The sequence below is a fragment of the Glycine soja genome, chromosome 1 (genome assembly GCF_004193775.1).
Source record: "Glycine soja cultivar W05 chromosome 1, ASM419377v2, whole genome shotgun sequence".
Classification (NCBI taxonomy): Eukaryota; Viridiplantae; Streptophyta; class Magnoliopsida; order Fabales; family Fabaceae; genus Glycine; species Glycine soja.
Window position 1 is genome coordinate 6,475,316 of NC_041002.1, and position 72,089 is coordinate 6,547,404.

Genomic DNA, 72,089 nt, shown 5'->3' on the forward strand with positions numbered 1-72,089 from the left:
ACACTCACAATCCTAAGGGAAAATTGCCTAAAATTATTACACACAAATGGAAGTAGGGTGACCTATTGGAGACTCCCAACTTACTTCCAATGAAAGACCTTTTTGTTACAAAATTTGAAAGCAATGAAAGTAAGTAAATTGTCAATTACAAAATTACAAAAAGGTCCTCAATTTTGGTGGTTGTTCTCTCTTTGGTGATTCACTCAATTTGGAGTGCTTCTTTGTCCAATAGCTCTTAAGGTGGTTGGCCCCTTGCTTCTTGACTCAAATTCTTCAAGGGATGGCACCAATCCTCCTTTCCAATTCCCTATATGGCAACTCACAAACAAGGAAACAAAGAGGCAAGCAATAACCAAAGGCAAAAAAAAATGAAATGGAAGCTAAACAAATGGAGTTTTAACAAGACAATTTTTCAAGGATTATTCAACAATTAAAGCAATGAAAAGGACATAGAAGCAAGCTAGGACTCAAACAGAAACTTAGAATGACTCTAGAGTAGAGTAAAAAAAACTAAAAAAAAGACTCAACAAACCTCTAGCTTTGGCACTTGTTTTCACAATAATTTTCAATTGAAATTTCGGAACTAAGATTGGTATAACATAGGCACCAATTATAGAATAATTTTTTAGCCAAAACAACAAGCACACTTCCCTTTCACTTTTTTTTTTCCTGGATACTGATTTTTCTGCCAACATGTGTGATTTTTAGTATTTTTTCCTTTTATCCAAATCACTTGGTTCTTTTTTTATAACTTTTTTTTCCAGATGTCTAGCAAATTAAGTAAAAATTTCAGCTCAAAATTCAAAGTAACCAATTCTCAGTAATTTTTACAACTTTGTATGTCCAAGCTGCCAGCACCAGCGATTTTTTTTAAGCGTGGTATATTAATTGCATTGGGCTTACTTTCAACCTTCCTATGTATGTTGAACTCACTAGGATTGTTTACCACAGTTTTAGAAGTTCAATATTCACTTAGGATCAACATTTCAGCCAGCAATTCAATCATCAAAACTCAAATTCACAATAGACACAATCATAAGGAAACCTAAAAGTTCAAGAAAAGGTTCACAATCAAAGACTCTCTATGAATTTTGCATGAATATGTTAAGGACTAATTAACATGAAAGATTTGACTCAAATCAAATAATAGGCTAAGAGAATTTCATACACTCATGAACAAATGAGTTAGACAAAGAAACAAGAAAAATAAAATTCAGCACAACATAAGAAATCATATGTGACAAGTTTCATGACTAGACATGACTTCTATGACAAAACTACAATAGGTGAACAAGTCACTCTAGATTTTTGAGGTTTTCTTCTACTTTAATATTTTTGTAAGAATTTTATGGTTTAGGTTTCAGCCACAAAAAATAACAAGACAAAACTCAAAGGAATCTAAACTCAACACAATTCATGGTTATTTGAACCATAGAAAATCAAATCTAGCTTCTATAGCAAGTTTAATCGGTGGAAACTCTAAAGAATCATGTTAAAAACATTTAGTACAAGACATGTGAGGAGATACATGGAGAAAAAAATGAAGAAACAACAATGGAAGAGAAGGTAAAGCAAAAAATTAATGGAGGTTTAAGGAGCACCTACTTGAAGCTCTTGTGCTCTGATTACCACTTGATGGAAGCTTGCTTGTGGGGCTTCTATGGAGGCTGGATCTTTGAGCTTCAATGAGGTCCTTCAGTGGTGATTTTTCACCATGGAGATGCAGCGGAAGACAAAGGAGAAGAGGTGAGAGGAGGCGCCATCCACTAGGGAATAAGCCATGGAAGAAGGAGCTTCCCCACTAAGATGAGCTTTGGATAAGAAGCTTGGAGAGGATTCTTCAATGAAGGAAAAGAAAGAGGGAGAGAAAGAGAGAGGGGGGAGCACGAAATTGAAGGAAGAAAAAAGGGAGAGAAGTTGAACTTTGAGTTGTGTCTCACAAGACTCTCATTCATCAAAGTTACAACAAGTGTTACACATGCTTCTATTTATAGACTAGGTAGCTTCCTTGAGAAGCTTTCTTGAGGAAACTTCCTTGAGAAGCTTCCTTGAGAAAACTTCCTTGAGAAGCTAGAGCTTAGCTACACACACCCCTCTCATAACTAAGCTCACCTCCTTGAGAAGCTTCCTTAAGAAGATTCCTAAAGAAGCTAGAGCTTAGCTACACATACCTCTCTAATAGTTAAGCTCACCTCCTTGAGATGAGAAGCTAGAGCTTAACTACACACCTCCTATAATAGCTAAGCTCACCCCCATGACAAAATACATGAAAATACAAAAACAAATCCCTACTACAAAGACTACTCACTCAAAATGCCTCGAAATACAAGGCTAAAATCCTATACTACTAGAATGGCCAAAATACAAGGCCCAAACGAAGCAAAAACTTATTCTAATATTTACAAAGATAAGCGAGCTCATACTTAGCCCATGGACTCGAAATCTACCCTAAGGCTCATGAGAACCCTAGGGCCTTCCCTTGGATCTCTGGCCTAATCTACTTGGAGTCTTCTATCCAATGCCCTAGCAGGGTAGGATTGCATCACTCAAAGTTCAACTTCTCTCCCTTTTTCTTCCTTCAATTTCGTGCTCCCCCCCCCCCCCGTCTCTCTTTCTCTCCCTCTTTCTTTTTCTCCATTGAAGCATCCTCTCCAAGCTTCTTAGCCAAGGCTCATCTTGGTGGTGAAGCTCCTTCTTCCATGGCTTATTCCCTAGTGGATAGCGCCTCCTCTCACCTCTTCTCCTTTGTCTTCCGTTGCATCTCCATGGTGAAAAATCACCACTGAAGGACCTCATTGAAGCTCAAAGATCCAGCCTCCATAGAAGCCCCACAAGCAAGCTTCCATCAAGTGCTCGCTTCAAAGTGAATCAACTTGTCGGGTTCCCACGGTGGATGCCATCATAATACTAATCGCGCAAAAACTCGTCACCCTTAGAGGTTCTTACAATTGTGTGATTGTACAGTTCATAGCTTGCAACTTAATGTCATCACTTTACACTTCACAATAACATGTATAATCACATTAAGGAACGTATTAATTCCACACTTGTTCATAACATATGTCTCATCATACCTTCTCTCTCTCTCTCTCTCTCACACACACACACACACACATATCATACAATAGCAAACTTCCAACATTTAAGGCATATAATCATTCACTTATTCATTCGGTTAATAGCATAGAACATGTGATCACATCATGGGGAACAAAACCCTTCAATCAATTTCAAGAAAACATACAAGAATCAAGAATTTCCAAATTTCTAGGTTTCTAACATTCAAAGCCAAACACTCAATTAAACCATCGTATTCGCATCACGACATCAATTGACCCGTCAAACATGAGAAATTCATAGTTATCATTGTATAGGCAAAATTAAAATGCATAAAACACCCCAAAATTAACCCCAATTTGATCCTCTAAGGATCCCTACATATGTTCACTCTAACCCCAATTGCGAGAAACTCATCCCTTACCTTTAAGCGTGCTCACGTGTGTAGTCCAACAGCGATAGCAAAGTTTCTAGCAGTTACCTAAGATTCTCAAGTTTTTCCTTTGGTTGCTCTACTAGAGTTTTCAAGCATTAGAGAGAACTAGAAGGGATTGAAACGTCAATTTCACTGTCTCCATGCAAGGGTATTTCTCTCTCTACAGCCATTATTTTGTAAATACCAACTGTCGAAATGTACAAAAATGAATTCCACAACTGGTGTCCAAATTTCAGAACGATTCAACAGTTAATAAGTACGGGATTGTAGTTTTACTGGAACAAATTTGAGTGTATCCGAAAAAAAGAGGGTTATGGGAGAGGAAGAAGGGAGAACAAATTTGGGAAGAAGAGAAAGTAGAAACATATCGTAAATGTAAAAACTAACCTAATATATCTCTATCTATAGCTACTGTACTCTAAGTTTATTATTCACTCTATTTTTCTTTATTTTATTATTTTATATAAAGGAACTCTATTTTACTATTTCATTAAATAAATAACCAATTAAAACATCCATTTATTTTCTAAAACATCATTTTACTCTATTTATTTTCTAATACTATGAAACCTTTATTTTAATTAACAATTTTTTTTCTCACATTGATTTAATTTCTAAAAACTCAATTAATTTTTAAATAAAAATCTATTTTAAATAAAAATCTTTTTATTTGTTTTATGAGAAATAGGGTGTTACATAGGTCTTTAAACTTTGTAAAAGCAATCTTTTGTTCACTTTTATCATTTTACAAATTTGAGAAAACCTTGAGGGCTTTTGAGAGCAATGAAGTATAGACAACACAGTGAGGCCTATCTTGATCAGCGTTCCTGCCTTATTGGTATGTCTATGTCTATTTTGTATAGGATCTCCAGTTTTGCTTTGATCAACAACGACTAGTCCCCCTAGTCCGGGGATTATGATGTAACTATCCAATTTTACCTTTCTCCATATTCTTAATGAAACTCCTCAATGTTTTATCTTAATTAATTATCTTTCTTATCTTTATTATTTATATGAAACCAACCATTTTAATACTTAATCGATTGCATAGTAGTGATCATCTACATGTAATTGGTAAATCTAGGTAGAGAATGTTTTACACCCAATTGCATGATTAAACTATTTGAGTAATCTCTAAGATATTAGTTAATATTTAATTTATCATCCTTAGAATTGATTATATCATTTGACTTAAATTAATAGATTCATGATCATTGGGGTATTGATATAAGGCAAAAAACATTCTCTGACCCTGATCATAGGCTTTGGTTGATTTTGGAAATGAGTAATTAATTGAGAAAAAAAATTCATTGTGATTGAGAGTAGGGGAAAATTGGTACTAATTAATGAATCATTACCCCTGGTCACACTTATCATCACTTAAACCTCTCTTTGCATTAGCTTATTTGTTTTCTTCTAAAAACTAAAACCATAAAAATATTTAAATCCTCTTTTTAATCACCTCAACTATTAGTTTAACAAACTTGACTAATTGGGAATACAATCGGTCCTTTCGGTTTGATATCCAAACTTTTACATAGGGCACATTTGCCCTAGTGTGAACATATTTTTATGCATCAAATTTCTGGCGCCGTTGTCGGGGACTAGTTGCAGAATTTCCAACTAGTTTAACTTTGTTAAACAAAATAGTTTTGTTTATAGAAATTATTTTATTATTTATTTACTTTTCTGCTATCTTTTTTTTAATTTATTCTTTTATCTCTTTGCACTTGATCTTTTCCTCTGTTTTGTAGTGCATGCAAACCACGTCCCAAAATCTATCACTGCAATACAAACCTAATATTGACAAGCTAATCCAAAAATTTCATGCAAAGATCCATGAATAGAGAGAAAGAGCAATGGCAACTAATCAGGCTCAGACTCTTATGGACTACCTCTCCCATAGCTTCGAGGAAACCAATACCATCCAACTACTCGAGCTACCTGAAGGAGTCACATTTGATTTCAAGCATGGATTCCTACAAATGTTAGAGAATAACATGTTTAGTGGTGGTGTTTCAGCCTATGAAAATTTGATGCGACACTTGAAGTTCATCAAGTTAACCAACATGATGAGATAGAAACATGTGCGGGTAGAATACATCAAACTTTATGCCTTTCCCTTCTCTCTTAACCGGAAAGCATGGAACCAATGCACAATACCTTTTTAAGGAAATATTTCTCCCAATGAAGATGGATCGGTACATCAAGGACATTGGGAACCTTGTGCAGAGGGAGCAAGAAAGCCTACTTGAAGCTTTGAAAATATTGCAAGAGATGATTAGAAGATGTCTGCATCATGGGTTTTCTCAACAAAGGCTAGTTCGCATTTTTTGTGGTGGAGTGTCCTCACACAATAGAACAAGTTTAGATGCTACTTGTGGTGGTGTCCTCATGTTAAAACTGTCAATAAGATTGATAGGCAGATTATTTGCCATTATTTGTGCAGATTTATTGGTCCTTTAAACCAACATATCTTGTATGATTGTATAGCTGTAATTGTGTATTATATCCTTAATTACTTAGCCCAGTTGTAGGTTACCATATATAGTTTTTTTTAGCAAACTTCAAGGCTAGAAATCAAATTGTATCATATTATTTAAATGAGAATTTTCCAAAGGAGAGGACACAGTTTTCATCCTAATTTCTCTGAGTTTAACATGGTATCAATCTAAGTTTTGATCCCAACCTAGTTTTTTTCTTCGCTGCACTCCCAGTCTTTGAGTTCCCATTTACTTTTCACGCACGGTACTGTTCATGTCGTAGTATTGTTCACACGATACTGCTCACATCAAGGTTACTGTTCACGTGATACTGTTCTTGATTTATCGAGTTTCTTGTTTTTTCTCCTCTTGTGATTTTTTTTCTCAGCATCATGTCTACTGAAAAACATGATGTCCTCTTTGTTTGTGTTAATGGAAAGAACTAATCCACTTGGGCATTCCAGTTCCAAATCTTTGTCAAAGGCAAGGAGCTTTGGGGTCATGTTGATGGAACTGATTATGCTCCTGACAAAACTATGCATAAGGAGGCACATGCCAAATGGGAGGTCAAAGATGCACAGGTCATGACTTGGATCATAAGCTCTGTTGAGCCTAATATCGTCCTCAATCTCAGACCCTTCACCACTGCAGCAAAGATGTGAGACTACCTAAAGAAAATTTATAACCAAAACAACACTGCTCACAGGTTCCAGCTTGAACATGAAATTTCCATTTTTCAACAGGATAGTCTCTCAATTTCTGATTTTTATTCTCATTCCATGAATCTTTGAGCTGAATATACTTACATTGTCTATAAAGATTTGTCAACTAAAGGACAAATTGCAGTCTAAAACATTCATGACACCGCAAAATGAGATCAATTTCTTATGAAATTAAGATTTGATTTTGAGGGCATCCAAACCAAACTAATGAATAGAGCTATTGTCCCTTCCTTGGATGAATGCCTAAATGAACTACTTCATGAAGAACAACGTCTCCTCACTCAGACAAACATGGAACGGCATAAATTTGCATCCCTTCCTGTGGCATATGCAGTACAAGGCAAACCTCGAGGACAAGACATGAGTATTGTCCAATGTTTCTACTGCAAAGGCCATGGACATTTTGCTTCTCATTGTCCTAAAAAGTTCTGCAATTACTGCAATAAAGAAGGTCATATCATAAAAGAATGTCAAATCAAACCACCATGGAGAAATGCAATAGACTTCACTGCAACTAATGGCTCTTCTACTACTCCTGTTTATGGGGATTAGAATCCGCCTACTCTTGTGCCAACTTTAACCCCTGAAATGGTTCAACAAATAATCTTTTCAACATTTTATGCTTTGGGTCTTTCAGGTAAAACTTCTTTACCCAGCTCTCCTTGGTATTTTGACTCTGGTGTATCCAATCATATGACTAACAATGTTGTTGCACTTACCAATGTCACAAATTACTCTGGTAATTTGCAAACACACACTGCAGATGGAAACAATTTACTTATCACAACAATTGGTGATATTTCCTCATCTCTTACCAATGTTTATGTTTCCCCTGATCTCACCAGTAACCTTATTTCAATTGGTCAATTAGTTGATAATGATTGTAGAGTTGAATTCTCAAAATCTAGTTGTCTTGTGTAGGATCAACATTCAAGGAAGATGATCGCAAAGGGGCCTACAGTTTGACGTCTTTTTCCTCTTTATTCATCATTGTCACCATGTTTTTTCTGCCTTTTATTTCTTGTAATTTTGCAACTGATAATTTCCAATTATGGCATAAGCGTCTTGGTCACCCAAATTCCAACGTACTTCATGAACTGATGAAATCTAGAGTTCTTGGCAATAAAGATTCCCCATCTTTTAGTGTTGTTCAATTTTATTGCAATTCTTGTAAACTTAGTAAAAGTAAAATTCTACCATTTCCAGTTCATCAATCAAATGTAAATCAGTCTTTTGACATAATTCACAGTGATTTATAGGGAATTGCACCTGTAATATCTCATGCACATTACAGGTATTTTATCACTTTTATTGACGACTATAGTCATTTTACATGGGTCTACTTTTTGCGTTCTAAAGCTAAAGCATTCTCTGCATTCAAATTCTTTCATGCCTATGTTCAAACTCAGTTTTCATCAAAAATTAAAACTCTGTGTTCTGACAATGGGGGGGGGGGGATATACATCTCATTTGTTTCAAGAGTTCTTGTAGGAAAATGGTATATTATCTCAAAGGTTTTGTCCTTCCACACCCCAACAAAATGGGGTAGCTAAAAGAAAAAACCGTCATCTTCTTGATGTTGTCCGTACCTTAATGCTGGACTCCTTTGTGCCCTCCCATTTTTGGTGTGAAGCTCTTTCAACTATTGTCCACCTTATTAATCGACTGCCTTCTCAAGTCTTAAACAATGATTCCCCTTTCTTAAGGTTATTTGGTAAGCCACCCAATTATTCCACACTCTGCACCTTTGGTTGTGTCTGTTATGTTCATCTTCAGCCAAGGCACTAAACTCACAGCTCAATCTGTTAAATGTGCTTTTCTTGGTTACTCAGCCCATCAAAAAGGTTTTATATGCTATGATCCTCATTTACATAGGATTTGAATTTCTAGAAATGTCATTTTTCAAGAAGATACATATTTTGTTACTACTAACCAAGACAATCACTCTTCTACATCGAAATCTGTTTTGCCATTGTTTCCTAACAATTTTGTAGAAGAACAAGCTCGTCGTCCTTTCATGGTTTACCAAAGACGTCTGATTGTTCCACTAATTCAGCCTTCAATCCCTCCAAGGCCCCCTCCCAATCATTCTCTAGTTGTTGATTCATCACTTCAACTAGAACCAGTCCCTTTACATCGTAATACTCGTGCTCGTAAACCATCGGAAAAGTATGGTTTTTCTGAACCTTTATCTTTGACAGCAACTTTAACATGTGTTCCATGTCCTCCATCGATTAAACCTCTTGACAGTAAATTTGTATTCACTATAAAGTTGCATTCAGATGGATCAATAGATCGATACAAGGCTAGATTGGTTGTTCTTGGAAATAAGCAACAATTTGGCCTAAACTATGAAAAGACCTTTGCACTAGTGGCTAAGATGACTACTGCGAGGACTATTATTGCCATTGCTGCATCTGAATCTTGGCAAATTCACCAGCTAGATGTTAAAAAATGTCTTCCTTCATGGTGACCTCAAGGAAGAAGCTTACATCAAACTTCCTACTGGTATGTCCTCACCGTTACCTAATATTGTTTGCAAGCTAAAACGTTCTTTGTATGGATTAAAACATGCACCAAGAGTGTGGTTTGAAAAGTTTAGCACAACACTACTTGGCTTTTCCTTCATCCAAAGTAGCTATGATCCATCTTTATTCCTATAAAGGACCTCAAAAGGAATTATGACCCTCCTTGTTTATGTAGATGACATTATCGTCACTAGCTCAGATCAAGAGGCTATCACTACAATCAAGCAATTGTTGCATACAACTTTCAACATGAAAGATCTTGGACAACTCACTTATTTCTTGGGATTAGAAGTACAATTCCAACAAAAAGGCATCTTTGTCACTCAACATAAATATACTCAGGATCTCTGGTCTCACTACTGCAACTATGGTTGACACTCCCTTGGAAGTTAATGTCAAGTTAAGACAGGATGAAGGTGGACTCCTACAAGACCCAACTTTATATAGAAAGTTGATTAGAAGTCTCATCTACCTAACCATCACAAGACCTGATATCTCTTTTGTTGTCCACACAGTCAGCAAATTCATGCAAAATCCTAGACACTTGCATCTTACGACAGTACAACGAATCATTAAATATTTGCTTGCCACTCCTGGTCGTGGTCTCTTCTTTCCTGCAGGTGCACCAATATAACTTCAAGCCTACAATGATGTTGACTGGGTTGGATGTCCCGACACCAAGAAGTCTACTACTGGTTGGTGTATGTTTTTAGGAGATGCCCCATATCTCCTAGAAATGCAAGAAACAGGAATCGGTCTCTAAATCCTCTACTAAAGCAGAATATCAGTCCATGTGTATCGCATGCTCTAAGATTATTTGGTTATGGGGCTTCTTTCATAACTTGGTTATTCACAAGCAACACCAACTCCATTATATGCTGATAATACAAGTGCCATACAAATTGCAACAAATCCTGTATACCATGAAAGAACAAAGCACATAGAGGTCGATTATCATTCAATCAGGGAAGCCTATGACCTTAAAATTATCACTTTGCCTCATGTCTCAACATCTGTTCAACTAACCAACATCCTCACCAAATTTTTGACACGTCAATGACATAATTTCCTAGTCAACAAATTGATGCTTGTAAATTCACCAACATTAATTTGAGGGGGGATGTCAATAAGATTGATAGGCAGATTATTTGCCATTATATGTACAGATTTATTAGCCCTTTAAACCAACATATTTTGTATGATTGTATAGCTATAATTGAGTAATTATATCCTTAATTACTTAGCCCAATTGTAGGTTACCATATATAGTTTTTTTTAGCAAACTTCAAGGCTAGAAATAAGATTATATCATATTATTTAAATGAGAATTCTTCAGAGGAAAGGACACAATTTTCATCCTAATTTCTTTGAGTTTAACAAAAATCCCATGTTGATGCCTTCAAGATCATTGAAGATATGTACTCTAACCTCTATAACTATTTAGGGGATAAAAGGATTATGAAGAGAGGCGTCAACAAGGTGGAGAAAGATGATTCCCAAACTTAATTGGGAAAGAAGATGCAAGCTCTAACACTGAAGATTGAGACACTCATGAGAGCTTAAGCTCAAGTCCCCAACACTACACCTTCATTCCCAAGTTGTGGTAGATGTGGGATTGTACATGGGCTAGAAGAATGCACTATTGATGACAAGCTATCTATAACCATGAACGAGGTCAACTTTGTTGGGGGAGGAAACAATTCTTATAATCAGTACCCTAGCAATTTCAATCAAGAACAAGGCTTCAGGCATAATCGAGGAATGTATAGGTCTCAACCCATGCAAAATCAAAGGCCTAGAAAAAAAAAAGAGACAACCTACTTTTCAAGAAACCATGCTTCAATATATGGCTAAGAATGATCAGAGAATGAAGTGAAGTATCAACTGACCAACATACAATCTCTCGTCACAAAGACAGTTGGGAAACCTCCCTTCACAACCTAAACCAAATCCTAAGAGGGAGGATGTCAATGTTGTGATAACAAGAAGCAAGAGGATTCAAGAGGACTCTAAGGAGAAGGAAGGTTATTTCCCAAAAGTTGCAGATGACGTTCTTACTGAGAAGGACAAAGCACCTAAGAAACTTGAGGTTCTTATTGATGGGAATTTAGTACCAAAGAAGAAAGGGGATGAAAAGAAGGAGATACTGACATCTCCTTAGATAAGTATACCTTTTTCTCATATAGTTAAGAATGACTAGTGACATGTGCAATTTAGAAAATTTCTTGAGATTATGAATAAAGTGTACATCAACCTCCTTTTCATTGAGGCTATTTAACAGATGCCATCTTATGCCAAGCATTTAAAAGAAATTTGATCAAACAAAGGAAAATTAACAAATTTAGGCATTGTGGGTCTCAATGAGAAGTGTTCCATTGTGGTCCTTAGAAAAGTTTCCCCTAAGATGAAAGACCCCAGTAAATGTACTATTCCTTGTTTGATAGGAGCATATTACTTTGATAAGTGCCTATGTGATTTGGGGGCTAGTACAAATTTGATGCCCTATTTTGTATTTAAAAAGTTGGCCATAACAGACTTAGAACCTACTAACATCACTCTTCACCTTGTTGATCATTCAGTTATCTATCCTATAAGGGCAATTAAGGATTTGCTAGTTAATATGGACAAGTTCCTTTTTTCGACTAATTTTGTTATTTTAGATATAGAGGCTGATGAGGATATCCTATCATATTAGGATGGATTTCCTTAGTACTTGTGATTTACTTGTTGAGGTTAGGCTTGGTAGACTCACCCTCATATTAGGGATGAGAGAGTAGTACTAATTTATCTGATACTTTGAAACAACCTTTGTCATTTGCTTCCTGTAGCTTTGTTGTGTTTGTTGATATAGCTAATGTACTGATGGAGGGGGCATTCCAAAGTGTGGGAATGGATGACTATTAAGAGAGAGTTCTCACTAATGAGGACCTTAACTGGGAGTTGAACCCTGAAGTGGAGGAAATATTGACGTTTCTCCACTCTCAACATGGTCCTGGGACCGCCTATTTGTGAGAGGTTGGAATGGGGCAATATTCCAAAGCTAAAGCCTCCTATTGAGGAACCTCCTAAATTGGAGTTGAAGCCCCCTCCTTCCAACTTCAAATATGTTTTTATTAACCCATCATCTTCTCTTCCAGTTATGATTACTGTAGGTTTACATGAAATTGATGAGGAGAAATTGTTGTGGTTTTTTAGGGACAAGAGGGAAACCTTTGGGTGGAACATTCATGACATGAATGGTTGGGACCCCACACTATGAACCCACAAGATCAACACTAAAAAAGGGTCTCTACCCAAATGGTAATCCCAAAGGAAACTTATTTGTTGGATCAAGTGGCCTCAGAATAATTAAGAGGGGGGTTGAATTAATTATGAATGTGCCTTGACTAATTAAAAATTTATCCTTCTTAATGTTACTAGATTCAATTAGGCTTTACAACTAAGTTATGAGAAAGTAAAGAATAGAAACAATAACTTAGACAAAAGTAAAGCGGAAATAAAAAGTACACAGCGAAAAAGTAAAGAGTGTAGGGAAGAAGAAAACAAACACAAGTTTTTATACTGGTTCGGCAACAACCCGTGCCTACATTCAGTCCCCAAGCAACCACCGGTTCTTGAGATTTCCAATAACCTTGTAAAATCCTTTACAAGCAAAGATCCACAAGGGATGTACCCTCCTTTGTTCTCTTTGAACAACCAAGTGGATGTACGCTCCACTTGAACTGATCCACAAGAAATATATCCTCTCTTGTTCTCAGTATAACAACCCAAGTAGATGTACGCTCTACTTGTACCACAAAAGATGTACGCTCCAATGTGATAAGACAAAGAATTCTTAGGTGATTAGTCCCTTGAATCTTTGTAAGGGGAAACAAAAGATATCTCAGGTGGTTAGTCCTTTGAATCTTTTGTCAAGAGGGGGAAGGGAGAATCAAAAGAATTCTCAGGCGGTTAGTCCTTTGAATCTTTTGTCAAGAGGAAGAAGGGATGAAAAGATAGCACACTTTTGTTTTCTGCAGAATTTCCATTTGCAGAAAAACAAAGTTTAGAAAGCTTTTTGGCAAAGAAAAAGCAATGGGCAATGGTTAGAGAAAGATTTTGAAAAAGAATTGTTTTGAAGAATATCATAGATATCTTGAATGTGTGCCAAAGTCATGATTTTATAGACTCTTCATGTCTGGTCAAAGAAACCATTGGAAAAGTTGTGACTTTAGAGAAAACCATGTTAAGAGTTATAACTCTTAACTTTTTCTTCAAAACTGTTCATTGGTAATCGATTACCACAAAGGTGTAATCGATTACACAATGCATTTTATGAAAAGTTGCGCTTCTTCACAATTGGATTTGAATTCCAACGTTCAGATTCACTTGTAATCGATTACTAATATAGTGTAATCGATTACACTATTTGAAAAATATTTTGGAATGTTACAAATCATTTGAAAACATTTTGAAAATCAAACTGGTCACTGGTAATCGATTACTGATAACTGGTAATCGATTACCAGAGAGTAATCACTCTGGTAACTTATAAAATTTGAGAAAATTCTTTTGTAAAACAAAACTGTGCTATTTGGTTTTTGAAATTTTTTTTTATACTTATCCTATATGAAGTCTTGACTTGTTGCTTCTTGATTTCTTCTCTTGAATCTTGAATCTTGGATTGGATTCTTGATGCTTGATCTTGAAGTCTTGAATCAATCACTTGGGCTTTTGGCATCATCAAAATTGCTTGGATCATCATCATGAAACTTGCTTCTACATTATTCCCAACATGATGAAAGTTGTCAAAGAAGAGGATGCTAAGCCCACTGTCAAGCTGAAAGTGTACCATGAGGGATTCCAACAGGTGCAAACCATTGTGCACCCCTCCAACCTTTGAGCAACTCCATCATCACACATTAGGCTCGAGATGTCAAACAAGTGTTTCCTAGGATGCAACCCATGACTTGTATCCATTTATGTTTTATTGCATTTATAATTTAGTTTCTAAGATAATTTGTTTGCTAGTACTATAACAATGGTCAATTGACCACGGCCCAGGCAGTCCGTCAGTGACGATAATGATCGTGGTCAAGTCCACCACTTTTCAATTGTGTGTGTGTGTGTGTGTGAAAAGGTTTGGACTGTACCTTTGTTTACAAGGTCTATCTTTCTTTCAAGGGCTGGAAATTCTTCCTTGAGAGAAAACATGATGCACACATCTATTAACTTGTTTGCTTCTTGCAAGAGGAGGCCATGTAATCAATGTTGGATCTTCGGGAGGAGGAGGAGGATGAACACATTCCTTCCTTAGTATTTTAATCATCTCATCATACAAAGGCAAAAGCTTTGATGGCTTTGTGAAAAAGTAAATTAATGAAAGGTAACCCACCATAATTTTGGCATGGATGAGAAACATACATAATTTACAACATGAATGACTTGTTGGAAGACCTATAGTATATTCATTTAAATAATATTATCATATAATTTTGCATGGATAGTTAAAAAATAGGGTCAACTAAGTTTTTAGTTCTTGAACTGTTTCAAATTTTGGATTTCAGTTCTTAAACAAAAGTTTGATTAGTCAAAATCTCTAAACATTTTTTCGTTAAGATTTTAGTTCCTGCGTTTATTTATAGCATTAAATAATGATATTGATGTGACACTAATTTTATTATTATTTTATTTGTGTTCATTTTCTAGCGGCTAAAAATTGTCAAAAATTACTAGTGTGAAGTGTATATCAAGCATTAAAAATCTTCTGACTTTTAGCCTCCAGAAACTGCTACAGTCCATTTTTAATTTTTCATGAATATGCTTCTTAGATGCATTTGTGCCAACAACCTGTCGGGCAAATCACAAATTTGAATCCATTTCAAATTTCAAATTCACAAATATTAAACCTAAAAAATGAGAAAGAGAATCTCATAGTAGTTGGTAGCATTGAACAGAAGAATTGGTCAAACAATATCCAAGAAATGAAAACCGCTATTAATTTTTAATCATAAGATAAAATATTAAACACTAGATTGCATGATGTGTTATATTTTTCCTCAATGGGTTTTGTACCCTACATATTACACTCAAGCAACAACTAGTATCTGCTCACTTAAATAGCTGAATAGAATTCGCCAAGAATTTTAATGAGACAAAAAACAGTAATTGAATGTAAACACCAGATAAAGGCAATCAGCATAAACCTGTTATGCTCATTTGAATCTAACAGTTCAAAGCAATGCTCATGACCTTAGCTAGGTTTTCCAAGTCGGCTCTGTTCAAAAACCCGCGACAGTAGATAAGGCAACCCGCTGGAATGGTAATAGCAGATAATCATCTGAATTTCACGGCACCAATGCTCCTAAAAATCATGAAGTGAACAAGTGCCAGTGATGATCTGAAGGCAAATTTTCCTTGATCTTTTCAAGGTGTTTAATGATCTCTATGAATGAAGGTCTTTGCTTCATGTCAGCATCCCAACACTGCTCAGTTAACCTAAGAACATGCAATGCAAGGTCGAAGTCCATACGACTATTCATGATTACAATTACAAGCATAAAGCTACTCTCATAAATAGTTGATATAAAAGAAATAAGTATTCAACTAGACAGAAACTTCTTACAGCCTAATTTGTAAGCATAACCTAGCTACTACCAAGTGATATCAAAATTAGAGGTTTCATATTTATGTTTAGGCGTATTGAAAATTGGATGTAACAAGTAGCACGAATAAGCATATGACAAAGAACTAGGATAAGAAGATATGAAACATTTTTGTTCTCTTCAATCTTAATCTCATTCATAATGAATCAGATCTTCAAGTACTTTAACTGTTCACACACTAAGAAAATAGATGTTGGGTTCGTGTAAAAGTAAGAGAAGAGGGAAGTGGAAGTAGATGCTTAAGTTATTAGGTTCAAGGCAAAAGAATGATTTTCATCTCTAACAAATAGCAAATGCGGGATTAGAAATGACTTACTCTCGCAGTTCAGGGATATAACCCTTTCCCCTAAAAGAAGGTCTGTGTCCTTCTGCCACATATTTGGCTCCATCATAAGGTTCGTAATTTGAAAAAGGGGGTTCACCTTCAAGCATCTGAACCAAAGAAGGATTTCAAGGATCATGAATTTGAAGTTTAGAACTAGCTTCAAATTTTATCAAACAAAATTCTAAATCTCAAGGGTGCAGCATTACCTCATACAGAATCATTGCAAAGGAGAACACATCAACCTTCTTATCATATCTCCGGTGTTTGAGAACTTCAGGAGCCATGTAGCGGTCTATTTTTCCTCCCAAAAGAAGAACATTCAATTTTGTGCTTTAAAGTTACTATTATTAATTGAAAAAAGTGCACACATCCCTTCAGCTTTATTAAAATAGCCATATTAAACTTCCAATTTCGGATGAAAGGCTCTTAACCTTTCCTAATTATAAATAGAACCTTCCATGCATAATCATAACAAAAACGTGCATTGATTAATACACGTAATAATATCTTACTATTCATATGACTTTATTTTATTTTATTTTTAAATACTCTTACTTTTTTTTCCTTTTAAATTATTCTAAATTTTTTAATTTAGGGAAATTGTAAATAAAATAAAAATTAAAAATAAAATGAATAAATTAGAGATTATCACATTCAAGTCATGTTATCAGTGATTTTAACTTAATTTCGGAATGGATTGGTCCAATGCAGATTTAGAAAGTTTAAGACTCAGCTCTTTATGAAAGTTCAAGGTGGATATTTCAAAAAGAAGGTAAAGTTCATGGCATGTCTATGCATTGTTCCCTTACTAATTTGAAAGAATTTCTAATACTCACAGCTTCCAGTTTCACCCGTCATCTTGTATACGTCATGAGCACTTTGGACCTTAATGAGCTTACTAAGTCCAAAATCACCAACTTTTAAATGGTCAGCACTGGAGTTGACTAAAAGAACATTCCTGAAATTTTAGGGGTGAAAACGATTTCAAACATGTAATGCATAGACATATAAATTCCTGCCATGCAGATCACACTAAATACTCTCAATCTAGGAGAAAGCAAAGTTTAAATCAATCTGTAAGAATAATATATTTACCTTGGCTTTAGGTCTCGATGAATGATAACATTTGGTTCATTGTGAAGATAAGCCATCCCTCTACAAACAATATTCACACAATACATAATAGTTAGATTCAATGAACTATTCAGTTTCTTTAACTGAGGAATAACAAAAACTTCACTTATATTTTTACGTGAGCTTGTAATACAGTTTATAGCCATTATTTCTTGGTCCAGTTCTTCTTTTTAAAGAAAATTGTAAGTTATGATACCATTTGTTCCCTGATATACACAGAAAAACTTAACTGGCTATGACAATTGTTTTTTGTAGAAAATCATATCAAGGGTATATATATGTCTCAACAGGGTTACTCCATGAAATTTCTTCAATACAGACCAAGGGTCCGTTTGGAAGGAGTGAAAGTGAAAGGAAAGAAAACACACATAACAATGTCTTTTCCTTTGATTGGTTGAAGAGAAAATAGAAGGAAAATTTAAAGAAAATTAACTTCAAGAAACTAAAATTTAATTCTTTTCCTTCCACTTTCCCTCCAATTTAAATTTCAAAACTTTCTTTCCTCCCTCGTTTTCTTTCCTCTCTACCAAAGATAAGGTAAAAACCAATATTTTATTGTTTGCTTCATTGCATATTCATATTCCTTAAGAGGAAACTAGGGTTCATAGTCAAACTCAAGGTAAACTTTTGTTAAGAACTAGGAATTGAAATGATGAAGAAAAGAAAGAATTTTACTTTATAGTAAGAAAAGAACAGAAAATAGGAGAGAAAACTCTCCTCTAAGGATTTCCCTTTCGCAAAGGACTTCTCCTTTTACAAAAAGTTAATGCTCAATTTACAATGACAACAAATCTCCCTCTCTTGTATCCTTCTTTTCCTATTTATATCCAATAAACCCCTTTAACTAACTAACTAACTAACTCATTAACAGTCTAACTATCTTAATTAACTCTCACTTCTCCCTATATCCTAACAATAATGTTAGGAGTCCCACATTGAGTAGAATAACCTACTTGATGTGATAATTAAGCATTAAGGTTCTCCCACCTAATGCACTAGTCTTTTGGGTTGGACTCTTAACAACTTCAGATTGAACCAATGGGTTAGTGAAAACTAAGGGTAAGTATATGGACCGGTCCACAGGTTAAAATAGTAATTAAAAAAGTATTTTTTATAAAATAATATTTTTTTAAAAAGTGAAAAATGTATAAAATTAGAAGAAGAAAAAAGTTGACTTCATTTTTTAAGCTAAAATCTATCACCCTAAAATATACCAACATTTTAAACATAACAAATTAATAATAAAACATAAATTAAATATCAAAATCTTAACATAACAAATTAATAATACTTGCACATTGGATTTAGGCGAATTAAATGGGTAGTCTGCGAGTCCACGGATAAAGACCACTAGGTTTACGGGCTTAACGGCCCGGTCTATGGATCTGAGTTTGTATACCCACCCCTAGTGAAAACTGAAGAGTAAGCAGCAAAAAGCACTATGACTAGGTAGGAGAAAATCTATTTTTGTGTGGTTCCAAATCTTTGCAACCTTATCTCCAACCAAGTTTTAGCTATTGAAATACATAATTTTAAGAAAAGCCTGACAGCCTATACTTTTAAGTTTTAATCAATTTCATCAAAACTTGCAGTTGACTGATCAAGCAACTAAGGAATTTAGATTTCAGCAAGACGATATAGTGATATTTTTGAGTTGAATAGCAACTTTGCATCCATTAACAGTGACATTCTTTGATTTTTATTTTTATTTTTATAGAAGACCAACGCAAGTACATCTATGGGAGGGTACAATATATTGTCTAAAACAGGGGGGGTTGAATACCATAGAATAGAACGTAGAAAAATGCAGCAGAACAGCCCAATCCAATACCTTGAAGCATCAGAACACCAAAGAAAGCCATAAGCACAATCAAATACAGTTGCAAAGTGAGTTGAGGGGTAGAGAGGCACCCATAAACATATAAGGCTTTTACAAGGTCAAGGACATCAATCGTTCAGAGTATTCTACAGCAATTAGGTTGTAAAGCAAGAAACTAAAACACTATTTTCTATCCCAATGCTTTAGTTATGTGCTTTGAGTGTTCAGATACAAACAATCATCTTTTCTTGATTTTAAGGTTGCTTGGCAGCTTTGGAAATGACTTTTGGAATTTTTTTAGAAGTAGAATGGCCAGCCTCTTCTGAAATTGGAACATCTTCCATCCATCCATTTCAGAAGCATTCAACAAGGCAAAAGTGTAAGGTCCTCTTCAAGACTGCTCTCCTTGTAATCTCAGATCTTTTGTGGGGTCATATTTAATAGTTTTTTCAGATTCTCAGTAACTGACGTGTGAGAATTATTTAGGAGTGGTTTATAATTATATAACAGATTTATGGAGAGGTTGAAGAGATCTATGGGTTAATGATTCTCTTGTTTTGTGGTTTTCTGTTTGTTCTCTTTATAAAAAATTTAAAAAGAAAAATAAAGGAAACTTAAGGTATGACACACCATACCTAGCAATATCCAAGCCAAAATTGATGGCTGTTGAAGGACTAAGTGCACCTTTGTCCTTGAGGTACTTATGAAGATCACCCTAAAAAATGGCATGAAATAGAGATTTAGTAGAGTTTAATCTTAAAGCATAAGATTGCATAAGTTCAGAGCATCAGAACCTAGGTGTCTAGTTATATGCATTCACATACTCCTCTCAGATACTCAGTAATTAACATAAGAGGCTTTCTGTCAGTAACAGCTCCAAGAAATTGAACAACATTAGGGTGTCGAAGCTTCACAAGTAAATTAACCTCCTGCCTGAAGTCCTGACTGTATTAAAAAGTAATCAGCAGAAAGAAAAGGATAAGTGGCTGACAAAAGGATAAGATATAAAAAATAGTTCTGAAATTACACAAGCTTAAACCAAGTTGTCTGTCTATTGCTATGAAGCAAGGACTCTAACACTAACACCGGACACGACATAAATACTTCAACACGGCTAATGTCTAAAATATAGGACATGGGGACACCGCATATACACACAAATAGAGAGATTCTAATTAAATGAAATATGAGTAACATAGTGGATGTTATGGTGAGGAGGAAGATCAATTTTATGTGCCTACAAGAAACTAAGTGGACAAGTGAAAAAGCGAAAGAATTAGACAGCTCGGGATTTAAGCTGTGGTATACGGGAAAAATCAGATCAAGAAATGGGGTAGGGATTATTGTGGACAAGGAGTGGAAGAAGGATGTCGTGGATGTAAGAAGAGTAGGAGATCGTATCATAGTCTTAAAATTGGTAGTGGGACAGGACACCTTTAATGTTATTAGTGGGTACGCACCTCAGGTTGGGTTAGCAGAACACTTTAAGGTAAAATTTTGGGAGGATCTAGAAGGGGTACTTCAGGATATACCCCAAGGAGAGAAAGTTTTCCTAGGAGGGGATCTCAATGGACATGTAGGTAGCGTGGCTAGAGGTTTTGAGGGGGTGCATGGGGGTTTTGGCCTAGGGGAGATGAATGGGGAGGGTAAATCCATCTTGGAGTTTTCGGAGGCTTTGGATCTTTCTATAGCCAATACATGGTTTAAGAAAAGAGAGGAACATCTTATCACTTACAAAAGTGGAGGGACATGTTCTCAGATAGATTTCTTCCTTATCAGGAAGTCTGATAGGAAGTATTGCTTGAACTGTAAAGTTATCCCGGGAGAGAGCTTGACTACCCAACATAGAGTTTTGGTTATGGATGTAAGAATTAGAGATAGGGCAAAGAGAAGAAGTCCTCTGGTAGCACCAAGGATCAAATGGTGGCATTTGAAGGGTGAGAAACAAGGAATCTTCCAACAAAAGATATGGGAGGGTTGGTGTGGGCAATCACAAGGAAGTGCAAATGATATGTGGAACAAGATGTCCCAAGAGATTATTAAAGTGGCTAAAGAGACGTTGGGTGAATCTAGAGGTTTTGGACCTAGGGGTAAAGAATCGTGGTGGTGGAATGAAAATGTTCAGAGCAAAGTTAGAGTAAAAAAGGAGTGTTTCAAGGAGTGGTCTAGGTGTAGAAATTCTGAAACTTGGGATAAGTATAAGATAGCTAGAAATGAAACCAAAAAGGCGGTGAGTGAGGCAAGAGCCCAAGCTTTTGACGGACTATACCAAGCTCTAGGAACCAGGGACGGAGAAAGATCTATATATAGGCTTGCTAAGGGTAGAGAGAGGAAGACTAGAGATTTGGATCAAGTAAAGTGTGTTAAGGATGAAGAAGGCAAAGTCTTAGTGCATGAAAAAGATATCAAGGAAAGGTGGAAGGCGTATTTCCACAACTTATTTAATGATGGATATGGATATGACTCTAGCAGTCTAGACACAAGAGAAGAGGACCGGAACTATAAGTACTATCGTCGGATTCAGAAACAGGAAGTAAAGGAAGCGTTGAAAAGAATGAGTAATGGTAAGGCGGTGGGGCCAGACAACATACCTATTGAAGTGTGGAAAACTCTTGGAGATAGAGGTCTTGAGTGGCTCACCGAACTCTTTAACGAAATTATGAGGTCAAAACGCATGCCGGAGGAATGGAGGAGAAGCACGTTAGTGCCAATCTATAAGAACAAGGGGGATATACAAAATTGTGCAAATTATAGGGGAATCAAGCTCATGAGTCATACCATGAAATTATGGGAAAGAGTGATCGAACGGAGATTAAGAAAGGAGACTCAAGTTACTGAGAATCAATTTGGTTTCATGCCGGGAAGGTCGACCATGGAAGCGATTTATTTATTACGGCGGGTGATGGAGCAATATCGCATGGCCCAACAAGACTTGCACTTGATTTTTATTGACTTGGAGAAAGCGTATGATAGAGTGCCTAGAGAGATTTTGTGGAAAGCTCTAGAGAAGAAAGGGGTTAGGGTTGCATATATTCGAGCTATCCAAGATATGTATGATAGGGTATCGACTAGTGTTAGGACACAGGATGGAGAGTCAGACGATTTTCCCATCACAATTGGTTTACATCAAGGGTCAACCCTTAGCCCCTACCTTTTTACCTTAATTCTGGATGTCCTCACGGAACAAATCCAAGAGATAGCGCCGAGATGCATGCTTTTTGCAGATGACATAGTCCTCCTTGGAGAGTCGAGGGAGGAGTTGAATGAGAGGTTGGAAACTTGGAGACGAGCTCTAGAAACACATGGCTTTCGCCTAAGCAGAAGCAAATCGGAGTATATGGAATGTAAGTTCAACAAAAGAAGGAGGGTTTCTAACTCAGAGGTGAAAATAGGAGACCATATTATCCCTCAAGTCACACGGTTTAAATATCTTGGGTCTGTAATACAGGATGATGGGGAAATTGAAGGGGATGTGAACCATCGCATTCAAGCAGGATGGATGAAATGGAGAAAAGCATCGGGGGTGTTATGTGATGCAAAGGTACCGATCAAGCTAAAGGGAAAGTTTTATCGGACTGCGGTAAGACCGGCGATTTTGTACGGAACAGAATGTTGGGCGGTCAAGAGCCAACATGAGAATAAAGTAGGTGTAGCGGAGATGAGGATGTTGCGGTGGATGTGTGGTAAGACTCGACAGGATAAAATTAGAAACAAAGCTATTAGAGAGAGGGTTGGAGTAGCGCCTATTGTAGAGAAGATGGTGGAAAATAGACTTAGGTGGTTTGGGCATGTAGAGAGAAGACCGGTAGACTCTGTAGTGAGGAGAGTAGACCAGATGGAGAGAAGACAAACAATTCGAGGCAGAGGAAGACCCAAAAAGACTATAAGAGGGGTTATCAAAAAGGATCTCGAAATTAATGGTTTGGATAGAAGTATGGTACTTGATAGAACATTATGGCGGAAGTTGATCCATGTAACCGACCCCACCTAGTGGGATAAGGCGTTGTTGTTGTTGTTGTTGTTGTTGATGAGTAACATATAACAAAATATCAATTGATGGTATATTCATCTTTTTAAACTAACTTTCTATGTTTTTACAAGTGTATTAGTCGTGTAAAAGCTTAACCATAAGATGTCTGTCTATTGCCTTCCCTCTCATTTAGTTTTGATTATTCATTGATAAACATAAATAAGTACATGGGCTTTAGAGTAAATCATTTTGCCCTAAAGAGGTAGGTGGTTCAACCAGAACAAAATATCATCACCAGAAACAGTTCAGTTTTGAAATGGTTACCCATAGCCAGGGCATAGCTGTTGTGATTGGAGCCACAATGAGACAGTTTTAGTTTGGGAGAGACAACTTAACTTTTTAAATAAAAAATAAGCACACAAAGAAAAGCCAAGTTTAAAAGAAATAAAAAAAAGTTTTGTGGGGGACCATGCCCATCTTCTCAGGCTACAAGAGAAGAACCCTGCCTGTAACCCCGTGTAAGACATGACAGAAGATAAATAAAAGTTATTAGTTTTAACAGATTCATTAGCCGCAGGCAATCAGAAAACTTCCACGGCACCCATCATCTGATACCCATATAGCATTCAAATCAAGACAAATTCTAGAGATTAAATAAAGAATCTTACATGACCAATCTATCATCTGACAGAGATGGAAGAATACGTTTGACAGCAACAGGTGTTCCACGCCAATGGGCTTTCAAAATCTCACCAAAAGATCCCTTCAGGAAGGAAACACACTCATAATAAGACCAAACCTCGAGTGCAGATTTGGTTCAACAACAGTATAAATGCAAAGTAAAAGCAAAATGACATGAACAGTAAAGCATTCACGCATAAGTAAAGACAAGAAGCATGGCATATACAGAAATCAAACTAGGCTAGTGCAGGTAAGTGTGTCTGATGTTCTTTCAGTCAACCATAACTAGTCTTTAACACTGATGATCCCAACAATGAAAAATTAAGAAAGAAATTAAAAAACAATTCAAATGACAAGATTACCATTATGAAGATTTCCAGTTGCAGACTCACAACCAATAATACTCACATATGACCTATGATAAGACAATTTCAGACTCACAACTCTACCACAATAAATACAGTACAAGTTCTAAAACTCATGGTAAGATCTTGATACAATACAACGCCAATAAAGACATCAAGAAAATGTAGAAAACACCTTTCCAATGCAAACTGAATTGGAGAAGTCCAGCTCAGAAGGGTCAACTTCCCAATCACATTTGTTAGGCAATGGGGGAAGAACAGGACTCGGTTCAAAATGGCTTCCATTCTGGCCCTGCATCATCAACATCAAATTCATCACCAATTACAACACACGCATATTAGTATTACAAACCCATTTCTCCTTCATCACTTCATTTTCATGCAATAGAGAATATATTTTCATTTCTAATTTAGATTACAGCGGAAGGCAATCCAATTCAAAGTAAGACCACTATAAATGACAATATTGAATGCGGTTGTATATTCAAGACTTGAATGATAAAACATTTGATTAAGCTCAAACAATTCCGTGTCAGTTGATCCATGTGGTAAGTGGTATATCTATATTTTCATTCTTACAAAAAATATCTATTCCATTGGCGAGAGAGAGAGAGAGAAATGTGGATACTCACATACGACAAGCCACCATGTGACTTCAAAAGCTCAATCATGGCAGTTCTTTTAGCTCCTTCTGCATCAGCCAGAGGCTTTCCAGAACAAAACAACAATAAATTTCAGACATTCATCACAAAAAGAAAAAACTCTCCAATTAATCAACCAATCACAAAACAAACAAAAACATATATATATATATATATATATATAGAGAGAGAGAGAGAGAGAGAGAGAGAGAGAGAGAGAAAGTACAGTGTTTTTCCAACGATCCTGAGCGTTGACGTCAGCACCGAATTCGATCAAGCAATTCGCAACCTCAACCCATCCATGGAGCGACGCCACATGTAGCGGCGTCCGGCTGTCGTAATCCCTCGCCTTCACCAGCGATGGATCCTCCTCCAGAAGCTTCCTCACCGCTGCGGCGTCGTCTTGGTGCGCGTGCCACAGAATCAGCGACGTTCGACTCACACGCGCCTTCTCCTTCTCCTTCTCCTTCGCCGCCGCCGCCGCCTCTGACGATCCGCCGCCGCTGCTCATCGCCGATCGCCGCCCTCCTCGGTCGCTCTGGTTTGATTTTGATTACTACTTGCGAACGCTGAAATCAAATGCAAATGCAAATGTAAATGAAAATGCATATGCAATGCAAATGAAATTGAAAAAACAGAAAATTGTTTTCTGATTTACTAATTTGTGGCTTTGTTTCTTCTAGTTTGTTTTCATGGTGTTTGATGTGATTGTGAAGTTTTTGGCACTCTTATCCGTTATTAGTTATCCTACTTTTACTAATTCAACCGAAATTGTTTTCTCCTATTAAAAATATAGAGTAAATTTAATATTTATATATTATATATGATTATATTTGAATTTGAATATTACATTTTAGTAATTAATCTTCAAACTAAGATTACCAATAAATTGTTGATCCATGACTCTCAGTACAATCTCTTTAAATAAGATTTTGGGTTCGAGTTCTAATAAAAAAACAAAACATGATTAAAAAAAATCATTAAAGATACCTAGTCAAATCATCTGAACAAAGATGAATGTGTTCCATATTAAAAGTCGATCTTTTATAATATTATCTTCGCTTTGCAGCATTTTCTGTTTTTCTTGTTAGGATCAGGTGCGGGGTATATCCTATTTTAGTACGATACCTTTCGTGTTTATATTTCTATTTTAATACAATAATCACACTTTAGCTATGAGTGGGCTCTTCATTCAGATTGTCAATAGCTTTCTTAAAAAAAAAATTGCCACTAGCTATTTATGTGCTCCAAATTGCAACAATCAAAATATTAATGTAATGATGTAAAATTTTATTACATTCAAATGAGTAAGAATAATTCATTTAAAAAAATTTGTATTTGATTTCTAACTGTTACAATGAACAAAATTAATCTCTAATTGAATGAATTGAAAAATAGTGCTATCTAACATGAAAAAAATTTATTGGGACAACGGACATTGAGAATCTCTTTGGCTACATTGTCAATGCCAAATACTTCTAAGAGGAAATTTTCATTCATACCATATTAAGAAATAGCTCAAAGTGGAAAAAAAATCAGGTTTTCATTTTATCATAATATAGCCACATCGAGTCAAAACTATATTATTAAAATATTGTGGCCAATCATTATTTAATATTGACAATAAGAGGAAAAGTGGAAAATTGTACGGGTTGGCCATTGGCCCCCAAAGTCTTTGCACATGGTAGTACCAAATATGTAATATTCCAATAGGTGAGCAAACGACATTGTTTTTTAGTGACTATAGAGATTGAATTTGGTTCAAAAAATCAAATCAACCGAACTATTTTCAGATTGATGCACTGTATTCTAAAATTCAAATCAATTTTAATCAAGAACTACTAAACCGAACTATTTCTTATGCTCTGAACCGAACTGATCGGATCCTGTAACTTAAACCGAACTGAATTAAACAACAAAAAAAGGGAATAAGAAATTTTGAACATGAGCATTGGGTAAACCATTAACCATATACATGCTATACTTTTTCGATTATATGATGAATGAATTTCTATCAATATACATCTTTTGTTCCTTTGGGGAGCTTAAGCATATTAGCAATTAGCGTACAGTTGCTTCCCTCTCAACAAAAGGAAAAGGGAATATGAATTTCACATCAAATCATCTTGATCTTCAAGGGACCGTTTACGAGCTCGCAGATTGAGCTTAAGACTTTCAGGTAGAGGAGGTGTCCTCCCTCTGCGGAATAGAACTGCAAGAGCCCTCATTTTCTGGCAAAGATCAAATATCTGCAAGAAACAAAGCAAATGTTACGGTACAAAGTTTTTTCAAGCAACAGAAAGAGCAGTGGCAAATAATAAAATGCTTAGTTCTTTGTACCGATGAGGCTTCTATCTCGGCAACACCCTCACAACCTTGACCACCTCCTTCTAGCAAGTCACAATACTTTACAGCCTCATTTGCATCTTCAAATACCTGCAACCATATGTCAAATTGCAAGTGATTATGTGTGAATGGATCAAAAACTACAATATACCATGCAATGTTATAGACACAAGATTGTTTCATTGCATATAAAAATGGCTAGAATATAATTTTTGATTCCTAATAAATACCCAAATTTTATATTTGTTCTTCAATAAAAAAATCATTTTTACTCCCTAATAAAACAAAAATTATGTTTTCGTTCCTTGACACAGTTTTTAATCCCTATAAATTAGCAAATTTTGAGTTTGATCCCTGATAAAACAAATTTCATTTGTTATTAATCTCTTTGAAAAAGAATAATAACAAAAGAAAAAAATTTATCAGGGAACAAAAAATATTCAAGTATTTATTAAGGATTAAAAACATATTTTATCCTATAAGAATTAATCCAATGCACCTCATCTCTCCCCCCCCCCAAAACTTAAGTTTCACCTCAGTAATTCACATAATAAAAGTTTGCATTAAGAACCAACATAAGTTACCATGGTGAAACTACAATTCTAATTGGAGAACAACACCAAAAGTATCTAAAGAACTGCATTTATGTTTCGACAAAATTTGGATACAATTGTTTAGATGCTTTTGGTCTTCTTCAATGACAATTGGAGAACCTTTATGTTAACCTTTATTACATAGATTATCAAGGTAAAACTCTAATTTTTATTGAAAAACAACACTAAAAGTATCTAAAGAATTGCTTCTAAGTTTTGTCCTTTTTAAGTTATGTACATAGCACGGTTCAACTTATTGTTTAGGGCAGTACGGACTAGGGTACATTAAAAGGTGAAAAGCTAATCAAGGAATTTTATAGTTTGCATCCTAGTTTGCACTAAACAAAGTAATATATTACAATTGAAGTAACCAGATAACAAATTAATAAATGAGTTCAAATAAAAGGGAAGCACATAAATCAGAGTATTTTGATATTTCTGGATGCATTTCACATTACAAAATGCTTGACGCATGCAGAATAAACATACAAAAATTAAGCTACAATTTTGTGTGCGCGCGTGTGAATAGAATTAGAACCCATACCAGCACTCCTTCTCTAACATCTTCCACAAGCATTTGAAACTTATTAGTCGTCCCTCCCCTTACTTGTTTGGACTGATTTCCAATTCCAGAACTCCACTTGCTGCCTTTAGAAAACAACAATCCAAGCTCTCTTTCAACTTCACTGTTACACAAAAAGCACACTCAATGCCAAACACCACTTAAGAGAAAAGCACAGAACAAATCGAATCATTAATCAAACAAACCTTCTATTTCTGCGGGTTTTCATTGTGCACAATTGATTTTCCTTCTGTGTGAGTACATACACGGGCTTCGAAGTCTCTCTCCAGGGGTTGGCATCTAAAACTGATGAAAAGAAAAGGAAAGGAAAGGAAAACATAAACAACATATTAATAATGATTTTCTTTATCCCTTCAATTTCTCCATTTTAAGTTTTAGACTTTATACAAGAAAACTGTAAATTTTATCATTTACACATTCATAAAAGTTAATTTTGGAGGTACAATAATAACAAGGGTAAAATATTCAGTTGGTTCTTACATTTGTCTCCATTTTAAATTTAAATTTGAGTCCCTATATAAAGAAAACTTACTCCTAAACATGCATAAAAGTTAAGTTTTGGTCCCCCATTGCAAAATCAGAGAAAACCTTCTGCGGTGTAAAACCACTACAAAAACTTATTTTGGCAGTAATATACCGGCGAAAGAAAAAAGAAAAAAACTGTTTAGAAACTAAAACTTGCTGTTTTATCATGCAGAGACTAAAATTTAAAACTTAAAATAATACTGTAACAATTATACTAACCATTACCAAATGAATAGTTTAAGCTACTAATAATTATGGGTTTAATTGTTCATTAGGCCTCTATACCTGTACATTTCTTTTTGTTTCAGTTTCTATTTTTTTAGAAATCAGGGACTAAAATTGGATTTGAAAAAAAAAAGTCAGCGAACCTAAAATAAGTTATTTTATGTGTAAAAGGACTAAAACGTAAATAATGAAACCATAATTATTGATTTATGGAGATATAAAATGAGTTGGAGGGTTAAGATGAAAGAAAATAGGAGAAAGTTTGCGGGTTTCATCTTCTCCTAATAAATACTAAGAATTAACATTTATGGATAATAAACATAAAAACTATTGACTAATAGAGGAGGAGGAGGAGGAGGAGGAGGAGGAGGGGTGTATGGTACCGTCGTAGCTGCTGGTGTCGAAGGATTGTTGGAGGTTGCGGCGCATGTCGTAGGCGCGTGAGGAGACGCGCTTGACGAACTCGTCGGAGGTGCCGGGAATTGCGCCGTCCATGTGGAGGGCCCTCTCGACCTCGTCGTCGGTGCCGTTGCCGGAGAGGGTGCAGGACACCGACACGTGGCGGCGGCGGCGGCTTCTGGTTCGGGCGGAGACGAGGCTGGGAGGGAGGCGGCGGAAAGGGTGGCTGGGAGGGAGGACCATGGAGGGCGACACGGAAGGAAGGGAATCCATCAAGAATTCAAATTAATTTAATATGATTGATTGATGAGTTTGAAGGAGTTTGGTTTGTGAAGATTTTATTGTGAAGTGGGGTCCACTTGGATCTTAGTTCACCAATTAAGACGCGTGCGCGCTTGTTCTTGCGAGTCTCGCGCGATTCATTTTGGCGTCAACTTACTGAGAACTCCGCTTCGTGATCATTTTGTACATTACATGGTTACTTGCTTACGCCGCCCAACCATCTTTTGTTCCTGTGGTTATTCATGTTTTTTTTTTTTAGCATATCATTGTTTTTCTCTTAATATTATTTATTTTTTAGTCAATTATCAATCTAGATTTAAATTCAAATTCTGAATCACTTTATCAAAAAAAAAATATTATCAATTGTGTCAATTATTATTGACCATATGTCACTTTCTCGTCAACGGTTTTCTAGTATTTCTCCTCCATTTTATATTTTAAGCTCCTAGTCTCTTTATACTGGCAGAATTTTTCTGGATGAATATAGGAATTTTTGTTTGTATTGTATGATTTGATCTACGTATCAGAACTAATAATATTAGAGATCATGCAAAATTATACACGAAAAATTCTTATTTGACTCTTTTTATAATGTGTATCTTCGAAACTGTTTTGTAATGTGGTATCCTAATTCGGAATATCTTGGATCTCATTAGGTCTTTTAAGTTTTAATAATAAAAATTGCTTATAAAAAATAATTCATGTGCAAGTGTTACACAGATATTTAATAAGAATTCATTTTGTTAGTTTTTAGACCAAATTCATTTTGTTTTATTGTCCCCTTATATTAATGAATATAATGTTGTAGTGATATAGTGAAATTCTATTAGATGTTTGTATAATAAAAATTACACTGCTTATATATTAAATTCAATTTAATATATATGCGTTGTTATTACATTAACTATGAAATGAAATTAAGTTCTAGAAAAACTTGATAATTCAAAAAACATCAAACATATCAAATAATTATATCATAATTTGACACACAAAAATTCTTAGTCTAAAAAAAAAAGTAAAACAAAAATAATAATATTCGAGGGATGATGACAGACTAAATATTAAAAGACATTCAAAAGAGTTTCTAACAAATTTATTTAAATTTTTGAAAATATTTTATAGTATTTTATAAATTTTTTAAGTTATCTTGATAAATTTATAAAAAAAATTATTCAAATATATTCTTTTTAATTAAATTCAATAAATTGCATAGTAAAATTTTAAAGTTAACTCATGTATTTCTCTTTAAAAAAAAAAAGGCCTTGTATGAAACTCTTATTGAATAAGTATCTAATAAAACAATTTGCACATTCTAACTACCCAAATGTCTCTTATAAAGCTAAACCATTTTCCTCATAGAAGCTTAAACATAACAATGTCAGTTATTGAATTAAATTAGTTTCCATTTCATCTATTGATAATATAAGTGATAGAGAGAGAGCGAGAGCGATAGAGAAAGGGGGGAGGGAGTGGACCACCGTGACCAGAGGGAGAGGTAGACATAGAGAAGAGGTGAGAACGAGAGTGGATCCCAGACAGAGCTACGTCGATACTAGGTTTGGACAACATCAAAGGTATCATCATGCAAACTCGAGGGAGAGAGATGATATCACAACTTTTTATTTCACGAGGTTCCCCGAACATACAACGGAGAAGGATCTTTGGGCCCAGTTCAAAAAATGGGGGGATGTGAGGGAGGTCTTCATCTCCAAACATAGGAACAAAGGTGGCAGAAGGTACGGTTTCGTAAGGTTCAAAGGGGTGTCCGACGAGCACATATTAGAAAGACTGCTCGACAACATCATAGTTGGAGAACTCAAGATGTACGTGAATGTCCCAAAATACGGGAGAGGAAAGGCAAGGTCTGAAGAGCACAAAGTCAAACCCAGGACCCAGGCAGATGGCGATAACAAAGAAGTGGAAGCACCTAGACAAATGGCAACGCACTGCAAGGCAACTTCCATGTCATACGTGAAAGTGGTGGCAACTGCCAAAACGAACGTCGGACAACAGAGCCACCCACAGCCTAGAACTTTCAAACCTGATGGATCATACTCATCGATCCAGCTTGAGATCCCGGCGGGGGAGAGGAAATGGTACACTGATATATGGGTGGGCCGGCTAAAGAAATCGGGGATATTCGAAAGGGTCGAGGACGAACTCCCTTGGGAGATAGGAACAAATGTGGTGCCGAAATACATTGGGGATGATATGATACTCCTCCTAGGTCTCTCAGATACCAAAGCGGAAGAGCTCATCATCAAAGAAATCAGACATGGCACATCCCCGTTTCATTCGTTAGAGAAATGGAATCCGACGATGAGACCGGGACACAGATTGGTATGGGCTCAGTGTTGGAGCATCCCTTTAGAAGCGTGGGATATTGGACAAATTCGTAAAATCGTGGCAGCAATAGGGGACTTGGTAGAGGTGGATGACGACTCGAAGAGCTGCGAAGGCTAGATAGGGCCAGGGTTCTCATCAGAACTCCATGGAGACCTATATTCCAACACACGGTCGAAGTTCACATCAGTAGGGAGATCCACAAAGTGCACATTGTTGAAGAAACTTGGAGCGAAGCCGAAAAGCACAGTCACCATTGTCAGAGTGCCATCGGGTCGTCGGAAAAGATCGATTCTGATGACAACAATAGTGGAACATCGAAGTCAAAGAGGATTGAAGCTCTTGATCTCCACCACTCGCCCAGTAACTACGTCGACGAACGTATCGACGACATCGAGACCCAGCAGCACGCGTCATTATCTAACGGTCCACGAGACATAGTGGACTCAACGGGTAACGACCGCGGTAGCTGGGCACATTGCCCCAAAGACGAAACACGCACGCCAGATGCGGAAATGGGAAAAGCGACAAACCCCGTGTCGCAGCCCATGCTAGACCCAGAGGTACATTTTGGTGAAGAAGAAATGCGTAAAGCACTAAAACAAAAAAGTCAAGGGAGTAATGGCACGACACCCATAGTACGTGGGTGCTCTAAAAGGGAAGGTGGTGCTGACCCTGCCCACGGTCAAAGTGGAGCTGACCATGAATGCCTCAACGGGTCACAAATGTCAATTAATGAGACACGTGATATGGCAGCGGTTGCAAATGGGCCCATCATTAATTTGGGCCTTACTAACCACACCACCCCTATTGTATCACAAAATAATTGCAACAACCCACAATTTCACAAAGTGGATAATGGAAGCACATGGAAGGTGTATTCAAGGAACATGGGGTGTAGAAAGCAGGAGGCCCATATAAATGGAAATGGAAAACTAATGGGAGCAATTACAAATTCAAATAACCAGCTGCAGGCCTTTGTGGAAAAGGATACAACAACCATAGGCTTTGAAGGACACAACTCTCCCATGTACAGAGCAACCTTGCAACATGGAATACAAAATAAAAATGTGGAGACATCACCAAACACTGATGGAGTCAGCACAAACCAGCTAAAGGAGGCAACATCTCAATGGGAGTTGGCAAAAGATATGGGGGTGACATGTCACACAGATCAAGCTATAGTCATTGATAAAATCAGAACAATGGAGAACAGTGACAGGAAGGAGGCAGAGGCACTGGAAAATAGGAATATTCTCTCATGAATATCGTATCCTATAATGTAAGAGGGCTAGAGAGGGGGGTGAAGTGGGCAGCAATCAAGAGGTTGGTCAAGAAACACCAACTAGATATGCTATGCATTCAGGAAACTAAAAAGGAGCAAATAGACAAGACCATGTGTCAGGCTCTATGGGGAGATTCGGAAGTTAGCTGGGATATACAGCCTGCAACAAATACAACTGGAGATTACTGTGCCTAGGGAATGAACAAGCTTTTAAAGTAGAACGGAGGGGGGTGAAGTGGGCAGCAATCAAGAGGTTGGTCAAGAAACACCAACTAGATATGCTATGCATTCAGGAAACTAAAAAAGAGCAAATAGACAAGAACATGTGTCAGGCTCTATGGGGAGATTCGGAAGTTAGCTGGGATATACAGCCTGCAACAAATACAGCTGGAGGATTACTGTGCCTAGGGAATGAACAAGCTTTTAAAGTAGAACGGAGGGTAAATGAAAGAGGTTTCATTCTATTGGAAGGAACGTGGATCCATGAGACTCAGACAATTTTTATAGTCAATATATATGCTCCATGTGATATCCAAAGTAAGCGTGCTTTATGGGACTCTGTCAGGCAGCTGAAAAATCTAAGTCCCGATGGCCTTTGGTGTTTATTAGGAGATTTCAACAACATTAGACATCCATTTGAAAGAGTGGGTGTGTCTCAAAGGGGGGAGGATGTCAACACTATCAATGAGTTCAATGACTGGATAACTGACATAGAAGTAGAAGAGATACCAAGTGTGGGAAGAAAACTCACGTGGTTCAGACCAAATGGGGCTGCCAAGAGTAAATTAGACAGATTCTTTGTTTCTCACGAGTGGCTCAATAAATGGCCCGGATGCACCCAATTCATCTTGGATAGAAACTTTTCAGATCATTGTCCCATCCTGCTTAGATCCAAAAATATTGATTGGGGGCCAAAACCTTTTAGGGTTCTTGACTGCTGGTTGAAAGACAAGTCATTTGAGAATATAGTTAACAAGTGCTGGACAAACACACAACCAAAGGGCTAGGGGGGTTTTACACTCAAAGAAAAAATCAAAAAACTTAAGGAGAGAATGAAGTTATGGACCAGGGAGCAGTTTGGAGATACACTCAAGAAGGTACAAAGGATTGAGGCGATCTAAACAAGTTGGAAGACGCAAGCACTAATAGACAGGTGTCCTCCCAAGAATTGGCAACCCGCAAAAAGCTACATGAATAGTTATGGTCAGCAGCCCAATCACATGAGTCCTTATTGAGACAGAAGGCGAGAGCAAGATGGATTAGAGAAGGGGATTGCAATTCACGCTATTTCCACTTGTTGATGAATTCTAATCGCAAAAATAATGCAGTCAAAGGAGTATCTATTGAGGGTTCATAGGTAGAAGATCCGATAAGAGTGAAAGAGGAAGTCCGTAGGTTCTTCATGAACAGATTCAGTGAACCTGAGCAGGGCAGACTAGATCTTAATGGAATCAGATTTCATGGTATTGGACAGCAACAAAACGACATGTTGGTGGGGAGTTTCCATGAGGATGAAATAAGGGCGGTTGTATGGGATTGTGGAAGTGAGGAAAGCCCAGGACCGGATGGATTAAACTTCGAATTCATTAAACAGTTTTGGAAGTTACTAAAGCCAGATATCAGCCGGTTCCTTGATGAATTCCATGCCAATAGGATTTTCCCAAAGGGCAGCAATGCATCCTTTATTGCCCTGATCCCCAAGGTGAAAGATCCACAAAACCTTAATGAATACAAACCTATTTCATTAATAGGTTGTGTGTATAAGATTATGGCCAAGCTTCTAGCAAATAGATTGAAGAAGGTAATGCCAGAGATAATAGATGCAAGACAGTCCACATTCATAGGTGGAAGACACTTACTACATAGTGTATTGATAGCTAATGAAGCGGTGGAGGAAGCAAAGAGGTGCCATAAGCAATTCTTGGTGTTCAAAGTAGACTATGAAAGAGCATACGACTCTGTCTCGTGGAATTTCCTATCATACATGATGAGGAGATTGGGCTTCTGCCCCAAGTGGATTTGTTGGATTGAGGGTTGTCTTAGCTCAACCTCAGTTTCTATATTGGTAAATGGTAGCCCCACAAACGAATTCATTCCACAAAGAGGCCTTAGACAAGGCAACCCCCTAGCACCTCTACTGTTCAATATTGTTGCAGAAGGCCTAACCAGTTTGATGAGAGAAGCATTGGATAAGAGTTTGTTTAGCAATTTCCTAGTGGGGGAAAACAATGAGGCAGTCAACATCTTACAATACGCTGATGACACCATATTTTTTGGAGAAGCTACAATGCATAATGTGAAGACAATTAAGACCATGTTGAGGAGTTTTGAACTTGCATCAGGCTTAAAGATCAATTTCGTAAAAAGTTGTTTTGGGGCAATCAGGAAATCGGATCGATGGAGGAAATAGGCTGTTGAATATCTCAATTGCAGCATGTTGTCCATGCCATTCATGTATTTGGGCATCCCCATCAGGAAAAACCCAAGATGTAGCGAGTTATGGGATCCAATAATTAGAAAATGCGAGAGAAATTAGTCAGATGGAAACAAAGACACATATCCTTTGGGGGGAGAGTGACACTTATTAATGTAGTCCTAACATCAATTCCCATTTACTTTTTCTCATTTTTCAGGGTACCCACAAAAATAGTTGATAAATTGGAAAGCATTCAACATAAATTTCTATGGGACGGTGGAACGGAGCAAAGGAAGATTGCATGAGTCAAGTGGAAAACAATGTATCTACCAAATGACAAAGGGGGCCTCTATATAAAAGATCTCAAGACCTTTAACACCGCATTGCTAGGGAAATGGCGATGGGACCTTTTTCAACAGCATGGGGAACTGTGGGCCAGGATACTAGACTTTAAATATGGTGGATGAAGAACCCTAGAAGAAGGAAGAAGAGGTAGTAACGAATCCCCAAGGTGGAAGGACCTACTGATAACTCACCAACAGCAGCTGAACAATGTACTTAAAAAGGAAACAACATGGAGGGTGGGACGTGGTGACAAGATTAGGTTTTGGGAGGACTGCTGGATAGGCACTGATATACCATTAATGGTAAAATATCCTAGATTGTATCAAATTTCATGCCAACAACAGCAAATCATTGTGCAGATGGAGAGCAACACAAGTGCAGAATGGGAATGACAGTTCAACTGGAGGAGACCTTTATTCGACAGTGAAGTTGCAATGGCTGATGGCTTTCTAGGGGAGATAGCACGGACAACAATCCACCCACATAGAGCAGATAATTGGGTTTGGAAATCTTACCCAAGTGGACACTACTCAACAAAAAGCACGTATGATCTGCTATGTGGAGAATCACTGGGGGAAAATCAGGATGTTGTTTTTAAGGAGCTATGGAAACTCATAATCCCAGCAAAATCATCAGTATTTGCATGGAGGCTGATCAGAGATAGATTACCAACAAAGCTAAACCTGAGAAGGAAGCAAGTGGTGGTAAATGACACGTTGTGCCCATTCTGCAATAATAATGAGGAGGATGCAACCCACCTATTCTTTAATTGTAGCAAAACCCTACCTTTATGGTGGGAGTCATTGTCCTGGATTAACATGGTGACCGCACTCCCGCAAAATCTTAGGGATCATTTTTTGCAGCATGGAAATGGGAATGTTGGTGGAATAAAATCCACAAGATGGAAATGCTAGTGGGTTGCTTTAACATGGACCATATGACAGCAAAGAAATAGGATAATTTTCCAAAATGTAACCTTCAATGGAAGCAAAGTGTTGGATGATGCAATACTCCTAATTTGAACATGACTCAAATCTATGGAAAAAGATTTTACACTACACTTTAACCAATGGTCCACTAATCTAAGAGCAGGTTTTTGTATTTAGGATGGGATAGTAGGTGCTGGACATTTGTAATATGTTATTGTGAAACTAGCGTGGTTCCTTGTAACAAACAAAGGAACCAGCTGGCTACATAATCCTCATTATGTATCTTTAGTACCACTGGTACTCCTCATATATATAAAATATCTATTTTTGCTGAGCAAGAAAAAAAAAGTTGTTGAATTAGAAAGGGAAAAATAAAATATAAATGAAACCATATCAGGGTTAAGAGTAATAAGAGCTTTGAAAGCTCCATTGTTTCCTCCACATTTTGCTGCGAGACGTAAAGAGGAAGACAGAAAAAGAACCACTGCTATTGAAGCAAACACGTAAAGGAATTGACTAATATGTATCTGACACACATCAAACCCTTTGTGTAACACGTTTTCATGTCAAAACATACGTGGAAACAACAGATTTGAAGATAATAATAGGAATTGCATGTTCAGCAGTGTTTCTTTGCTGAACAAAGGCACTAGCATACATCATTAGCACATAGGATATGGAATTCATGAACTTCAGGAATGCAAGAAAAGCATCATGTCATCAAATGAGCACGCTTGAACAAAATTACTTTCAATTAAGTTAATGCTCTTACAGATCAGAAAGAAAAACACAATGAAGAGCATAAAGAGCAATGTATCATCGAAAAGTTACCAATACAATGGGGAAATAATTGCATGGTCACATAAGTCATATGATTCCTATATACAAACCAAGCACATAAAAGCATTAAACATTGCTTCCATCCTGTTGTATCTTGTGTATATTAGCTAATGAGATAGCTTGTAAAAGAGAATAATAACTATAGCAAAAACAAGAGCTCCAATCACAGATGCAACGATCCATTTGTTTCTAGTTATTCTCCGTGACATGGTAGTTAAAACCTTCTTACTCTTGTCAATAGCATCATCTATCCCATGAAGCTGCAAGGCATAGAAAAATGACCATCAACATCAACCAACAATCATCACAAGTTCTATATTGTACTTGTTAATTTGAAGAAGGCTTCACAATATTATTCCCGAGGAAGAAGTATCATGATTGGTTTTTAATACTTTTCCTTAGAAAATAAGATCATCACGTGATTCTTTCCTAGTGAATGTATAAAGGACTAAAACTACCTAAAGTTAACATAATAAGAACTCAATTTTAAAAAATAGCATTCACATATCAACATACCCTTTTATGAGAGTTCAGTAGAGTCTCTCTCTGACTGTGCAAATCTTGGATGATGTTGATTCCAAGTTCTTCAGTCTCCAGCAAGGTTCTGTGGCTGTCCCTAATCCTCTCACTCGACTGGTTTAATCTCTCCACGGACATAGTTAATCGTTCTCTCTGATCAGCAGAAGCCTGCAATATTATCCATATTTTCCCAACAAACAATAGATTAACATCAGATCTGCTGCACTACTCTGGTTACAAGTGTAACAAGCTTCAAAAACCAACTAATTTCAAAATTCAGAAAACAAAAAATGTGGGAATATGCCTAACAGCACTGGATATGCATTGAAACTGCACTACTTCAGTTACAAGTGCAATCAATTTCAAAAACCTATAGTAATTTAAAAGTTTAAAAAACTATATTGGGATAGTCTAAACAGAGCCCAAGATATGCATATGCACACGTTTGCATAGCAATAAACAATCAGTCATATTCTCATCACAGGCATAACACTCTCAATTGTCATAGTAATATGCCATCCTTAATAATAATAATAGTCATAATTCACAGGCTATTAAAACAATGCAAACCACAACCATTCTACAATAGATACTCCTGTAATATAGCCTTCAATAAAATAGGGCATAGTAATTGATCAAACTCATATTCAGTCACAGCTATTTCTTTAAAGTTAGAACATCAATGGTGTCCAGGAACTAAAACCATAAATTCTACAACAGAATTCGGGATTAAAAGAGGCTAAAGATATCAACATTAAATACCCTAACATGATGTACTAACAAAAAACCAACAGTGAAAATGCCAGTCAGACTGGCATGTTTCGAAAATGCCATTTTGACATGAGTCCAACGTGGCATGCCACATGGACTGCCTATCCAATAAAAAAATAAAAAATGTATAAAGTGACACTACTGCTAGTGAAAACAAGGAAATAAAAAAAAATAGATAACATGACAGTTTTTTTTCATTTCCTTGTTTCCACCAGTGGCAGTGCCACTTTATACATTTGTTATTTTTTATTGTTATACGTTTGTTATTTTTTATTGGAAAAATAGTCCATGTAGCACATGGACTCATCGGTCAGAATGGCATTTTCAGAACACACTAGTCTAACTGGCAAATCCAACGTGGCACATCACATGGACTACCAGTCCAATCCTTAAAAAATATATAACCATTGCAATGGCACTGAAATCGCTACTTTGACTGGCGAGTTGACCTGATCAACGGTCAAAACACCCCCAATTTGGTAAAATATTTCAAAACAGATCTTTCTGGTAAATAGTTTATAAAAATGCCCTACCTTGGTCAATCATACTTCAATCAATCAAAAGATCACTTTTCGAAGAGCCTTAATGGTAGTTACTATCATGAACCAACTATCCCAAAAGCTTAAGCTACTAGGTTAAGACACATGAATGATGATGTTATAATATATTCCTAACATGTCTCTTCGTGCAAGAGCCTTTTGGGCTTAAAGTGTAGACAGTGCATAGGTCTCTCATGTTGTAATTACGGAAACATTCAGTCAATTGAAAGTGTTGAAACTAAAGAATGATGTGTTTATTTCAAGATAATAGTTTTATACTTATATACAAGGCTGAGAGAATCAATCTCATAAATATAGGAATTAGAATCAATCTATCTATAGAAATCATGGAAAGAAAGCAAAATTTCCCTAATTAATGGACAACATTTTCCTAATTACACCAAATATCTCAACAATATTTCCCGCAATATCTTAATATAACAGAGGGGAGTTAAAATGCTGCAAGATGTTGGAAAGTTGACACAACATGGAAGATGATTCATTGGCAAGAATAATAGTGAAATTAAAGTAGAATTCTGAATTTTAGGGAGCTTGACAATAAAGTAGTGATGGGAAGACCATAGAGGATGGGACTTCTCTAATACCATGTTGAAATTAAAGGATGATATATTTATTTCATGATTACAATACTATATTTATATACAAGACTAAGAGAATCAAGCCCATAGATCAAGGGATTAGAATCAAGGATAAGAATTAATCTACCAATAGAAATAATGGAAAGATAGTAGAAATTCCCTAATCACATTAATTGACAAAATTTCCCTAATTATATCAAATATCTCAACAATATTTCCTTCAATATCTCAACAAAAAGATTGCTATTTGAAAAGCCTTAATGGTAGCTACTATCATGAAACAACTATTTCAAAAGCTTAAGTTGCTAGGTGAAGACACATCAATGGTTTTATATATTTCTAACATGTCCCCTCACACAAGACCCCTTTGGGCATGAAGCAAAGATAATGCACAAGTCCACCTTCGCATGCTGAAATTAAACTTTTGTTAACAAACTCTAGACCACTTGGTCATAAAAGCTTTGATACCATGTCATGGACTAACTATCCCAAAAGTTTAAGTTATTGAGTGAAGATACAAGAAAGGTTATATATTATTATTATAATTCTAAATTTGCTTCGATTAACAGGTCAAGATATATTCATTGGTGATCCAAAGAGAAGAAAACATATTTCGTATTTGGAGCTCTCTAAGACTCTAACTAATAAAGTCCCAAACTATTTTTTAAGAAAAGGATGTTATCAAGTAATACAATCCAGGGTTCCAAATATACCAAATGTGTATCTGTCATTCCAGTCTCCAACAATTCTTCACGGGCAGCCTCATCAGCATTAGGTGATGTTAGCCTTTTAAATTCCTTTTTCAAATTGGTTAGATCAGATTTGTATTCCCTCAACTTTGCAAGAAGCATTGCTTTCACACTTGGCTGTAAACTTCTCGCTTCAAGGTCCATTTTCCGAATCTGAAGAGAGAGAAGAGTGATATAAGAAATGAACAGAAGATAAAACCTACAAAAACAAAGCACGGACATGTAAGAACATTCATCCTAGTACCAGAACATCAGCATCATCTAGCCCCGCTTTGATCTCAGACAACTTCTGCGGCTTCTGTTCTGAAAACAGTGTTGTTTTAAAAAGATCAGTAAACAAGATTTAACATAAAAGTAAATGATAAGCCATCATACATCTTCATATCACAGAAGCATGCTCAATATGACACCCAACACACAGCAAAGTGAATTAAATCCTCCACCTCCTCCAGAAATTGTCTAAGATTTCACTTTTAAAGAGTAAACACTATAAACAAAAGAGACACACAAACAAATCGATGTTGCCAGCCTGGGATCACCATATTCAACAGCAGCAACCGGCGAAGAACATCAGAGAAACCCAAGAACATGACTAGCCCCAATAATATAATTCACAAAACTGATCAATAAGATAGGATAGTTCATCAAATCATATAGATAGATACATAAAGCAGTAGCACAAAATCATTGAATAACACAAAATAATGACTTTTAGTTGCTTTGACCACATCTTGACATTGAAATAATTTCTATTACTACAAATTTTGGATGATAACAATCCCTATACTCTTGCTCGTAGGCAATTTAGCACAATCCAAAGGACAATTAGGAAGAAGAGTGAAGGTATAAGAAGCCCCATTTCCCAATAGGCAATAACAAACTCTAGAGACAGACATGCATGCCATGACGAGTTCCGTACAAATTAGAGCAAAAAAAACACAAAGGGCAGTCCAAGACATCAAAACACAACATAGAAAAACAGGTAAACGACAAAAGGGGTGAATCAAACGACAATAAAGTTTGGATTTTTAAGGTACCTTGGTCAGAAACAAGAGAGGCAGAACTGCATTTGCGAGAGAGATTAGCAGAGAGTTCACAGTACTGGCGCTCGTACCCTTCGAAGACCTCACTCATCTTCTCACACCCTTTTGAAAAAAGAGCAAAAAAAATGAAAATTGGAAATGGGAAATTGGAAATAATAGAACCCCATCAGTGCAAGGTGATGGATGATTCGATTTTACCTTAGTTTGAATGGAAAAAGGGTGTGAGGGATCTGAACAAGATTGAGATTTTGGGTGTGTTGGTGTTAAGAGTGAAAAATGGAGTTGGAAAATATGAGGATGGGAAGGAAGCAAGTTTCCTTTTGCACCGTAGGAACTGTAATTTCACCAACCGCGGGGAAGGAGCCTGCGGTTCGGACACTTTGATCTGCTATGTCGTTAGTTGATGGTTGCCGGTTTTATTAGATTGTACAAGTCAACAGTCAAATTTTTGTTTTTACCATACCATTCGATAGTCAAACAAAATTCACCTTCTTCCAAGTTCGAAATTCTTTTGCCAAATTTTGATGACTTGTTCTTAGCTGAGGTAAATTGATATTACTTTTAGGCAAATTCTAGGATGAAGAAGTACAACAAATACTAGTTCGTGGATGAATCCTTACTAATTTTTTCAACCGTGCGATACACAAAACATTTTAATTATTATATTCTTTAAGGTAATTTGTTATTTAATGTTTTATCTTATTAAACAAATTCACATTTTAATTATTCATATTCTTTTTTAAGGTAATTTGTAATAAATTTAAAAATTCACCAAACTAATTATTTCAATTTTTCATGTTTATTTTAAATTTAAAATTAACAATTTTTATTTTAGTCTATATTTTTTTTGTTTTCATCCGATAAAAAATTGAAATTTTGTTTGTGATTCCTACTTATTATGTGACACTTTTAGCAATGTGTTTTGTGGAACATCAAGTGACTATTCCAGGTAATATGGTAGTGTCTTGATCCAACATATAATATGTTATCTGATTTTGGCAAGTGTATCCACTTTATCACAAGTAGTAAAGATTAAAACAGAAAACTGAGTATCGAGTTCAGAGGAACTTTGTTTGTATTTACGTTGGTAAATACTCAATTTGTAAGCAATATAAGAGGGAGTAGAATAGAAATAAAGAGAAGGAAAGAAATTAAATTTAAAAAGACAATAATAATAAAATAAACAAGAAGAGAACAAAGATGATATCAGAATGCAATTATGTTAGGGTCTAGCATGTCTAACTACCCTTGATGCAATATTAATATTTTTCTCTATTCAATGTTTTTCCAATTTTCACCCACATCTACTAATATGCTCCCCCTATCCCTCACGATGGAGAGTTTAATTTATGTATTCTCTCTCCCAAATCCCTTTGCAAATATGAAATCATAAATAACATTAAGTATAAAGATGTATGCGGAAGCACAACAAAGTCACTCCATCCCTAGCAATGCAATGTTGAGATGTCTTTTCCCAGTTCTTTAAACATTACCATTTCCCAATGAATCTCCTAAAAATAGATGCATGGATGGTCAAATCATACAATAACAATGAAAAGCAGAAAATGAACAATCTGGCTGCTAGGCTCCAACAGAGGGGGTTTAGCCATTCATAGTCATGAGAGACTTTACACTTCAGAGCTAATAAAAGAAAGAGCTAGATGACTAGTAATAAGAAAAAGGCGAATGGCTAAGGAAAGAGGGTTTACCTTAAGGGAGAGACTCAGACTTTGGATTTATGCAGTGGAGAGCTTTGAGACTTGGTGTGTCTTTTCCTTTTGCTTCCTATTCCTTTTATAGGCCTGAGGTAACTTACTTTTCACGCTGACTTCTCACGTTGAGTCTGACCTTCATGCTCAGCGAGACTGTGCGCTAGGCGAGACTTAACTTTGCTTGCTAAGCGAGAGTTGCGCGCTGAGCGAGCTGTCCAATTCTTTCAACACTTCTACAATGCTTTTTCTTCCACATTTTTCATCAATTTTCTTCTAAAGCACTTCAGTTCTTCTTCTTTTGACTTTTGCTAATAAAAAATTGCAGAGATGTTAATTTTTTTGTTATTTCATTAAAAACAGTAATAAGGTGAAGAAATTATTATCATTATTAGCCAAAAATGATTATCAATTTAGCTCAGATTTCGCGGTTATCATAGTACCTCCAAAAAAATTCCAAAACCCTAAAATAAATGTTATATCTGTCAAATAGCTTATTTTAATAAGCTATTTTACTATTATAAAAAGAATTCCAAATCCTTTGTTGGGAAAAATTTAAGAAATTGTATTCAGATAGGAAAGCTCATATGATAGAAGCAGAAGAAAGACATCACGCAAAATTATTAAGTTTATTACGAATAACAAAATTTACAATGAAGGGGTTCAAAGCACTCTTAAGCTCTCTTTGAACCCAGAACACAAAGTTACATATAAAGAAGACAACAACTAACTATCTAACCGAAAACATTTTCAACAGAAAAACAGAAAACAATTACAATTACAATGCAATCTATATTAATAAACCATCAGACTAAACGCCCCTTCTATATGACTGGATGCTCCACCAGATTACAGAAGATTGGACAACTAATACAAAAGACAAGAGGACTGGACTAGACGACCAATGTTGTCATCCACCCTATCTCTATCGGCCATCGTACAACAATCAACAATCTCTATCTTGGTTTAATAACCTTTCTGAATTACAAGTAACTCAGTTCATTCCCAGCAATCTACGTAAAGTAGATTGAGACAATGCATGAACTTGCTTCTTGGAACAAGCTTCGTGAACATATCAGTTGGATTCTCCCTCGTATCAACTTTCTGGACTTCGACCCTCTTCTTAGAATGGATGAAGTGGTATCCGATGTCAATGTCCTTAGTCCTCTCATGATAGACTTGATCCTTGGCTAAACAAATTGCATTCAAATTGTCGCAGAAAACGATAGCTTTTTCCTGTTTAAACCCAAGATTGCTAATCTGACCCTTCAACCAGATCCCTTCTTTTGTTGCTTTTGCCAAAGCCATGCACTTTGCCTCTATAGTGGATAAAGTCGCTGTGGGTTGAAGTGTTGCCTTCCAACTAACAAAAGAGTTACCAATCATGAATGCATACCCGATCATAAATCTCTTTACATCTAAATCTGTAGCATAGTCAGAATTTGGGTAGCCAGCGAGAGTATAGGAGGTGTTTCCATGGTAGACGAGTCCAATATCAGTCGTACCCTTAAGGTACCTGAATATACATTCCATAGTTTGCCAATGTTCCTTCCCAATATTACCCATATACCTACTCACAACACTGACTATTTATGCTAGGTCCAGTCTAGTGCATACCATAACATACATAAGACTACCTACAACACTTCCACAAGGAACACTAGACATATATTTCTTCTTTGATTCTGATTGAGTAATATTGAGTTCAGATAGATGAATGGATGCTATCAAAAGACTACTTACAACATTTTTTTTATGTATTCCTTCTGACACTGAAAGAGCTTCTTTTGGACTTGATCCCTCTTGATCTCCATGCCTAAAATTTTTTTAGCAGCCCACATGTCCTTCATCTCAAATTCACTACTAAGTAATGACTTTAGCTTTTGAATTGCCAACAAATTTTGAGATGCTATGAGCATGTTGTCCACATAGATTAGTAGATAGATGTGAGAACCATCCTCCACTTTACTATGATCAACTCATGAGTCATAGCGATTTCTAATGTACTAAGAGAGACAATAAACTCGTTGAATATCTTGTGCCACTGCCTTGGTAATTGCTTCAGCCCATAAGAGACCGCTTCAATCTATAGACAAAATTTCCCTTTCCTTCCACCTCAAAACCTTCGGGTTGTTGCATCAGAATGCCTTCCTCTAGTCTTCCATGGAAAAAGACAGTTTTGACATCAAGTTGCTCTAACTCCATGTCTAGAATGTCCTAAGACATTTTACTATGTTTCCTGTCTAATCCTTCATAAGAATCATCCAATGCTTGAAAATTTTGAAAGCTTCAAATTTCTTCTTTATCATTAAAACCCATGTCATCTTGGAGAGATCATCGATGATGAAGAGAAAATACCTTGCCCTTCCCTATGATGGAACTCTTGAAGGTCCCCAACACTCATAATGGACGTAGTCCAACATGACCTTTGTTGTGCGACAACCTTTGTGAACTTCGTATGATGATGCTTCCCATAAATGTAATGCTCACAAAACTGAAGAGGTTCCACCTAGTGATTTCTATGTAAGTCTCGCTTGCTCAGAATATTCAAACCTTTTTCACTTAAGTGGCTTAGACAAAAATGTCACAGAGAATTATCAGATAGGTCATTGGAAGCATGGCTTCCAAATTGTGAAACAACAGAGACAAAGCCTGTCATAGTGGACCCCTGAAGGATGTAGAAATTTCCTTTCTTGGTTCCTTACATTACCACAAACTTCTTGTTTCCTCTGATCTGCATAACTCCACCTTCAACACAACAAGAAAAACCTTCCAAATCCATGGCACCCACAAATACAAGATTTTTCTTAAGCTCTAGAACGTGATGAACTTCAGTTAAGATTCTAACAACACCATCATGCATTTTGATTTCTGCAGAACCTATACTGAGAAACTTACAAGGAACATCGTTACCCATGCAGACGTTACCCCTAAACTTCTTCTCATATGTCACAAACCAATGTCTATATGGACATATGATAAGAACAACCAAGTCTAGTACCCATTGTTTAGATTTTTTTTGTAGTTGTTCACCAACAGCCATAACCAAATATTTTTTTGATGAGGAGTCATTTTGAACAAGAGTAGCAACAAAATCTTTCTTTGCTTTCTTTGAACAATTTAGCTTCCAATGACCTAATTCTTTGCAGTAATTGCAAATGTCCTTAGGATTAGTTTTGCTCTTCTTGCCACCTTTGCTTTTCTTCTTCTTCTTCTACCCTTTAGCAAAATCAATCACTGATAATCTGGACGCAACGACTTCATCACCATTCTCAGATGCCTTTAGTCGAAGCTCTCTAGAATAGAGACTAGACTTGACTTCTTCAAGTGTAACGGAGTCCTTGCACACTAAGAGAACTCCTAAAATTATCATAGGAGGGAGGAAGAAAGACTAATATAATCATTGTCAAATCTTCATCTTAAAAGAACCCTCAAGCTTCCTTTGTTCCTTTCATTTTTCGATGTGAAGCTTCCTTTCATTCATTTTTTTTCGACCTCATGCTTCCTTTCGTCTTCCATTTCTTCTCGAAATCCTTTCGTTTCTTTCCTTTTTCCTCTCCTCTGGAACTCCTTCCATTCCTTCCTTCTAATGGTGGGATAGTGAAGAAAATTGAATTTTGGCACAATCATCATGTCATATCATCAAATGCATATTTCAAGTAAAAAACATTACTTTTTGTTCTAGGAGACTTTTATTCATATGGGTCACATTATGAGATACATCTTGTAACCATTACTATCAAGCCATAATATTTATAGGATGTGTGTGAATCAATGGAGCATCACACTATTTATAGGCAAGACTAGAGACCTCTCCACCTTATTAACAAACCATAATAGTTTCTCTATTAAGAATAATAAAATGCTTATTATAGCTATTGTAACAACTATTTTATTATTCTGTAACAGTTTTTCATTATCAAACAATTATCTAGGTAATCAAATCAATTCATAATATATGAGCCACAAAATATTTTCCAACATATAATGCATACTTGGCCATTGTATATTATTTACTAAGGAAATTTAGAAATTATTATATTAGGAAAGTGATAGGAAAATTTGATCTCTAGAGATTTATCTACCTATTCAAAAAAGTATATTTTCACTTTAGTAAATTTGGCGTCAATTCATCTATAACAATATATAAAGGGGATATCTCCTTTTGGTGTACACATTTCTGTGGACATTTTTGTCCTTCATTTATTCTGCAAACCCATACTACAATTGAGATACATGAATTAGTTAAAGGATTAGATGGGAATAAAATTATACAAAACAGTTAAGCTGATAAGTAACTGACAGTTTTTCCTTTGCTCAAACGGAGTAACTAACACAACTTCTACCATAAGTTAACTCCACGCTCCCTTCATGTGCTACACAGTTTTTCTTTTACACAAACAGAGTGAACTGGCACATATTTTCCAGTTTCTATTCATTCATCCTTCTGGCTTCTCTTTTTTAGATCCTCATCCATCGCGGTGCTACATTGGTTTCACACTGACATTGCCCATGAAGGGAATTCTACGACTTCTTAGACTTCTTCAATTGGCTCGAAATTGTGAAAATAAGTATAAGAACATCTTAAGATCTCCCGCATCAAACTCTCGGGCAATCAATGACGTTCATGCAACTTCTGGTATGTTTATCCCCATTATATTTCATTAACCATTCTTTCCACTTCCCCCTTTTATTTCATACGCCTTCCTCAAAATCAATGACAAAGAAAAGTGAAACAGTCATAGCAACGACAAGTGGGTTCTCAAGGTCAACATTTCATTCCATGATTATGCATTCTAAAGTTTCAGACTCTAGAATCTTCTTCTCTTCACTGCGTTTTTTTATTTTAAAAATATCAATTTTTAATTCCTTTTATTTTCATGTAATCGCACATATTGGCTTATCGCAATCTTTCTATGGCTTTCATTTTCCTTAATCATTTTTTCCTCCTGATTTTCAGTGTTTTAATTTGTTAAGTACGAAATTTAACAGTAAATACAGGATTTGGTTGACATGGGATGGGATCACTGTTCAAAATATTCCATATATCAATGAAATCAGTGTGCATTAAATTTTTGCTATTTTTCTTCAGCTCTCACTAAATTTCCATAAACACATAGTTACTTGTAATTTATTGTTTTTGTGCAGATACATAGTTGAATTGGGGGAGAGGATGAGGAATCAACATTCTTTACGTGTCTAGCTAGATAATGACATTGCTTTCTCTCGAATTGAGTAACCATTAACTGACATTAGTTTTGAAATTTAATAACCACCTTATATGTATGTTTGTTGCATGAAAACTTCAGAGAGGGTGTGAAGGAGAATGAAAATGCAGATGAAAATTTAAACAGAATTGAGGAAAAATAAATGAAGAAAATACACGCACAAATCCCCCCATGCACTAGAGTCTTTCCAGAGAAAGCAAACCACTTTGCTTGCCTGAACCGTTCATTTCTCCTATATAGTTTAGAATTATTTCTATTGAGTTGTGGTTGGTTGTTGATATTATTATTTGGAATGTAAAATTTTTATTTACTGGTGTGTTGATGCTTTCGGTCTTTGAAAAGCTTGCTAGGCATGCACATTTCCTTGAACTTGATTTCCAATATGTGCTTCCCTGTTGTTTATGACTTTATTTTTCATCATGATGTTGAATTCAAACATGTTTTTTTATTTTCTTCAAAATATAGGATAAAAAGACCACTGTTTCCGTTGAGTATTATGCAGGATTCAGCCATAATCATTTGAATTTGTTTTCCATAATTTGTTCATAAGTCATAGATCATAGTTTACAAATCTGATTTATAAAAGTTTCAAGTTTTCCACTTACCAATTCCTTCATCGCCGTTATAGCTAAAGTTTCAAGTTTTCAATATATTTGGTTGCAAACAAGGATTGTGTTAGACTGCTAGATTATTGGTGAGCTTCCACTCCTAGGTTGGAGAGGAGAAGGTTGAGTACATTAAGTATTCTGATCCTCAGAAAGGAGCTGTTGCTATGCTTCCACCAGCTAAAACTCTTTTGCCTGAAGGTTCTTACTCTCAATAGCATTAATGAAGCAAAGGGAGAAGCAACGATACAGTATTATGTAGGATTCAGCAATGAACAAATTAAATAAAAAAATAAAATATTTAAAATTCACTACTGTTTTTCACTGTTTTTTGCTTTATTTTCCCTCCTCACTTTTGATGGTGGAGAACAAAAGCATTATGAAATGCCTTTGTATTGCTCATGACTCATGTTTGAATCTTCCTTGGTTTAACCGCAATTATACAACTAACGAGATAATAAAACTTTGTTGGAAGTTGAAGGTTCTGATTAGAAGATAGTGATTTGTTGCGTTGTGATTTATTCAGAAAGAAAGTGACAAATTAGTTCAATGAGGAAGAGAGAAAGTGAAAGTAGCAGTTAGCAATTAGATTTTGTGTGTGTGTGGGTTAGTATGTGTCGAACAGAGGAAGGTGTTGCAGTTTAGTTTCTTGATAGGTGATATTTGTGAATTTGTTACTTTATACAACTTAATAGTATTTTTAACTTTCCAAGTATGTTTATGAAATTTTATAGATAATCCTTTGTTTTTCAGATCTTTGTTAGACAAGCATCAGATTGTGATCTGAAATCATCGTTTGAAATTCTAAACAAATCAAAACAAATCTATAATTTTTAAATAATTTAATTAATCAATGTCTTCAATTTCTCTATATTTTCCCCGTTTTTTAATATAATTATTGTTGCTGGGTGTATTTCATGAGATATAAGATTAGACTAAACTTATAAAATAAATGACAACTTATCTCCGTTGAGATTTTATTTTGAAATGATTTCTGTCGGGATTAATTATTGTTTTTTTGACAGAGAGATTAATTATTGTTGTTTAGTACGTATTTCATGAGATATGGGATTAGACTAAACTTATAAAATAAATGACAACTTATTTTCGTTGAGATTTTATTTTGAGATGATTTCTATTGAGATTTTAAATATAAAAAACAAATATTTTTTTATGAATATAAATGTTAAAACAGTTATACCATAAAATTAAATGAGATATACTTTATATGCCAAATAGTATTAACTTATTTCAGTTGAGATTCTTAAATATAAAATTTAAAAGGTATTAACTTCTAATTTATAGTTCTCTCATATAGTCTTCTCTCTCTTCACTTATCAATAGATATTTGAGGGAGAAAATATTAGTGGGTCTTCAAAAAAAAAAAAAAAGATTAGTTGGTAGTTTTTTTGATAACGTTGAGTCCGTCTTGATAATATTTACTTTTTTCTGTTTATCAAGTGTACAATATTACCAAATAACACACTAAAAATAACTTTAATGGACTTACGGTGTATTCAAGTATTTTTATGAATGAAGAAAAGAAAATTTCAAATTATTATGTCTTGCTTGACAATTGTCTACCATGACGCAAAACGGCAAAAGTAGTGCCTCAACAAGTGTATGATCTAAAATCCATCAATAAATTAAATAAACAGAAAAGAAAAGCATCGGATAAATCAACTCACATTTTTTTAAAAAAAAAGGCTTTTTCATCATCAATTTTTTGTAATTAATTACATAAATTATTATAGTAATTATGATAATTATAACAAGTATATCTTCTAATCAGGTAAACTTTTAGAAGATACGGTATCTATTTTTTATAATTATGGAAAGTTTTTTATTATCACAAATTACAGTAATTATAGTAATTATGACAATTATAACAAATATTATCTTATATATTTTGTTAAAATGATGTTTGTATTCTCAAGTTTTTTTATTACCTATTATGACAACAACTATCACATATTAGAAGATCTTTGTATTCTCAAGTTTTTTTCTCTCATAATTTTATTATAATTATCTTAAATTCTATCATGTATTATCTCGATAGTATATCACGGTTATTTTATTATCAAAATTTCATTGCATGATTTAAGTTAGTATTCAAATATCAATAATTAATCAACATCAAATTTTAACCTATTTTACCATAAAAATTGGTAAATTTTATTTTTAACATTCCCTATCATAATGGATTATTTTATTATTGTTTTCTTCTAAAAGAATCAATTGTTAACATGGTATTTTATTTTTCTTATTAAGTTTTAACCTATTTTACCATAAAAATTGGTAAATTTATTTTTAACATTCCCTACCATAATGGATTTTTTTTATTATTGTTTTCTTCTAAAATAATCAATTGTTAACATAGTATTTTATTTTTCTTATTCAGATTCTATGTAGGAATAAATATAAGTCAAAGACAAGAATTTAACGGTCTTTTCATTTTTCTCTAAGATAAATTTCTAATTTTTTTTCAAATTTTTTTGAATTATGTTTATATATATTATCTAATATCTATTGACATATCTATTAACATATATTTATTAAAATTGAAACTAAATAATTGATAACGTACTAGAAATTCAAAATAATAATAAAAATACTATTATAAATGATTTGAATTTCAAATCCACGCAAGACATAGCGAACTAATAATACCGACACACAAAGTGCATGTATTTCCGTAGTACTTCTAATTTGTTTCAAATTTAAATTGGTTATTTAATTTATTATATTTTTAATCTTATTGAATTGTTATTGACTAAATCTGCTACTTACATACTATACTTGCACACGTTACGAACGTTTTCATTCTTTTGTAATTAGATATTTTATTTCTGGAATTACAACAAATTTCATGTCTTCATGCGTTTATCTATTAGTTATATTATTAAATTATTAAAAGGAAAATTGTAAAAGTATTACTTTTAATTATTTGAAAAAATAATTAAAAATATATTTGTTAATTTTTCATAAGTTTTTAATTTATCGTGCAGTTTTTATTCTTTATTGTTTCAATAAGAAAGTAATTTTTCATTATTTATTTTAGTGTTAAACACAAGTTCTTATATGCTAGTAAAGTTTTTTTTTTTTTTTTTACTTCTTTGCTCCTAAAATAAATAACATCCTTGTAAATAGATTAAGAGAAATTAATAAATATAAGATAAATAATCAAATTCATTCTTAAAAGTATGATGCGTAACAAATTAGTTCCTTAAAAATAAAAAATTTAAATTTAGTCATCAAATATGAAAAAAATATAACAAATTAATCTTGTTAAATTGCGAGATTATGAATCAATTTGATAATAAGTTATATTTAAGAGAACCAATTTAATATTAGATTACAAAGTCTAAGGATTAGTTTGTCATTTTGAATGATTAATTTATTGTACTTTTTGCATATTTAAGGACTAAATTTAAATATTTTATCTTTGAGGGATCAATTTATTGGCGCCTTTCTTGAGAAACAAATTTAATTATTTACCCATAAATAAATGAAAGAGTGAGATAATTTTTCAAAACTAACCTTATTATTAATATTATATTAAAAAGATAAAATGACACTCATTAAAATATTAGTGAAAAAAATTAATGTTACATTAAAAGACTAACACAATACTTATTTTGAAAAAAATAGAAAATAGTTGAGGTTAAAATAATAATTTTAAATTTATTAATTTTAATTATTTGAAAATTTTATAAATGCTTTCTTAAAATATTAAATTTTTAAGAATGTTATGGACTTTGTCTCAACATTCCCCACCTCTGAAATATTCTCCAAAAAGCACTTCCACCCCAAAGTCTTCTGGAAAATTCACGAAATAGTACGTTTTTTTAATCCACGTGTACTAATCAAACTATCTATTTAATTCACAAGAACCCATTAAGCTATCCAAACAAAGTTCACTTTTCATTTTTCCACTCTTTCCCACCTCTTTCAGTTCCATTCCTCACACTTTTATCCCAACTAAACATTGTGGAAGAAATGAAAGAGAGAGGAGAAAACTTGCTTTCACGTAGGATTGTAGGAATAAATAGTATGTAAAGAAATGAAATGAACACGGCGCAACATTCACATCATACTAGTTTTTGTAACGAAAAGTGAATTTCAAATATAATAAGGTTGATGAATTTTATAATAATTATCTTAAAATAGAAATGTAACTCAATTGATTAAATATAAGTAACATGACAGTATAAGAATTATTATAAATCTCCTTCTTTTATTTTTATACTAATAATATATAAATATTAAACTCATTTTCAATTAGAAAGTAGATACTTTTATTGCTTTAGAATTTAAATTTCAACATAATAAATCAAACTTGTGTATGGGAATATCGTTAAAATTTAATAAAAGTGGATGGTGCAAATAGAAATGAAAAAGATGCAGAAGCAGAAAGCAATTTCACACTCTTCAACTTGTTTTTCAAGCAGAAAGCAATCCAAAATTGAAAACTTTTCCATCCCTCTCACACTTGATTATTTTATCTCAAGTCAGATTTATTATGTAGTTGAGCTCGCATTATTGTGTTTGTGTTGACTTAACATATAAAAAAATTAAACTATTTTTTTAGTATATTATCTCTCCACATATAAATATAGTGAGACTTTATACAACTAAGTTAAATCTATATGTTAACATATCTATTATTATTTTTCATAAATTGATATATAGTTAAAAGTTATTTGTTTTTATTATAATAATACGCGTATATTCTCTTATTTATGTTAAAGTCATATTTAAAGTATTTTTAGTTAGTTGACACGTGCTATATTAAAATTCTTCTATATAAATTATTAATTCAAATTAAAAATGATAATTATTAAGTATTGTCTTGACTTTATAATTTCCCCCCTTAAAATCAAACTTCTTTTTAAAATTAAAAAACAAAATGATTTTGATATAGTAATTGATTGTCTTATTAATTGCGTACTTGGGCAAAAGTATCGGTTTAGACTCCTTTTGTAAACTATTTATCAAAAAGGAGTTGTTTTCAAACTATTTATCGGGGAGGGGGGGGGGGGTCTGTTTTTATTTGCACTGCGCCAAAGATAGGGATGCAATACAACTGGGAGCTGATATGTGACATTGAGTTGTGCCAACAACAAATATGTGTAATGGGTTGCTACAGTTGCAATGACGCAATGACTTTTGGATAGACTTTTGGCAGCGTGTGTAGTGTTGACCAGCTTTGGACAAGCTTTTGGCAGCGTGTGCAGTGTTGATAAAACTCCTGGACAATGATTCGTATATATGATCCTGGACAATGATTACATGTGCTTCAGCCATGACGAAAGTTGGCTATAAGATTCATCCCAATCACCAGATTCTATCATAATGGCCTTTTGTTTAGCCTTCGTATATACGAGGTATTGTTTAGGAGTTTTATCAACACTACACACGCTGTCAAAAGCCTGTCCAAAAGTAGTTGCACCACTGTAACCCATTGCGCATATTTGTTGGACAACAGCTCAATGTCAGCTCCCAATTGAATTGCGCCCCTATTTTTGGCGTAATACAAATAAAAACATACCCCCCGATAAATAGTTTGAAAACAGTCTTCTTTTGATAAATAGTTTCCAAAGGAGCCTAAAGTGTTACTTTTGCCTCCGTACTTGGCTAAACTAAACAGGTCCATGTTCAGATGTTCTTCTGACACATATTATATAGACGCGTGTTTCGCGTTTCTTCCGTGTATCTTTGTTTTCTTCTTTCCTCTGTTTTTTTTGTTCTCAACTATTGGTCCTTTTTACTCCATAGTTTGAGTCAACATAGCAAAAATTGTCACGTAATATCAGCTATTCATTCCAAGTCTTCAATATAGCCATCCGAGGTTGTTCAACTTTGGGGTTTGAGAGTGAGTTCAACAATCATATTGTAATTAAAGTCTCATACTTTGGGAGTTTTCTAAATCGGAGTTTTCAGTTCAAGGCTTCTCAACATCTGTTTCAAGAGTATGCACATTTTTTTTTTGTTTAATTTTATTTTTCTTCTTTTGACATCAATTAGTTATGTGTCTGTGCAGCAATTATTAGTTTATCATCAAATTCATGATGTTTTTTCTTAACCACTCTATCACTCTTATATTTTATCATGTGTTTGAATGTTCTCAATTGTTTGCTTGATGGTTTAATGCAGGAAATTTTACCTGGGATATTGTTGTATTTTTTTTTGTTTATAATCAAATAATCTAGTGTAAAGTTATGGCTGAAATACTCTTGCCCACTCATTTTTTTTTTACTTTTAGTTTCAGTTTAGTTCCTAAGTATATCAAGTTTCACTTTGCTCCATTAGAGTGGCTTTGTTAAACTAAATTGGTTTGTTAGTCAGTTTATGACACCGACTGTGTTAACTTTGATTGACATGACAAATGCTCATTTGATGTGATATCGTTCATGTAGAAGTAAACTTCATTGCTTCATGATGATGAATCAAGATTGATTCAAGGTGTTTTGATGATAACAAAGATGATGACAAAAAGCCCAAGAGAATGATTTAAGGATTGAGTCAAAAACAATTCAAGAATCAAGAGAAAGATTCAAGAGAAAGTTTCATCAAGAAGATTCAAGATTCAAGAATATTCAAGATCAAGATTCAAGACTCAGATTCAAGAATCAAGAGAAGACTTGATCAAGATAAGTATTAAAAAGTTTTTCAAAACATTGAGTAGCACAAGAAGTTTTCACAAAATCATTACCAAAGAGTTTTACTCTCTGGTAATCGATTACCAGATTATAGTAATTGATTACCAGTGGTTTTAAAACGTTAAGATTTTCAAAATTCAAAATGAAGAGTCACATCTGTTGATGTGTAATCGATTACACCTTTATGGTAATTGATTACCAGTGACTATTTTAAAAAAATTCATTTCCAAAAGTCACAATTCTTCAAGTAACTTGTTTCTGAAGATTCTTTCAAAAGTCATAAATTTTTAAGTGATTAGTTTTAAAGGAATTGCCAAGAGTTACAAGTTTTGACTTGAGTCATCAAGAAACTATAAATATGTGACCTTGGCATGAAACAATTTTTCAATTAATTCATATCCATCATCTCTTTCAATCATTCTATCTTTCAATTCAATCTTTCAACATCTTCTTTCATTTCTTTCAACATAACTTTCTGGTTTCATTTTTCTTCATCCTTCTAAAAGTTTTTTTGTTCAAAACTTTCTCTTCAAGAAAAGTTCTTTGTTCAAAAACTTGTGCTATTCATCTTTTTCATTCTCTTCTCCCTTTGCCAAAAAGAATTCGCCAAGGACTAACCGCCTGAATTCTTTTTGTGTCTCTCTTCTCCCTTTTCCAAAAGAACAAAGGACTAACCGCCTGAATTCTTTTGTGTCTCCCTTCTCCCTTGTCAAAGAATTCAAAACGACACAGTCTGAGAATTCTTTTGATTCTTCCCTTTCCCATAAACAAAATATTTCAAAGGACTAACCGCCTGAGAACTTTGTCTTAACACATTGGAGGGTACATCCTTTGTGGTACAAGTAGAGGGTACATCTACTTGGGTTGTTGTGACTGAGAACATGAAATGGTATATCTCTTGTGGATCAGTTCTAGTGGAGGGTACATCCACTAAGTTGTTCAAAGAGAACAAGGGAGGGTACATCCCTTGTGGATCTTTGCTTGTAAAGGAATTTAGAAGGTTGAAAATAAATCTCAAGGACCGCAGGTCGCTTGGGGACTGGATGTAGGCACGGGTTGTTGTCGAACCAGTATAAATCTCTTGTGTTTGTCTTCTTCTTCCCTACTCTTTTAATTTCCGCTGTGCACTTTAATTATTGCTTTTACTTTTGGTAATATTAAGAATGATAGATTTTTAATTAGTAAAGGTTCGTTAATAATTAATTCAACCCCCCTTCTTAATTATTCCGAGGCCACTTGATCCAACAGTTCATAGTTAAGTGTCACTACGTGGACCTAGTTAGTATTGTAAACTGATAAAATGACCAACTTGGTCTAATAAAGTCACTCTAAGAAATTAAAGTGAAATTTTTTAAATGGAGGACCAAATCGAAATTAAAAAAATAAGACGAGCTAAAACTAAAAGGGTATTTTTAACCATAAGTTATTTGTTTTCAAAGTTTGCTTCATGTTCTTGGTCTTATTGTGGATTGTGCACATGATGAACTCAAATGTGAAAAATATTTGATTCTGAATTCCCCTTGTTGGTGTTTCTTGCAGTTGCTGTGTCGTAATTTTGTCGATTTCTAATATTTCCTTGGAAACATGATTGTGTCTGCTCTATTTGTCAATGGAATTAAATGCCACAACAAATTGTATGGGATTGCACAGTTATTTGTAACAATTACTCTCTTAATTAGGATAATTAGCTGTAATTGTATATATGGCAGTTTAGCTATTTATTGGGCTGAAAATCAGCTTGACAGGTTGTAATTAAAGTGTATTTATATGAGAAATCTCCATGAGGAGCAGACAGTTTTTTGGCCAAACCTTTTCTGAGTTTGACATGGTATTAGAGCCTATAGCCCGTCTTAGTTCTCCGCCTATATCGGTGGCTCTCTCCGCCTATATTGGTGGCTCGCCTATATTGGCGGCATCTGTGGAGGGGGGATGTTAGGAAGTCCCACATCGCCTGCTTCAATTCTTGGGGGTGTAGCTTATATATCTATTAGGCAACTTCACTTAGTGCCAATTGGTTTTAAGTTGAAATCTAACATGGTATCAGCCTAGGTTTCGATCCAAGACCTTAGTCTCGTCCAAGTTTTAGGTCTCTCCAAGTCCTTGTTTTTTTCCTGTTTCTTGGTCATTTCTTTCCCAGTCCAGATTACCATCCCTTGTTCCATGTCTACCGAAAAGTATGATGTCCTCTTGGTTCGCCTTAATGGCAAAAACTACTCAGCTTGGGCATTCCAATTCCAGATCTTTGTCACAGGAAAAGACTTATGGGGTCATGTTGATGGCAACTCTCCCATCCCTGACAAAGACACAACTAAGGTTGAACACGCCAAATGGACAGTCAAAGATGCTCAAGTCATGGCTTGGATCCTAGGCTCTATCGATCCCAACATTGTCCTGAATCTTCGGCCTTACAAGACAGCAGCCACAATGTGGAATTACTTGAAGAAAGTCTATAGTCAGAACAATGAAGCTCGAAGGTTCCAACTTGAACACGACATTGCTACCTTTAGACAGGATAGTCTCTCCATCTCTGATTTTTACTCTCAATTCATAAATCTTTGGGCTAAATACACTGATATAGTTTATGCGGACTTGCCTTATGAAGGTCTCAGTTCAGTCCAAACAGTTCATGAAACCACTAAACGCGATCAATTTCTTATGAAATTGAGATCTGATTTTGAAGGTATTCGGTCCAACCTCATGAATAGAAATCCTGTACCATCATTGGATGCATGTTTCAATGATCTGTTGCATCAAGAACAACGCCTCCTTACATAGTCCATCATTGAAGATCACAAATCCGTTATTTTTCCAGTGGCATATATGGCCCGAGGAAAACCAAGAAGCCATGACATGCGTACTGTTCAATGTTTCTATTGCAAGCAATTTGGACATTATGCTTCTAACTGTCCGAACAAATTCTGCAACTACTGCAAAAAGGATGGACATATTATTAAAGAATGCCCCATAAGACCACCCAAGCAAAATGTCACAACTTTTACAACCTCAGTTGATTCATCTGTTCCTAATAATTTAGCCAATCCAGCACCTGTTCAGCAACGTGCTCCTGATCCTGCTTTGACTATGACCCCTGAAATGGTTCAACAAATGATCATTTCAGCATTCTCTACTTTAGGATTCTCAGGTAAATCCTCTTCCCCTTGGTATTTTGATTCGGGGGCTTCCAACCACATGAACAACAATGCTCAATTTCTTACTAATATCAAAAAATATCTTGGAGACCTCAAGATACACACCGCTGATGGAAATCCTTTGCCTATCACATCCACTGGTGATATTTCTCCATCTCTAACCAATGTTTTTGTTTCTCATGGTCTCACTAGTAATCTCATTTCAGTTGGTCAATTAGTTGACAATGATTATCAAGTACAATTCTCACAGTCTAGTTGTCTTGTGCAGGATCAACACTCAGGGAAGATAATCGCGAAGGGGCCTAAAGTTGGACGTCTTTTCCCAATCCATTTCTCACTGCCTTCCAGTCTTTCTTTGCCTTTAGTTTCTTGTAATTCTGCTATTGTTGATTACCAAGTGTGGCATAATCATCTTGGACATCCAAATGCAAATGTACTTCATGACTTGCTCAAATCTAATTATCTTGGAAATAAACACAATTCATCTCTTAATGTTGTTCACTTTGATTGTATTCCTTGTAAACTTGGTAAAAGTAAAATTCTGCCTTTTCCAACACATCAGTCTAATGTAACACAACCTTTTGAAATCATCCACAGTGATGATTTGGGGGTGGCACTGGTTATATCTCATGCTCATTATAAATATTTCATAACTTTTATTGATGATTATAGTCGCTTCACTTGGGTCTATTTTCTGCGATCAAAAGATGAAGTCTTTTCCACTTTCAAATTTTTCCATGCTTTTGTTCAGACCCAATTTTCATCAAAAATAAAAATATTTCACTCTAGTAATGGGGGAGAATACATGTCACACTCATTTCAGGACTTCTTGCAATCCAATGGCATTGTATCCCAAAGGTCATGCCCCTCTACTCCACAACAAAATGGGGTAGCGGAAAGAAAAAATCGCCATTTGCTTGATGTTGTTCGCACCCTTTTGCTGGAGTCTCATGTGCCATCACGTTTTTGGTGTGAAGCCCTTTCCACTGCAGTTCATCTTATCAACCGATTTCCATCTCCATCAATAGGTAATGAATCCCCTTTCAATCGGTTATATGGTCACCCACCCAATTACTCCAATCTTCGTATCTTTGGTTGTGTGAGTTATGTCCATCTTCCTCCAAGAGAACACACCAAGCTCACTGCACAATCTGTTGAATGTGCCTTTCTTGGATATTCTCCTCATCAAAAGGGCTTTCTATGTTATGATCCTACCATCCGTAGGATTCAAGTATCTAGAAATGTCATTTTCCAAGAAAATGTATACTTTTTTGCATCACATCCTGACCTTACATCTCCTCCAATTTCTGTTTTGCCATTGTTTTCTAACTCTCATGCAGGAGAACCATCTTCTAAACCTCTCTTGACCTACAGCAGACGTAGCACTGCAAATCAAAATCAGCAGACGGAACCTCAAGGGCCCCCTCGAGATAATTCCTTGGTTGCTGATCCAGTAGAAGAACCAGAACCAGCTCCTCCAAGGCGCAGCTCACGCATTATTAAGCCCCAAGACAGGTATATCCATTCCATGACAGCCTCATTATCCTCTATTCCTATCCCTTCCTCTTATAGCCAGGCCGTGAAGAATGCTTGTTGGCAGAAAGCTATTGAAACTGAACTTCTAGCATTGGAAGAAAATCAAACATGGGATATAGTCCCGTGTCCCTCATCTGTTAAGCCTTTAAGTAGCAAGTTTGTGTTCTCTATAAAGCTGCATTCAGATGGATCCATAGATCGTTACAAATCTCGTTTGGTTGTGCTTGGAAATAAGCAACAATATGGACTAGACTATGATGAGACTTTTGCACCGGTCGCCAAGATGGCAATTGTGCGCACTATTCTTGCTCTTGCTGCCTCATAATCTTGGCCACTACATCAAATGGATGTCAAAAATGCATTCCTTCATGGTGACCTTCAGCAGGAAGTTTACATCAAGCTTCCTAATGGTATGCCTACCCGTTCACCTAATACTGTTTGCAAACTGAAACACTCTTTATATGGATTGAAACAAGCACCAAGAGTATGGTTTGAAAAGTTTCGCTCCACACTACTTGTTTTTGAAGTCACTCAAAGTCAGTATGATCCCTCTCTTTTCCTACAAAGGACTCCTAAAGGCATCGTGGTGCTTCTTGTTTATGTGGATGACATTGTGGTCACTGGTTCAAATCAAGATGTTGTTTCTAGAATAAAAAACCAGTTGCATTCAACCTTTCAGATGAAAGAGTTAGGCCATCTCACTTATTTCTTGGGTTTAGAGGTGCATTATCATCACCAAGGCATTTCTCTATGTTAACACAAGTATATTCAAGACTTGGTTCAGCTAGCTGGACTCCCAAATGCCACCCCTGTTGACACTCCCATGGAAGTTAATGTTAAATATCGGAGCGATGAAGGTGAACTTCTTGATGATCCCACTCACTATCGCAAGCTCGTGGGAAGTCTCATCTATGTAACTATCACTCGCCCATATATTTCTTTTGTTGTCCACACCGTGAGTAAGTTCATGCAATCTCTGAGGCATTTGCATCTTTCAGCAGTAAAACAGATCATTAGATACCTCCTTGGCACCCCAAAGCATGGTCTGTTTTTTCCTGCTGATTCCTCCGTACAACTCTAAGCATACAGTGATGTTGATTGGGCTGGTTGTCCAGACACAAGAAAATCTACTACTGGCTAGTGTATGTTCCTAGGTAATGCTCATATTTCATGGAAATGTAAGAAACAAGATTAGTCTCAAAGTCCTCCACTAAAGCAGAATATCACATGATGTCTGCCGCTTGTTCTGAAATAATATGGCTGCATGGTCTCCTCACAGAGCTTGGATTCTCTCAAGCACAACCAACTCCGCTGCATGCTGACAACACCAGTGCCATACAGATTGCAGCAAATCCAGTTTACCATGAACGAACTAAACATATTGAGGTTGACTGTCACTCTATTCGTGATGCCTATGATCGAAGAGTCATCAGTCTACCACACATCTCAACTTCCGTTCAAATAGATGACATTTTCAATAAAACATTGACACGTCAACGACACAATTTTCTACTTGGCAAATTGATGCTGGTCGATTTCCGGGCATTAATTTGAGGGGGGATGTCAATGGAATTAAATGCCACAACAAATTGTATGGGATTGCACAATTATTTGTAACAATTACTCTCTTAATTAGGATAATTAGCTGTAATTGTATATATGGCAGTTTAGCTATTTATTGGGCAGAAAATCAGCTTGACTGGTTGTAATTAAAGTGTATTTATATGAGAAATATCCATGACGAGTAGGCAGTTTTTTGGCCTAACCTTTTCTGAGTTTGACACTATTGACATCTGTTGGTATCAACACTACTCTGTGTGTGTTGTTCTTCATACTGTATTCTATATTGAGGAAACAACCAAGCAATTATGAGGTTTATGTGCCACGCCTACTGACTGAAGGAACTTCTAAGAGGAGAAGTTGTTTCAAGTTAGAAAGACTAATTCCTTCTGTAGGTTGGGTTGCAAAAGCCTGGAGGCTTTCTGAGGAGGAACTGTTGTCATTATCAGGGTTAGATGGTGTGGTGTTTATGTGCATGATAACCTTCAGGTATGTCATTCCCTTCATTAAGTAATAGTACATTCATCTTAATGGTTTTGTAAGCTTGTGTGTCACCCTTTTCTTATCCACCCCTTCCAAAACAAAAAGAAAGGAAGCATCTAATTAAAAACCATCTGTTATTTCTATTGTAGACTGAGTTCTTATGTTTCTTGAATGCAGTTTGAAAATGTTTACCTTTGCTGGGATTATTGGGATCTTTGTGCTTCTTCCAGTCAATTGTTGGGGAAATCAGCTACAAGATATTGATATTGCAGACTTTGTCAATAACTCCTTGGATGTGTTCACTATATCAAATGTAAACAGTGGCTCTCATTGGTGAATACTAACACAAGATTTTATTGTTCTAATTGAGCTTTCTTAGAGAACTTACTTTAGCCTTGGTTTTTTGTTACTTGCTTATTATGGATTAGAATTGTATGAGATTGTTAATCCTTGATGAATTTATTTCAGGTTATGGGTACACTTCAGTGCTGTATATATTGTCACTATATTCATATGCATACTACTTTTTTATGTAAGTACATGCACCCTTAGCTCATGGAATACTTTATCTGACTGCTTCAACAATCTCTTTAGCTTTATACATTGTACATCAGGCTTAACACGGGGATTGATAATGAGGGTTTTCCTTTTTCTTTAATTTTCTTCATTAATTGAAATTTTTAAGTGAATATAACTCATATATGAGCCAACAATGGAATTGCTTACTCTGTCTCTATTTCCTTCAATCTATTCTTCAGGAATATATATACATATCTTCTAGAAGAATTTCATACTTTTATTCTTCCGAACCTCAGCCTCATCACTTCACTATTTTAGTTCGCAGCATTCCCACTTCCTCCTCAGGCAACATCAGTGACAATGTTCAGAGTTTCTTTAGTGAGCTTTACCCTTCTACATATCTGTCACATGTGGTTGTTCACTGAACAGGAAAAATCCGTAGTCTCCTAGTAAGGATCATGCTTAATTTTAATTTCCTTGTTGATTGATTTTTGCCTCTATATTGTACGTTTTCTTAGAAACTTAATTTTTGGTATTCTAAAGGTGTACATAATTTTGTGGCTTTGTGCTTTGATCTGCTACATATTTGTGCTTTTAATTTCATTTAAGCATTAAGTTGTAGCACTTATAGTTGACCAAGAAATCAAATTGGAGCTTTGAGTGAATCACAAGAATATGATAGAAATCGGTTACGAGAAAATGGTAATTTCTTGGAAGAATATAAGAAATACAAAGTAGTTAGTATTGATAGTTAGAACACTTAGATAGTAAAAAGGGGGAAGTGAGGATAAGGGGAGGAATGGAGGCCTGTTAGGAGAGAAGGATACTTACTTGGAAGAACAAGAGCGGATTAGTTAGAAATTTAGAATGAATAGTTAGTTAGAGGAGATTAGTTAGATAATAAATAAGGTGGATGATTGGAGGTTTGTTAGCAGCAATGAACATGATCTGTTGTAGAAAGGGGAAACCCTTGGAGGTGAATTATCTACTTCTCTTAGTCATTCATTATTCAATAACAGAGGCATTATATTTTCATTTCCTATTTCTGGTTTCCTAACAGTTGCATCACTTTAAAATGGTCTTACTCTTTACCAAGCACAAAGAACATAATATACTAATTTTGGCTGTGAAACGTAACCAAGATTATAAGATATGGTAGTTGTACTACACCCATACAATACTTGATGTGATCCTTACTAGGAGTGGATCGCTTGATACAGGCTACGAAGTTTTGGATGACGTCACTTCCAGTGAAGGAAGATAAGTCAGGGTAGACGCCATAAGGATTACCTTGATGAGTCTGATATTGGTTCAACAAGGAATCCAGAGAGAAACTCTCACCAAATTTTATCAAAATGCCAAAAGTCCTTTTATTGAAAACAAAAACCAATATATATAGTGTATCTGAACAAAATGATAAAAATAGACATGGGCCTTCAAAACAGTTTGGGCCAAAATTACAACGAAAATAATTAGAAATAAAAAATAGAACATATTTGGCATGGGCCTTCAAATTAATCTGGGCCTTCAGCAACAATTAATAGTCTTGATAGTGTCTTTGCCTCTAGGCCCTTCATCCTTCTCCGCTTGGGCCTTCACCTTTCTCCACTTGGGGCCGTCGTCCTTCTCCACTTGGGCCTTCATCCTTCTCCAATTGGGCCTTGCTAATTAGCTGACTACCATTTGTTGGAGGGTATCCAGTGACTGTTTGGTCCTACTTCTAGTCATAGGTCCTTGTATTTGGGCAGTTTTTTGATTCTCATCATTCCCTCCTTCTTGGAAAACATTTGCCCTCAAATGTCTAGGATCATCACCGGGTTCAAATTCCACTTCTTTCCTATTCTTGTTGGCTTGCTTGACATATCTTTCATTCTTTTTTTTCCTATCCCTCTATGGTGCCTCACTATTTTCTTTCTCTTGTTCTCTTTTTTCTCTCATTCTAATTTGGTCATCACACACTTCTCTAGGGGATAAAGGTTTAAGAATAATTTTCTGGTCATGGTGCTGGAAAGAAATCTTGTTGGTGAAGCCATCATGCACTGCTTTGGTGTCATACTACCATGGTCTTCCCAACAGTATATGATTCGCCTCCATTGGAACCACATCACACAACACCCTATCATTGTATCTTCCAATGGTGAGACACACCTCAACCTGCTGAGTCACCTTTACCTCTTCATCTTCACTAAGCCATTGAAGTTTGTATGGCCTAGGATGGGGCTGAGTATCCAAATTCAGTTTGGACACTAACTTAGAACTTGCAACATTTGTACAGTTTCATCCATCAACAATTAAAGAACAAAGCTTACCATTAATTGTAGATCTGGTGTGGAAAATATTTTCTCTTTGGGTGTCATTTAGTGGTTGCATCTGACTTCCCAAGAGCCTTCTCACCATAAGCATATCACCCTGCATAGCTTCCTCCTTAAGTCTTCTTCCACTTCTTCTTCTTCACTGATTTCAGATTCACTGGTGATTTCTCCATCTGTCTTCATGATCATGGTCCTCCTGGTTGGACACTCAGAAGCAATATGTCCTCTACCTAAGCATTTGAAGCATTTTATGTTTTTGGTACCAGAGTTGAATGATGAAGCAGAATTGTGCTTGGTTTCAGCACTGGACACTGTTGACTTTCCATGTGCACTGGATGTGTTGCCCCCCTCCTTCTTGGATCTGTTGGTCCAGTTCTGGTCGAAATTGTTGGATGAGTTCCTTGTTGCTGCAATTTTCCTCTTCAGCTGTTGTTCAACCCAAATTGTCTTATGTAGTAAGTCATCTAATTCCATGTACTCCTGTAATTCAACAACATTTCTAATGTCAGGATTTAGGCCACTCAGAAAATGAGCCATTGTGTCCTCAATGTCCTCTTCAATGTTGGCCTTCACTAGTGCCATCTCCATCTCTTTATAGTACTCCTCCATAGTCAAACTTCCCTGGGACAACCTCTGGAGTTTCTGTCGTATGGTTCTATTGTAACTAGTTGGAACATACCTCTTTCGCATAACTTTTTTCATCTCAGTCCATGTATCTATCTCTCACCCTTCCTCTCTCATCACCTCTCTTTGATTTTTATTCCACCAAACAAGGGCATAGTGTGAGAATTCAGCTGCTACTAACTTCACCTTCTGCTCTTCAGTGTAATCATTGTAGGAGAATACATGTTGAATCTTCATCTCCAAATCAAGGTAGGCGTCTGGGTCACTTTTACCTTTGAAAGGAGGTACATTGAGTTTTACCCCCTCCATTCTGTGTTGCCTGGGTCCAACATTGCCCACGTTGTTACCACCATAATGTCTTCTAGTATTTTGATTCAGTTGGTTCTCCAGATCTTCTATTCGTCCATAGAGCTCTTCATTGTTACAGTTCAGCAATCGTTGTATCTGTGTAGTCATTGTGTCCAATAACAAACGCTGAGATCCATCCAGTTGATGATAATCACCACCACCATCACCAGCTCCTGCCATAATAAACATAGAAGAAAATCTTTTGCAGTAATTTAAAAAAAAGTTTCAGGACCTCACCACACTCTACTCACGTGTTTCTCTCTTTGATGGTAGTTCACTCGTGTTTGAGGCTCTCAATATAGGCTTTTGTGTGATGTTTTCACTCTTGCCTTTTACCACTCACTCCCTCTTAAGTTCCTAGATGAATCAAATTACAAGGTATATAATAGGAAGACAATTTAATTATCACTGAGTAATAGATTTGATTTGGATAACGGATTAGACTTGATTTGGATAGCTGATTGGATTTGATTTGGATAAAAGATTATATTTGATTTGGATAACATATTAAATTTGATTTGGATAACAGATTAGATTGGATTTGGATAACAAATTAGATTTGATTTGGATAACAGATATGATAACAAAGAAGATAACAGATAGGATAACAAATAAGATAACATATAAAATAAGAGATTTGAATAACAAATTTAGATAACATATTTAGATAACAAATTTGAATAACAGATTTGGATAACAGATTTGCCACAAAAAAAAAGCCTCTAACTGCCTCAAATTTGCATTCAAAGATCAAACACCCACTTCTTCCTTTTTTTTTATAACTTTCTGCAGTTTTTTTTATACAGAATCTGAAAGAAACAAGAACGAGAACGAAAACAAGAACACAAACGAGAACACAACAAGAACGACACAAGACGCAAACAAGATGCAACAAGAACGCAAACAAGAACAAAACAAGATGTAAACAAGAACGAAACAAGACACAAATAAGAACGACACAAGATGCAAACAAAATGCAAACAAGATGCAACAAGAACGAAAACAAGATGTAAAAAAGAACAAAACAAGACACAAACTTGAAACTGAGACACAAATTACAAAGGAAAAAAAATTGGATAGGATATAACCTGTATCAAGAGCTGAAGCTCTGATACCAGATGATGTGATCCTTACTAGGAATGGATCGCTTGATACAGGCTACAGAGTTTTGGATGACGTCACTTCTAGTGAAGGAAGATAAGTCAGGGTAGACGCCACAAGGATTACCTTGATAAGTCTGATATTGGTTCAACAAGGAACCCAGAGAGAAACTCTCACCAAATTTTATCAAAATGCCAAAAGTCCTTTTATTGAAAATGATAATCAATACATATAGTGTATCTGAACAAAAAGATAAAAATAGACATGGACCTTCAAAATAGTTTGGGCCAAAATTACAACGAAAATAATTAGAAATAAAAAAATAGAACATATTTGGCATGGGCCTTCAAATTAATCTGGGCCTTCAACAACAATTAATAGTCTTGATAGTTTCTTTGCCTCTGGGTCCTTCATCCTTTTCCTCTTGGGCCTTCACCCTTCTCCACTTAGGGCCGTCGTCCTTCTCCACTTGGGCCCTCGTCCTTCTCTAAATGGGCCTTGCTAATTATGCCTGCTATCATTTGTTGGAGGGTATCCACTAACTGTTTGGTCCTACTCCAAGTCATAGGTCCTTGTATTTGGGCAGTTTTTGGATTCTCATCAATACTATTCTATAGGTTTTAGCTGTATTAATAATACTTCAGAAATAAGACAAAATGAAAGATACAAAAGTATGTTTCACACTTTCCCTTACATTCAAACGTAGTAATTTCTCTTTTGATCTCTTTTTGTTTCCCCTCTCTCTATTTTCATGTTTCTTACTTTTCCTGGATACTAAGTGTCGCAACCTACCCTTTGGCGGGAGGGCGATGCGAGGACTCACGGGTGCGTCTTCCATGGAAGGAAGATGCGCAGAGTCGCCACCAATGTTTATTCGAGGAAAACGTCGGAAAAACCGGAAAGGTGTGATCTACGAACTTTAAGTGTGAAAGGTTTGGGAGTTGTATTTACGCATGGGGAAGGTATTAGCACCCCACGCGTCCGTCACAAAGGACGACAACCTTTAATCGAGTGTGCAAAGATGTCTTCAAATTGTTTTATTTTCCCTTTTTTATGCCTTTTTGTATTTTTTATCTTTTTGTGGTCGACAAGGGTGTTTCCGTTGCTCCTACATATTCCTCAATTGTGATAAGGAAATCAGACCTACGTAGTTCTTTCAAAAGGGGTGAATCAAGTGATTCTTTTTACTTGGAAGGGGGTCATTTAAGGCGTTGGACCTTAAAATGATCCATTTTACTTGGTGAGAAAGCTAAGGCGTTGGACCTCTAACCATCTCACGAGGTCGAAAAAAGCGGGGCTTTTGCTCCTACGTATCCTCCATCGAAGAGGAAATCAGGCCTACGTAGTTCTCGCAAAAGCGGTAAAGTTACATGTTGATTTTATGCTTTTGAACGGTCCATGTTAACCGATAAAAGCAAAGAGGATCATTTAAGGCGTTGGACCTTAAAACGGTTTTTAGTGATTTTTTGCGGACAAAGCTTGATTTGTGAGTTGATTTTAGCCTTAGTTTCACTTTGGTTATTAGTCAATTGATCCTAGGAAACTTCCAAAGAAAAACGTCTGATTGATTTTTTTGATTATTTTATTCAAAGATATTTTGATTATTTTATTATTATTTTTCAAGATATTTTGATTATTTTATTATTATTTTACTTTTTTTGGTTTAACCGAGATTACAACGTGAATGATCGGTTAGATTTTGTTTTAACAGTGATTAAACGAGATTACAACGCAAATAATCGGTTGAAATTCATTTTATCATTTATTAGGTGAGAAAACGGCTTAAATAAACGGTTAAAGCACGTTAAAAACGGAAGAAAAGAAAACTGGAAGTAAGCGAAATTAAAGTGAAAGTACACAAAACAAGTAGGGACCACTAAGGGTGCATAGAATGAATTGAAAGATTCGATTTCGGGAACTTACCGGTTGAAGACCGAAGAACGACGAAGAACGATGAAGAACGATGAAGAATTTCCACAGAATCGCTTACGGAAGCGTTACGGAAGCACTTCGACTCGATTTTTCTTCACGAAAACGTGTTTTTTGCCCAAAATAATCAAAATGCATAGTTAAGGGGTGATGAGTATTTTTTGAAACAGCCCTCCTCCCCTATTTATAGGGAAAAAGAGAGGTGTTTGTCGCCCAGAGACTTAATGAAGAAGATTTCTAAGCGCACCCGAATTACTAAGTTCACCCCCCTTTTCGTATTTTACGGAAAAGTTACGGAAGTGTTTCGGATTTGATTTTCATCTTTTTTTCTCTTCCCTTTCACCAATGTTAAGTGAAATATGCTTACCCAAGGTTTTCGGAAATTTTACGGAAGCATTACGGAAGCCACGAAAACCATTTTTCAAAAACGTGGAGGAGCTTGCCACCCAGTTGCTTCCTCCTTAAGGAACCCAACTTCCAAAATGTTCTGGAAGGGCCTAGACTTGAATTGCTATTTACACCCCTAGTTTACTTAATACACCCCTTTTGCCCCCTTTTTGCTGATTCTTTTTCCGTAACGTTACGGAACCTTACGGATTACGTAACGATACTTGTTTTCTTTCCGTAATGTCACGAAGCTTTACGGATTACGCAACCATCCCCTCTTTGACTTCCGGAATGTTATGAAACTTTACGGATTGCGCAATAATGTTTCCTTTCGACTCCCGGCATGTCATGGAACTTCACGGATTGCCTAACGATGGGTGTCAAGTTCCTCGAAGCGGTCATGCGAAGGCTGCATCCCACCAAACAGATGGTCCCCAGATAAAATTAGGGTATGACAGTTGCCCCTCTTTACTTACCTTTTATCGGAGATGGGAGGAAAGTAAAGATAAGACACTTAGCCTCTTCCGTAATTAATCTGTGATGATTCCCAAAGGCCATCCTTTGCCCATCATGGGGATTTAATTGATCTTAATTACAATAGTTCCAACCAAAATGATTTGAAATAATTGACTCTCGTCTCTCCTTCTTTTTCTCTGAACAACACATAACAAAAAATAACATAATATACATGTATACACATTTTTTGGTGAAGGAACCGATTGAGAAAATAACAAAAACTGTATTTTCCCCTCACCGGGGGTTCCGTACTTGATAACGGAGGATGCATGAACAACGATAGGCAATCAATTCATGGGACTCCAGACTCAATGATGGAGGATGCATGAACAGCGCTAGGCAATCAATTCGTGGGGCTCCGGACTTGATGGTGGAGGATGCATGAACAACGCTAGGCAATCAATTCACGGGGCTCCGGACTTAATGATGGAGGATGCACGAACAACGCTAGGCAATCAATTCGTGGGACTCCAGACTCGATGGTGGAGGATGCATGAACAGCGCTAGGCAATCAATTCATGGGACTCTGGACTCAATGATGGAGGATGCATGAACAGCGCTTGACAGTCAATTCATGGGGCTCCGGACTTGATGGTGGAGGATGCATGAACAACGCTAGGCAATCAATTCATGGGGCTCCGGACTCGATGGTGGAGGATGCATGAACAGCGCTAGGAAATCAATTCATGGGGCTCCGGACTTGATGATGGAGGATGCACGAACAGTGCTAGGCAATCAATTTGTGGGGCTCCGGACTTGATGGTGGAGGATGCATGAACAGCACTAGGCAATCAATTCATGGGGCTCCGGACTCAATGGTGGAGGATGCATGAACAGCGCTAGGCAATCAATTCATGGGGCTCCGGACTTGATGGTGGAGGATGCATGAACATCGTTAGGCAATGAGTTCATGGGGCTCCGGACTTGATGGTGGAGGATGCACAAACAACGCTAGGCAATCAATTCGTGGGGCTCCGGACTCGATGGTGGAGGACGCATGAACAGCGCTAGGCAATCAATTCATGGGGCTCCGAATAAGATTTGATGGTGGAGGATGCACGAACAGCGCTAGGCAATCAATTCGTGGGGCTCCGGACTCGATGGTGGAGGACGCATGAACAGCGCTAGGCAATCAATTCATGGGGCTCCGAATAAGATTTGATGGTGGAGGATGCATGAACAGCGCTAGGCAATCAATTCGTGGGGCTCCGGACTCGATGGTGGAGGATGCATGAACGACAATCAATTCATGGGGCTCCGAATAAGATTTGATGGTGGAGGATGC

At 35.9% G+C, this 72,089-nt stretch overlaps 3 protein-coding genes across 6 annotated transcripts; all 3 read right to left on the reverse strand.

Moving 5' to 3' along the window:
* Positions 1-15,181: 15,181 nt before the first annotated feature.
* On the reverse strand, positions 15,182-25,572 carry LOC114411611 (integrin-linked protein kinase 1-like). 4 transcript variants are annotated; one of them, XM_028375247.1, is made up of 12 exons: positions 25,464-25,572; positions 25,032-25,374; positions 24,797-24,871; positions 24,340-24,456; positions 23,787-23,881; positions 19,973-20,093; positions 19,784-19,863; positions 17,291-17,350; positions 17,032-17,153; positions 16,402-16,487; positions 16,187-16,302; positions 15,182-15,569 (listed from the first exon to the last, which is right to left on the reverse strand). In XM_028375247.1, the coding sequence occupies exons 2-12, from the start codon at positions 25,314-25,316 to the stop codon at positions 15,542-15,544; spliced, it is 1,185 nt and encodes a 394-aa protein (XP_028231048.1). In that variant the 5' UTR covers positions 25,317-25,374; positions 25,464-25,572; the 3' UTR covers positions 15,182-15,541. The 4 variants fall into 4 exon arrangements, with proteins under 4 accessions (XP_028231048.1, XP_028231034.1, XP_028231041.1 ...); XM_028375233.1 differs by having other exon boundaries at positions 15,182-15,703; XM_028375240.1 differs by lacking the exon at positions 25,464-25,572 and having other exon boundaries at positions 15,182-15,703; positions 25,032-25,429.
* Positions 25,573-26,734: 1,162 nt separating this feature from the next.
* LOC114411635 lies at positions 26,735-29,949 on the reverse strand. The gene is made up of 5 exons (XM_028375266.1): positions 29,461-29,949; positions 28,513-28,612; positions 28,289-28,430; positions 27,146-27,241; positions 26,735-27,054 (listed from the first exon to the last, which is right to left on the reverse strand). Exons 1-5 carry the CDS (start codon positions 29,747-29,749, stop codon positions 26,917-26,919), a joined length of 765 nt encoding a protein of 254 aa, XP_028231067.1. The 5' UTR covers positions 29,750-29,949; the 3' UTR covers positions 26,735-26,916.
* Positions 29,950-37,798: 7,849 nt separating this feature from the next.
* Positions 37,799-42,539, reverse strand: LOC114411643 (vesicle transport v-SNARE 12-like). Its single transcript, XM_028375278.1, has 6 exons — positions 42,335-42,539; positions 42,131-42,238; positions 41,338-41,396; positions 41,058-41,246; positions 38,433-38,603; positions 37,799-38,176 (listed from the first exon to the last, which is right to left on the reverse strand). The coding sequence occupies exons 2-6, from the start codon at positions 42,225-42,227 to the stop codon at positions 38,024-38,026; spliced, it is 669 nt and encodes a 222-aa protein (XP_028231079.1). The 5' UTR covers positions 42,228-42,238; positions 42,335-42,539; the 3' UTR covers positions 37,799-38,023.
* Between the last annotated feature and the right edge of the window lie 29,550 nt (positions 42,540-72,089).

Excerpts from the sequence above, each read along its gene's own strand:
- LOC114411611 (XM_028375233.1), bottom strand. The coding sequence starts at position 25,316 with ATGAGCAGCGGCGGCGGATCGTCAGAGGCGGCGGCGGCGGCGAAGGAG. Across the intron at positions 20,094-23,786 it reads TCAGATGATAGATTGGTCAT|TCAGGACTTCAGGCAGGAGG; the intron begins GTAAGATTCTTT and ends TTTTTAATACAG. Across the intron at positions 16,488-17,031 it reads GACGGGTGAAACTGGAAGCT|ACCGCTACATGGCTCCTGAA; the intron begins GTGAGTATTAGA and ends GAGGAAAAATAG.
- LOC114411635 (XM_028375266.1), bottom strand. The coding sequence starts at position 29,749 with ATGGATTCCCTTCCTTCCGTGTCGCCCTCCATGGTCCTCCCTCCCAGC. Across the intron at positions 28,613-29,460 it reads CGACACCAGCAGCTACGACG|TTTTAGATGCCAACCCCTGG; the intron begins GTACCATACACC and ends TCTTTTCATCAG. Across the intron at positions 27,055-27,145 it reads CCGAGATAGAAGCCTCATCG|ATATTTGATCTTTGCCAGAA; the intron begins GTACAAAGAACT and ends TGTTTCTTGCAG.
- LOC114411643 (XM_028375278.1), bottom strand. The coding sequence starts at position 42,227 with ATGAGTGAGGTCTTCGAAGGGTACGAGCGCCAGTACTGTGAACTCTCT. Across the intron at positions 41,397-42,130 it reads CTCTCTTGTTTCTGACCAAG|AACAGAAGCCGCAGAAGTTG; the intron begins GTACCTTAAAAA and ends CACTGTTTTCAG. Across the intron at positions 38,604-41,057 it reads GAATGACAGATACACATTTG|GCTTCTGCTGATCAGAGAGA; the intron begins GTATATTTGGAA and ends ATAATATTGCAG.